A 67,849-nucleotide genomic window follows, 5' to 3' on the forward strand; every position below is an offset into this window, starting at 1 on the left:
TATGTTCACGGGGCTCAATGCTTTCTCTTCTTCCGCGGAGGGCCCCCACAGCCGTGCCCCGGTGGGGGTGCACCTGTTCTCTGCATCGTCAGGGGTGCTGGGGCCCCAGGGTCTGGAGGGAGTGGCTCCCTCGCCCCCGCCCCCTCTTTATTCACTCAGCTCATGAAGCTTTCATTCTCTATGTGGTGCACCAGTGCCGTGCACTCTTCTTAAATTTCTAATTTGAATCCAAGTTAGTTAACATACAGTGTAGTATTGGTTTCAGTAGGATTTAGTGATTCATCACTTAAGTATGACACCCAGTGCTCATCCCAACAAGCGCCCTCCTCAATGCCCACCCCCCACCCACCTCCCTCCATCAACCCTGTTTTTCCTCTGTATTTAAGAGTCTCCTGTGGTTTGCCTCCCTCTCTCTTTTTATCTTATTTTTCCTTCCCTTCCCCTGTGTTCATCTGGTTTTGTTTCTGAAATTCCACATATGAGTGAAATCATATGATACTCGTTTTTCTTTTCGCATAATACCCTCCAGTTCCATCCACGCTGTTGCCAACGGCAAGACTTCATTCTTTTTGATTGCCGAGTAATACTCCATTGTATGTATATACATCTTCTTTATCCGTTCATCCATCGATGGACATTTGGGCTCTTCCCATACTTTGGCTATTGTCGATAGGGCTGCTGTAAACACTGGGGTGCGTGTGCCCCTTTGAATCAGCATTCTTGTATCCTTTGCATAAATACCTAGTAGTGCACTCTTGCATAAGCTGTGTTACACACACACACACACACACACACACACACATGCGCGTGCTGAGTTCATATTCACGAGGCTGCCTTCAGGCCCAACACTGGTACCTGTGGCTCCAGAGCTGCCCTGGACTCCGCCCCTGCCCCGGAGAGCTGGGGGATGGGGGCTCTGTATGGGCTCCTCGGGAAGCAGCGAGGCAGATTCTGGCACGGCAGCGCTGAGGGGCTCCCAAGGCTTTCCAGGCTGTACCCTCAGGCAAGCCCCCTGGGGACCCAGTCGGACTCCTGCCCCCTCCCCCGCCACCATGTGTCCCTCTGTCCGTCACTGCCTGTCCTCAAGCTAGAGGCTGAGCTCAGGCTTCCGAGGGGTGGAGGGCGAGGGAGCAAGAACAGGAGGGGAGAAGGAAGTCAGTGGCATGGGGTGGGGTGGGAGGGACACAGGAGGTCCACGAAGGGGATGCTGGTGAGGCCACAGGGCTGGCAGGGCCTCTTGCTGCACCCCTCACCTTCAGGGTCCTAGGACAAGCCCCCGTCTCTCTCAGGCTTCAGTTTCCCTATCTGCGTAAGAACCTTCCGTTTGTTCCTCGTGTTGTTTCGAAATTTCAAAACAGGTGGTCTCCAAAATACTTTTCCTTCACCCAGAGACTGTGGCCGAGGTGCGCCATCTGCTGGCCGTATGTGGCAGTGCCCCCGTTCCAGATGTGGTTGGGAAAACGGGAAGATTGTCTCCCCGGAGTCCTGCCTCTTCTCTGACTGCTGGGAACCAGGGAGTCCAGGAGGAGGGCGTCTGCCTCTGCCACCTGTCAACCTTCCCGACTGGCTGCCTATCTTCCTTAAACATTCACCGACACTCATGAATGCCTGGCCTGAGCTGGGCTCTGGGCACCCAGAGAGGAATCTACTTTCCGCTCTGGAGGGGCACAGGCACGTGCCAGGTGCAGAGGACATACGAGGACTGGGGGACTCGTCCTGCCTGGGGCTGGGAGCTTTCCTGGGAGAGGTGGCACCTGAGTTTGACCTGAAGGCGGAGTTGGCCAGCTCTGAGGGAGAAGTCCAGGCAAAGAGGACAGGAGACCAGCAGGGCTTGAGTCCTGGGGGCATGCGAGTAGGAGATCCAGACCGGGCATGCTGCAGGCTGGCTGGCCGACTGCCACTTTGGGCTCAGATTTCTACCAGGGGCCAGGAGCCCTGGCAGGCTGGGCACGAGGGTCAGAGCTGGGAAGCATTCTGATTAGGAATTGCTTACATTTGGGCCAGAGCAGAGATCCAGGCTGGGGGCCGGGAGGGCTGGAGAGATAAGCACCCCTCTGTGATGGGAATTCACAAAGGAATCGGCAACAAAAAGCACGCCTGGGATTCACCCATGCCTTTATTTCTTCAACAAATGTCAGGGGGTATCTCCTCTGTGCCACGGACTAGGGAAGCAGCTGATATTCTAATGGGGATGATGGACAACAAGCAAAGAAGAAACTTTTATACTCATTCACGGTAGGTGCTACGGAGGAACATGAAGGCCAGGGGCATCTGGGAAATGTTGGGAGGGGCTGGAGTTCTAGCTTTGGTGGGCAGGGAAGGCCTTGCTAAGGTGACCTACTAGAAAACACCTGAGGAGGGAGAGAGAGCCCTGTGGGCATCTGGGGAACAGCACCCCTTCAAGAGGGAACATCAGAAGCCGTCACCCCAAGGTGGGTGGGCCCAGTGTTTAGGAACAGCCAGTCAGGAAGGTTTGGGGCCCACTGTTGAGGAAGCCTGTGGGGCTGGAGCAGAGCCAGGAGGTCGGGGAGGCCTTGCGGGGCACAGGGGTCACCGGGGCTCACAGGGAAAGAGATGGGGAGCAGAGGTTTTGAGCGGAGAGTGGGTGTGGTCTCACCCACCTCCTTAAAGGCTCCCCAGGATGCTGTGCCCAGAGCCGACTGAAGGGGGATGCCGTGGTCGCAGAACCTCCGTTAGGGGCTACTGCAGTGAATACGATGTTGGCAGAGATGGGGCTTGGGCAGCGCAGGCCGTGGAGGGTAGTTTTTGACTCTGGACAAACTGCCCAGGTAGTGGGGACAGGAGGTCTGGTGGATAGGACGGGTGCCGACGAGACCAAGCAGGGGTCAAGGCTGACTCCCGGTTGACTGAACTGAGTGAATGAGGGAGCAAATGAATAACGGAAAACGCAGCACTCGCGCACACCCCCTCACCCCCTCCCCCCTTCCTGGAGCCCATCCCCACCGCCTGGAAGAAAGGGCCGAGGGGTGGGCCCTTGCACAGCACCGCCCCTCTGCTGGCGCTGGCCGAGGTGCTGAAGCCACAGCGCCTGCTGCCGTTTGAGCGCTCCCAGCCTGGGCCCTTCTGGGCTCCTCCTGGCGTGGGGTGCCAGGCAGGGGTGGGCAGACAGCAGAAGGGGCAGTGGGGCTGGCACAGTGAGGGTCCCCGTTCTACAGGGAGCCGGCCGGACTGCCAGTCCCCCTCTCTACTTGAACAAACCCTGATCCCACAGTGCCCTGAGGGATCACCCTGTGGGGGTGACCGTCTTTGGCCAGGTGAGGGCCCCCTCCATCCCGCAGCTCCACAACTGCACTCCTGAGGCCACTGAGGCCAGGCCCTGGGGGCAAAGGGGGCGAAGAGGCAGCAGGACATAGGGGTTCTTGACCATAGGGGCACAGACTCTCCATCCAGACTGCCTGGGACGAATTCTGGCCTGTTTTCTCATCTTCAAAATCGTGATCACAAGAACACTCCTATATTGTCAAGTGGGTAAAAGGGAGTCTGGTCCACAGTAGATGCTAGGGTTTGCTAGCTGCCTTCCTGCCAGCACTCAGGTGCCCCTGTAGGACGGCTGGTGTGAAGGCGGCCTTCTTCTCCCGGCCCGAAGGCTGCCCTCAGAGCTGAGGAGTGGGAGACCACAGCCTCACCAGGAGCTTCCCTCATGGACACGGCTGGGCTGTCATCCCCGGCTGCTCTCCTGAGGCACCCTTCCCCCACTATAGACAGACACCAGCCCAGCCTCTGCAGGGGTGCCGAGGGGAGTCTGCTGAGCTGACCAGGCGTGCGGAAGCGTGGGAGGGTCTCAAGGCCCCATTCAGATGCAGGGGGAAGGTTCTTTCTCTCTCCACTCTTGGAGGGAGTGAGGGTCTGTCCCATGCTGAGGTGGTCCTAGTGCGTGGGCCTCGGATCATTTGACTGCAGGCACTCTGACACTTTCTTATCTCCTTAGCAGATATTAACAGCCAGGGTTAAAACCATACAAAGGGATACAAAGTGGAAGTGAAAGCCTCTCCCTGGCTCCACCCTCTCCTCTTCCCAGAGGCAAAGGCTGTTACCGGTCTCTGTGTTTCTCCGAGGAAGGGTCCAAGGCTTTGTGGGCAGAAATCTCTAGAAAGACAAACCTGACCGTGCCAGACACGTGTCGGGGGCATCTTTCCAAGAGGTCCCAGGTTTCACCCGCGTCCACTATCATGGAGGACCCGTGTTAGAATTCGTTGTCCACTTCCCTACTGGTCCAGCTTTCCACCAGCACAGAGAGGGCTGCTGCGTGCTCGTTCTCGGGGGTGCACCGTGGAGGGGGGAGTGGGGGTGCCTTCCCAGCTCTCCAGTTGCTGGCTAAAAGGACTGGCCCCTTCTTTTAAAGGCTGGCTTGGGGTGGAACTGGAGGCCAGCCACAGGGCGTCGGGCCCAGGACGGACTCATTTGTGTGTGGAGTGGGACCAGGGGGGTTCCGAAGGTCCCCAGCAATCCCGGAGACTTGGTGTGCTGGGCTCAGGGTTCTCCACGCCTGAGGCAGGAATCTGACCACTCCAGCCCAGTGTCCTCCTGCCTCCCTGAAATATTGCCACGTGGGGTCTGATTGGAGGCCGAGTCCAGCAATTAATCCCGTCAGAACTCCGTTCAATTGCAGGGGGTTTTCTGTTTTGCTCCCTTGGCCTAGATTTCCCCAGGGACAGCTCTGACCGGCGCTGCGTGCCTGGTAAATTAAACGTTAAAAAAATCTCCACGATGACTTTAATCAATCCACTGAGATGGCGGGCAGCCTCCTCCCAGAAGAGCCGGGTCCACTGGAGGGAGCCCCCCACCCCCAGGCTCGGGTCTTGGAGGAGGGGGGCAGGACAGTTCTCTTCAGTGCCTGCCTGAGGGAGAGGGGAGAAGATGGGGGTCTCCAGGGTGGCCTGCTGGAGCACAGCTCTTCCTAAACCCAGACCATAGGAGCCCAGAAGAGGGGGCTGGAGAGGGGGAGTGAGGGCGACCCTGGCCCCTCTTATAGCTGGCCCTGATCTCTGCCCCAGGCCAGGGCTGGCCATGGGGGCAGGGCGGGGGTCAGCTCCTCCCAGGGTCTCTCTCCTCACCCAAAAGCTGGGTGGGGGCGGGGTGCTGGCAATTGCTGGCCCAGTGGCCCACAGATAAGGTGTTTACGATGTGCCTGTTAGGTGCGGTCAGGTGGAAGCACTGTCCTTCAGCTGCCGTCTGGGGGAGTCAGGGGAGGAACCTGGGGAGGCAGGAGGGTCTCCTGGTCCCTAGGGGAGTTGGGGGCTGGGGAGACTCCATGATCCTTCCATGGGGCAGAGAGGAGGGTCTGGCTGGCCCCATGGTAGCACCCTAGCCACGCTGCTGCGTCCTGCAGTCTAAGCACCAGGGCCTCTGGAGGGGGCAGCCCTCTGACCTCCAGGCCCCCTAGCTCTCCAGTCTTCTCCCCTAGCAGCTTACCTTCCAGGTCCTGTTCAAGGCCCGTCCCCCAGCTCTGTCCCTTGACACCTCCCCCGCAACTCCCAAAGACCTTCCTCAGGGGCCCAGGTGATTTAGGCAACCTGGTCTCTTCGCTTAACTCCTCCCCAGGGGCTGCGCACAGAGGAGCCACAGGTCTGGCTGGGAGTTGGAATCCGGGCAGATCTACCCTGGATCCGAGTGGACACGACTCGACTCCGACCACAATTTGGCCCTGCCAGGAGACTAGCGGGAATCCCCCAGTCCGCAGGGAGTTACTGGAGGGGCCAGAGGGGTCGCTCAGAGGGGAGGAGCTGCTGGTGCTGGGGGGCTGGCCTTGGAGGTCCATAGGCGGAGGCTGGGGCGTGGGATGGGGGCTTCCCAGCAGCCGCCCCAGACGGGGGCGTTCTGGAGCACTAGCAGGATGGGGTGCACAAGGCCACTGGGCTCCCTACGCGTCTCCAGGGCCTGGGAGCCCCGGGACGGATCGGATCAAAGGGGGAAGAGCCGAGATACGTCTCCAGTCGGCAGAGGTTTACGAGAGCCCTGCTCAGCGCCTCCCCCCCCTCCCCCCCGCCCCCCCGCCCCCGGCCCTGCGCTCCCGGGCCGGCGCATCCGGCAGGGGCCTACGAGGCAAGGAATGCGGGCCCAGGCGGGGTCCCCGCGCCCCCACCCTCCGCCCCCCAGCAAGCGGGCCTTGGGTTCCCCGCGCCCCTCCTCCTCGGGTGCGCCCGGCCGGGCGTTTGGCTCCCCGGCCCGGCGGAGGGGGCGCTGTCGGCGCGAGCGGGCGGGCGGGCGGGGCCGGAGCGCGGGGGCGCGCGGCGCGAGCGCAGGGGCCGCGGAGGACCGGGGGCCTGGCGGGCGGCCCTGCGCGGTGCGGGGCGCGGCGGCGGCGGCGGGCGCGCGGCCAGTGAGCGCGCGAGCGGGGAGGCGGCGGCGGCGGCGGCGGCGGCGGGAGGAGCTCCTGGCCGCTCCCCGCGCTCCGCTCCTCCATGGCGCTGCCCGGGCCGCCAGAGCCGCCCCGCGGCGCGCCCCGCAAGGTGCCCAGCCTGCTGGAGATGGGGGCGCTCTGCCTGGACTCGGAGGTCATCCTGGGCTTCACCAGCCACCTCCTGCGGCGGCGAGCCAAGGTGAGGGCCGGGCGGCGGGACGCTGGCGGGACGCGGCGGAAGCGCTGTCCCGCGACTTTGCGGCGCGGCTCCCGCGGCCGAGGGTGCGGCGCCGGGAGGGAGGCAGCGGGTCACCAGCAGCGTCCCGCAGGCCGGCCCAGGGACTCGCTGCCGCACTTCACCCCGCTGCCGGCGCCCCGGTCTCCCACTGAGGCTGCGTCCTGGCCGAGGCAGCCAGCGGGGCGGAGAGAGCAGCGCAGGGACTCCGGATCCCACGGCGCGCCTGGCTGGGGGTCGGGGGCCTGGCGGCCGACCCTGAGTCCCTGAGCTGACTCCAGGTCCTGCCGGGCTGTGTGCGCGCCCCCCTCCCCGGGAACCCGGTGTGGGGTGTGAGCGTGTGCACCCCGAGCGCCGCAGCGGCGCGGACAACTGAAGTTGCGGGCGTGGCCGGCCCGGGTGTCGGACCCGGGCGCTCGGCATCAGTGTGTTCCCGCGGGTGACTGTGGGGAGTGTGTGTGTGTGTGGGGGGGGGGGGGGCAGAGCCGCACTTCCCGGGCCCGGGTGTGTGTCGCGTCCCGGACTAGTTGAGGGGCGGGCAACCGGGCTGTTGGCTGGCGATGCGGCGTGGGGAGTGCCCCGCGGTACCCAGAGGCGGACGGGGGCTGCCGCCTTTTGCCTTCGGGAGGCTGAGATGAGATGGGAGAGGGGAAGAGCTTCGGCCCCCGGGTCGGCGGGAAAGGGCTGGGGGCTGTGGGTTTGCGGAGTCAGAGTGGGGACCCCCTGCCCACTTTATCCCGCCCCCGCCCCGCCCACGGTCAGAAATGACTCGGGAAGCCGGGCGGGGGGGCGTGTGTTACGATGCACTGCTCCTTTTTGGGGAGTGCGTGCGTGGGCAGGGAGGACCTTCCAAGTAAAAGGGCGGTGGGCAAAACGTAATGAAGGAGGGGTCGCTTGGAGGGGCCCAGGCGAGGCGAGGGACAGTTCTTATCTGTGTGAGCGTTCGTGTGCGCGGGGAGCCGCGCGGGCCGGGGTCTCCGACTGGACCCCGGCCCGCCAGCCGGCCCTTTCTCTGGCTGGGCTCCTCTAGGTTCCCGGGGCGCGTCTTCTTGCCCAGGACTCGTGGCGCCCGGTGTCTCTCCAGCCTCGGGGCGGAGAGCGCGCGGCGGCCAGCAGGGGGCGCTCGCGTCACGGGAAGCCCGCGGCCGCGCCCTCCGAGCGCGACCCGGGATTTCTGGCTGCGCGGGAGCCTAGACCCCCAGCCGCCTGCGCCTCACATCGCGGCGACTCTTAGGGCCGGGCTGGAGCGGGAGCAACCGGTCGCCGAGATGGGGGGCGACCTCTCAGCCGGAGACAAACAGGCAATTAATTCCGCAGCTAAGTTCCCATCTGCCAGGCCGGCTGACAACAGGTCCCGCGCACACGCCCGGGGCCAGCCGCGCCACCTCCTCCCGCTTCCCGGGCGCACAGCGCGCACACGCACCGTCCTGCACACGCGCGGCTGCAAAGACACGCGTGCCGCTTGCAGACTCGCCTAGAGAGAGACCCTCTGGCGCAGGCACTGCACGTTCCGAGGCGCGGACCGCGGCGAAACTCACCTACGTGCGACTGTTAGACCCGAAGGGCGACCAGCGACACGCGGAGTGCGCTGTATTTGCAGGAAAAAGCGAGTGGGAGTCTGGGCCGGGGTTCAGCCCCTTCCTCGTCCCGCCTAGCACCGTGACCTTGGGCGAGACCTTCTCTGCGACCTCAGTTTCCTCGCCTGTTACGTGAGGAGTGGGTCGGTGCCTCCCAGGAGACGCGCAGACCCCACTGTCCCGGGAGAGGAGCAGGAAGGCGCATGCGCGCAAGTGTACCGAGTATCTCACGGGGGCCCCCAGCGCCCCTCCCTCGGGCCGGGACTCGCCTAACAGGTCGGGGTCCTTGGAGTGGGAGGGGCCGCGCGGCGGAGAGGGCTCCCTCCCCCACGCGCAGCCGTGCGGAGGGCTCAGGCGGGGCGGGACGGCCTTCCCGGAGCCCCGCTCCGCCGGCCCCGCCCCCGGGGCCCCGCCCCCGCCCCGCCCTCGCCTCCCCTGCACGCCCGCCGCCGCCGCCGCCGCCGCCGCCGCCGCCGCCGCCGCCGCCGCCGCTGCGGCCGCCGCCGCCACCGCCGCCGTCGTCGCGCGCTCTCCTCCCACACGCCCGCGCCGCCAACTTCGGAGCGGCCGGCCGGACCATGGGGGCGCCCCGGGGCCGGATCACGTAGCTTCGGCGACCCCGGAGAGCCCTCGCGGCCCGTAGCGCCCTCCCGGCCCTTCCGGCGTCCAGGCCATGGGCGGCCGCGGCTCCCCGCTGTGCACAGCACCACCCGCGGTACGCGCGGCCGGGCCCCGAGAGGGAGGCGGGCGGCGGGGCGCCAGCCGGCGCCCCGAGACGGAGTCCGGGACGCCGAGGATGCTCGCGGGGTGCGCTGCGCCCCCTGGGGGCCGGGCCTGGAGCGGAACGCTGGGGGCGCCGGGCCCCCTGCTGGGAGGGACCCCCATCCGGACCCCCCCCTCCCCGGGTGGAAGGAGAGGGCGGGCGGCAGGTTCGCGCCCCGCGCTCCGAACTTTGTCGCGTGCCTCACTCCGGGGCCGGGACACGCTGAGATCTGGAGTCACTGGTGCTGGGTCCCGGCGTGGCACTGCTCAGGGGCCCAGGCTCACGTCCCCTTCTGCCCCCACCCCCCGCAGGTGGCCGAGGGCGGCCCGGCCCGCGAGCCGCTGCAGCTGTTGGAGGTGTCCCCCCGCAAGAGGCTGCCCAACGGGCCCGAGCAGGACCCATGCGGCAGCCGCCCTGCGCCCGAGGGCGCCGGTGCGGGCGCAGAGCAGGGCCACTCGGCCGGCGGGGGCGGCTGGTGCCGCCACTGCCACACGAAGCTCGCCGAGCTCAAGCGACAGGCGTGGAAGCTGGTCAGCGGGCCCGGAACACCCCTCCGGGTAAGTGAGCCTCTCTCGGACCCGCTTCTCCGGGCAGGGCCCGTGCCGGCTTTGGGGAGACCTCGGGGCCCCGGAGGGAGGCGAGGTTCCGCCGAGTGTTTTCTGCCTCGTTCCTTCCCTCCTCCGGGCCTCGGTTTCCCCTTCTGTAACGCGGTGCGTGTGGGTTGTAGCAGTTCATCCTAAGAGGCTCCGCGGAGGGATTGGAGGCCGGTAGGGCAGGCGCTTCTCCCCGGAGCCACAGATGTCGCACAGCTGGAACCGCAGTCTGTGTTTGGGAGGGGGAGGGGAGAGAGGGAGCCGGCAGGGACTCCACCCAGGGCGGGACGGCTCCTGCCCTGCCGGCAGCCAGAGGTTACTCGGTGCGCGGTCGCCCTTGGGGCCCCCGGGCCCCCAGCCAGGTGTCTGGAAATTGCACACCTGGGGCAGGAGGGCTTGGAGGACCAGAGCGTGGGCCTGGCGCTGTGGGGGGGGCCCTGCCTGCCCCCCTCCCCGGGTCGTGAGTGAGAATGGTGTGTGGGACATGGCCTGGGGCTTTGCTCACCTTAGGCAGTGGCCACCCTTTTGGGAAGCGAGTGCCTGGGCCCCAGCCGCCTAGGTGTTGGCCCTGGGAGAGGGCTCTGCCAGATTCCCCAGCCAATGGGCTTGCCCTGGTCTTGGAAGGAGCTGGGACCATTGTTCAAGGAACAATGAGCGCTGGAAGTTTGCAAAGCCTGGGAAGGTGGGGGTCTCCAGAGGAAGCCCTTCCCGCCAGACCTTCAGTCTTTTTGAAAGCCTTCTTGGGAAGTCCGCACAATCCCCATTGAATCTAAATATAGGTCTCTAAGGGGGCTTAGAAGTCTGGGGTGGGGGCCCGGCCCTGGGTTCCAGGGGTCCCCTGGTGTTCCTGTCTCGGCCAGGTGGGGGAAGGGAGGGGAGTCTCGTTTCTGTCCTGGGCGCACCCTTTCTGCGGTGGGGGGAGGGGACCTGTGGCCTGTCCCCCGGGGTGGGGCTGGACCCTCCTCACTTGCTGCTCCGGGCAGCGTGAAGGCTTTCCAAGCTCTGTGCCCCAGATGGCCTGCATCTGGTCGAAAAGACAGCAGAGGACCTTCAGGGCCCCACGAGAGGGTGGTTTGGGACAGACTTCCGGGGGTCTGTCAGAGCTGCCCGGCCATCTTATTACCCCATTAGGGGAAACTGAGGCCAGAGAGAGGAGGGGCTTCCGTGGCTGGTGGTGCTGGGCATGTCGGCCAGCTGGTTGCAGGTGGGTGGGGGATCCCGGTGGAGAGAGACAGAGGCCCTCATCAAGGGGGGGGGGCGTGGCTCACTGGTCTCCTCCTGCTGATGCTGAGCAGGGAAGCGTCCTGACCGCCCAGAGGGCTCACCTGCCCCCTGCCCCGGTCTGTCCTGGGTTCGGCAGTAGCCCTCAGTGCCAGGTGGGGGCTCACCCCCTTTCCTGGCCATCCTTGGTACCCAGTGGCATGCTCACCCAGCAGACCAGGGTCCCCTGCTTTGTTCCTGCTCCGCGGCCCCTCCCCCGCTGTGTTTCCTCCTCTGTCAGATGACTGAAGTCTTCCCGGGGCCATTCTGGGAGTGAGGTCCGACCTGTAGGGTGCTGTGCCCACGGGAGGGAAGGCCCCATGATCCACTGTTTCTCCCCAGAGGATGGAAACTCTCCAGGCCCTTGGGCTGAGCCACCCACGCCCAGGGACCTAGGGGTTTGGGCCCGAGACCTCCGGACCTTGGTAGGCGTCATTGTCCTGTGAAGCCCGGGCTGTCCCTGGCGTCCTGGCCCACAACTTCCTTCAGGGAAGGCTGGGGAGTTGGTGCGTAGGGCACGTGCACGGACCTGCTTCTGCTTTCGGTTTGGGAGGTAGCTGGGGGGGTGGGAGCTGTGTGTGATTGGCTTCGGTGAGCCCAGTCCTCCTCAGAGTCTGGCCCATGGTCCAGGGAAGCACGGGGCTTTGTTCTGAGGCCAGAAAGACACTGGGCGGTGGGGCTGGAGCCGGACCGGAGCCTGGCTATCGGAGGCCCTCACCCTGGGGGTCCCTGCTTGATCTCGGTGTAGAGAAATGCTTGAGAAGGTGGAGGGACTTTGATCTTTCCCCCGGCTCAAGGTCACCCCATTTTCTGCCCTTGGCATCCCCGCCAGGGCTCCGCCCAGCTGGCTCCTTGCCCACCCTCCCACCAGCAGACGGCTCCCTGCTCTGGGACCTCAGGCAGGTTTGTTGAGATCCGGGACCATCTGTGTACCCATTTCACAGGTGGGTAGAACAGGGCCAGCACAGGGCGGCTCGAACCCCTTGGCCCTTGCTGCTCTTCCCGGGATGTGGGCCTCAAGGGTCCTTCTGTGCCCGGGTCTTTGGTGCCCGTGGGGTTGAGTGGGGCATTTGGAGCCTTGCCCAGCCATCAGGTGTCCCGGGTGTAAGGCCCTCCTCTCCTTTGCTGCTGTGTCCTCTTTTCAATCTGTGTCTTCCTCAGTTTCCCCGTCCGGGGAGTGAAGGTGACCGTAGTCCCCACCCAGGGACAGCATTCTCGTGGAGGGGCTAGGACTGTGTCCTGATGCCCCCAGAGGGCACGGGAGGGTTGGAGCCTGGGAGACTGTCCTTACCCGAACCAAGAAGGGCAGTGGGCCTGGGTGTGGGGCGGACGGCCGGATGGGGGCCTCCAGGCTGGGCACCCCTCTCTGCCCCCTTCAGCTCTCGCCAGGTTCCCCAGATGAACCCTTCAGGACCCTTTCACGGACTCTTCCCACTGTGGGCCCAGCTGCAGATACCCTTCTCATCCCCAGGCGATCCGGCCAGTTCCCTGCTCTGATCTCCCTGTGCCCCTCCCGGGTGCCCCTGTCTCCGAAAAGTCTGCCGGGGGCTCGCAACATGTCCCTCGGAGGGACCAAACCCGGGCCTTCCTCTTCTGCCGCAGCTGAGTGCCCCCCAGCTTAGCCACTGGCCGCTCTGTCCCCCTTCCCCCGAGGCAGAAGCTGGGGCTGCGTCCACACTGTTCGGTTTCCTCACCCACTGCCTCGAACTGGTCAGCGAGTTCCTGCAGACCCCTGTCAGCATCCCTTCTGTCCCTTCCCGACGCCTGCCCGCCCCCAGCTCCCACCCTCAGTGCAGCCAGGAGGGACCTCTCATCAGGAGGGGTCTCTGCCAGTCCCAGTGCTGCTGTCCTGGCCCCATCAGACGGAGGCACACTGAAAGGGACACCCCTGCCCACAGAGGCCACTCTGCCTGAAGGCCCCTTCCTGTCCCTCACCCCAGGTGGTTTGTCATGGGCATTCCTTTTGCAGACCCCCGGCCCCCGTCCTCCCCTGGCCCCCGTCCTCCCCCGGCCCCATCCTCCCCCGGCCCCCGTCCTCCCCCGGCCCTCGTCCTCCCCCGGCCCCCGTCCTCCCCCGGCCCCATCCTCCCCCGGCCCCCGTCCTCCCCCGGCCCTCGTCCTCCCCCGGCCTCCGTCCTCCCCGCGCTCACGTGGCAGAACTACGCAGCCCGAGTCGCCAGCGCCCCCGGTTCTGGTGCCTGCACTGCTGACTGTGGCTGGGAGACTCAGCCTGCGTGGACTGGCTTCCCTCCACGTTCATGGCTCTGACTGCTCCTCCAGGGTCACTGAGCCTCCCTCCCCCATACCCCACCCCACTCTGGAAGGCCACCCGACTCGGGGCCTTTCTCGGCCCTTTCCACACCCCTTGGCCACTGTGCTGCCCCTAGGCCGGGAGCTCTGTCCAGGCAGGCCTGGGGTCTGGGTGACCCCTGTACGTTTGTTGAATGACTGAGTGACCCACCCCTCTGTGTTCACCCCCATGGCTGTTGGGCTGGATTCCTGCTCTCCCCTCCCCCACCCGGGTGACAGCCCCCATGGAGGATGGCCATCCTAACTCCCCTTGCAGCAGCGGGGGCAGGGCTCTTGCTTGGGGACCCATCCCAGCTGCCATCCAGGTGCATCACGCAGAGGTGACGACTTCTCCAGAGACCACATGACCTTCGACGCGTCGGTACCAGTGTGGGATTGATTAGCGCCCCCTGTTGAGGGAAAGGGATCAATTCTCATTGGGCTCTTGGAAACCTCTTGCTCACCTGGCAGGGGGTCCCACCCTCCTGTCCCCCACCCCCGCCCACCCACCATGAGCTCCACAGCCACTGCCGAGGTCCCTGCCCACCGGTGCAGCCCCAGGCATGTGCTAGCTCACATTTTGCACCAAGCTGGACAGTCGGTCTGAAGGCTGCTGGGGAGGCCGTGGGTTCCTGTCCAGTGCACGGCTCAGGGGCGACAGAAGTAGGCTCCTGAGGCTGGAGTCCTGGAGAGCCTCTCGCTTCTCTCTGGGGTCTGGCTTGGGGGTGGGGTTCTGCCAGCTCGACATTCAGCTGTCACTCCCCCGCCAGGAAGCCTTCTGAGTCCCCTGGGTGCTCTGTGTCCATGGCCCCCAGCTCTGACTGCAACAGTGGGCCCCTGGGTCTGCTGTCCCAGCTGCCCTGTGGTCCCGGGAGGGCAGGGGCTGAGCTCAGCTGGCGTGGGACGTTTGCTGCCTGCGGTCAGGGTCCCTGAACCCCTGGTTCCCACGCTGTCGGGAGCCTGGCCTGGGCTCCACCTGTTTCTGGGGCCGCCGCCCCCGTGCCAGGACCAGGGTGTCTGCCTTGGGGCTCCACAGGGCAGGGCAGGCGGCCTCAGCAGAGCACCCCCGCGGAGCCAGGTGTTGGCAGGCTCTGGAGGCGGCTGGGGAGGGGCTGGGGAGGTGTGAGAGGGGCGGGAGCTCCCTGGGGCTGGTCTCCCATCTGGCAGGGGCCCCGATGATGACTCAGCCCCGGGAAGGGATGAGTGTGTGGGCCTCGGAGGCTCCCAGGCCGCTCTGGGGGACCGAGCCTGTGCCGGGGGAGGGAGGGGGGCCGGTTAGGTCTCTGTGAGATTTCAGCTGGCCCCTCCTCCCTGGGCCAGACGGTGGTGCAGCCAGTGCCCCCTGGTATACTTGGGTCCTTGTGCCTGTCTCATCTCCTTGCTGGTCCAGGGCTTCGGGGAGTGAGGGTGGGCAGTGCGGGTGGGCTTGAGCTGAAGGGCTGCCAACCCCTGCCTTCTGGGCACCGGCCACAAGCAGAGATGGGGCTTCGGGAGCTGGCCTTGGTGCGGGCCAGTCCCTGTGTCTCGTGGGAGGGAGCACGAGGGGCGTCCCGCTGCAGTCAGAGGTGGGGCGAGCCAGGGGCGTGTGTAGGGAGATCGGCCTTGCTGCCTGCCTGCTGAGAGTGAGAGGTGGAGGGTCAGGGAGGGAGGCCACAGGTCACCCCCCCCCCCCCCCGGGCTGCTCAGAGCCTTGGCCGCAAGACTTGTGATGGTTTGGAATGGGCCGAGGAAATGCATCTGGGGCCTTTTCCTGGGTGCCTTGATCCCTCGAGTGTCACGGAAGGATCTCATTTGGGAGTCAGAAGAGCCAGTCCTTATTTTAAATAGCAAGGCAACTCGAGTTTCCCTTTCCCTATGCCTGCGGGGAAGCTCAGGCCAGTGGATTCTTCAGCTTCCGCCAATGACACGGGCGTGTTCTCTTGTGTCTTTTGGGAATTGATCATTCCTATTTGTTCTAAAGCAACTGTCTCTATGGTTTTGTATCTGACGTCTGCCGCGTAGTTCTTGAAAGCCGTGGCCGGTGCTTTGTGCAAAAAGGTGTGGAGTGTGAGTAAATGAATAGAATAGAGGTGGATTGAGTGTCCCCTTGGCCCGTGTGGCCTCTGTCTGCTCCTTCACTCCCTGGGAACAGAGCAAGAGTCTGTGGGGGGCCGAGGGGAGTGGAGTTGAGGCCAGGCTGTCCTCTGGGTTCCTGGAGGCAGCCAGCTAAGGTGGCTGGGCCTCTGGGAACTCCTTTTTAAAATTTTTTAAAAATTTATTTATTTTTTGAGAAAGAGAGAGATAGAGCTTGAGCAGGGGAGGGGCAGAGAGAGAGGGAGACACAGAATCCAAAGCAGGCTCCAGGCTCTGAGCTGTCAGCACAGAGCCTGATGCGGGGCTTGAACCCATGAACTGAGGTCATGACCCGACCCGAAGTCGGATGCTCAACCCACTGAGTCCCCCAGGTGCCCCTGGGAGCCACCCACTCCTTTTACTTTGCCCCTGAGCTCTGAGCTCTCCCTTCCCACGACGTGGTGGCTGGAGACGCTCCCCTGCGGGAGGGAACCCAGGGCGTGGCGCCACTGCCTGAAGCGGGAGCCTGGGGCATCACCCCTTTGCAGGGTCTCTGCTTCCCCATCTGCGAACAGGGTCCTGGGGCTGAGTGCCTTGCTCCCCCGGGTTAAAAGGGGGCATTTTCACTTCCAGTGTCACATTTTGTGGCTGGGGGATCCCCTGTGGGGCTGGGGTGGCTTGAGGGCTGTCTGCAGGGGTCCGGGTGCCCTGTGGGTGGGGGGGCTCCCCGCCAGCATCCCAGGCTTCAGTTGTGGGGGCTGGGCTGGGGGCAGGGGTGGGTGGGCTCGGCGGGCGCCTGGGGCTGACAGATTGATGGTCCCGCCGGGCCCGGTGCCGGCCTTCTGCACTCGCCTCTGACCCCGTGATGGATGCTGGCCCACCTGTCCCCGAGGGTCCCTGTCCACCCCTCACAGCCATGATGCCAGGCCGCCTGGAACCCCGGCCGGCCCCACAAACTCGGCCCGTCTAAAACCTGAGGGATCGTGTGGGGACCATTTTGGCTTGGCTTGCTTGGTGGTCGCCCAAAGTGCAGCCACGGGCCCTCCTGGTCCCGTCGCTGGGGCCCCACCTCCTTGCCCTGTCCCTTCCCGAGCTCTCGGCATATCGGGCCCCGGCCGTGCCTCCCAAGCTTGGTGGTCTGATCCCAGAGCCCCTCAGGCTCATGGTGGCCGGTGAGGAGCATGGTTTGTGGCCGGCTGGGTGTCTGTGGAGACGGGTCTGAGGGGACTCATCCGGCTGGCGCAGTGGGCCAGTGGGGAGCCTGGGCGGGGGGGGGGGCCTGGCAGTCTGGGCGCCGGATCTCGAGATGATGCTGGGACCCGTCCTGTCCCGTGTCTGTCCTCTCTGCTGGGTGATGGGTGAGGAGGGCTGGCTGGGTCTGTGCTGTGGGATCCCTCCTCTCAGAACGCCCCTGGGGCTTGGTTAGGTCAGGGGCTGGGGTGCACACCACCCTGGGCTGTGGGGTGGTGCTTTGGGAAGGGGGAGGGGGGACAGGGAGCCGGGCAGACGGGAGGGCCGATGCCTGCGAGCCGTCGGCTGACCTCTGTCTGAGCAAAACACGCTTAACTCCACCACCCCACATGGTGAGGGAGGAAACAGCACGCGTGGGGGTGAGTGACCCTCCCATGTCTGTGCTCATAACGGAAATGCTGTGGGGCTGGGAGAGAGGACTCTGGAAAGGGGCATCCAGGAGGGCCTCCTGGACGAGGTGGCATTCGATCTCAGAACTAGCCCCACAGAGATGGGGTGAGGGCCTTCAGGGATGGCCTTCTGGGGTGGGGATGCCTGTCTCGGGATGCCAGGTAGAGGGAAGAGGGGAAGGGGGATGAGGTCAAAGGTCAGGAGGTGTGGGGGAGCGGACTCGCCCTCCAGCCCTGGAGCCAAGCTTGGGGCCTGGGATCCCCTGGAAGTCCTTCCACGAGAGCGCTGCGGCCCTGGGTCCCCCTGGCGGCCTCATCGGAGGGGCCTGGTGGCTGGGTGCACATCTGGGCTGGCCACCCGCACGCAGAGGTTCCCAGCAGAACTTGGGAGGCCCGGGGCCAGCTGAGGGGCACGGGCTCCGCTCCGTTTCAGCGGCCGCCTCCTCTGGCTGGGCCACCCAGGGCAGCGTCCGGCCTCCCTGGGGCTCTGGGCCCTCCTGAGCGGCCCTGAGAGCGTGCCGTGGCCCGTGGCTCAGATGAGGAGAATGGGGTCGAGGAGAGCGGCAGCTCACCCCCACAGAGTTGGACTGAAAGCTGTGTCTGGGTGAGCTCCAGGCCCCCCGAAGCGTGTGCGGAGCCCCCTCTGAGTGGGGAGCGCCCCCAGGAAGCCAGCCTGTCTACGCCGCTCCCCACCCCCCAGCCGAGGCCGTCCTGCTGGTCAGGCTGTTAGCCATCAGGGTCCCCACCGCCCTCGCGTGGCGTTGTGGCATCGGGCGGAGGACAGGGGAGGCCACTGGAGGGAGGGGGTCTCAATGAACTAGTGTGTGCCCCGAGCTGTCCAGCTGGCTGGTGCCTGGCACAGGGCCTTGGGGACGGGTGCCAGTCGGCGCCGGGTGGGCCGGGCAGCACCCCCCGCTCCCCCACGCCACCTCCCCGGCAGAGGAGGGGAGGCTGTGTCAGCCATGGGGCCTTCGGAACTGCAGCCTGATGGGACCGGATCAGTGTCCGGGGTTCTGGCTGGCGGGTGGGGGAGGGTCTGGCCCGGGGGTGTGCAGTCTTCCTGTCTTCCCGCCGGACCCAGGGGATGTGGGTGGGCAGGGCCTCTGGCTGAGAGTTGGGCCCTTGGCGAGGTGCGTGGCGGGTGGAGGCAGGGTGGGGCGGCCCAGGTGTGGCTGGCTGGCAGACTGAACCCCTGCCCCCACCGCCCCCCGCCCCCGGCTCTGGGTCCCCCGGGCTGCACGCGACATCGGAATGTCATCGCCAACAGAGCCTGCAAGGTTGGAGCAGCGCCTGGTCCGGCAGCCAGGGGTCCCTTCCTGGACTTGTGGTCAGCTCCGAAGCAGTGGCTGCCCAGGGTCACAGCCCGGGGCATTTGTTTGTGGAGGGAAGGGAGGGTGAGGCAGAGGGACCCCAGCGAGGACCCTGGCTCCAGGCGCACAGAGTGGTGGGCTGGGGAAGGGAGCCCCTAGGCCTCAGGGCCCCCCCGCGGTCTTGGCCTCTGGCCCCGTCTGCCCTCCGAGAGGCCCTGCCGGTGGGTGCTGAGCCCCCTTTTTAAAGGCGGGGCGACGAGGGCTCAGAGAGGGTTGTCTCGCAGCTCTGAGGTCTGGGTCTTTTTCCCAACTGGGGAGCACGGTCCCCGCTTCCTCCTGTGTCGGCCTCAGTGTGGGGATCTGGGAGCTCCTGTCCTGCCCCGAGGGTGGGCGCTGCTCGCCCTGGGCTGGGGAGGCCCCTCTGGGTGGGATGACGGGCCAGCTCGTCCCTGGAGCAGTCAGTCGTTCTGGCCCTCCAATGCAGGAGGAAGTGGAAGGATTACTCGAAGCAACTTGGAGACCCCAGAAAGGAGATGAAAAATGGAAAGTCATTACATTTAGGGGGGGAGCCTCCCTAAAACCCTGGCGGCATGATGGGTAGATGGTTTGCGGTGCTAAATTGAATCAAATTAAAAAAACATTTTCCAAACGCAAGATATCTGCTTAATTAGACTGCAGAGGAAAGCGAAAGGTAATATCTTGCAGTGGGGTAATTACTGTCTTTCTGAAGGTGCTGGGCTCCAGAGAGGGGGTGGGTGGTAGATGGCATGGTGACTGGGCCTTTCAGGGGTCAAACGTCCCGAAATTGGGCCAGTGACCTCTCATGGGCTTGGGCCTGTGGGCCCTGGCAGTTGCAGGGGAGGCCTGGCTTCGGGGAAGGGCCTTCCCAGCCCCTGGCATTAAGGTCTGAGGGCCGTTGGCTTGTGAGGGGAAGGCCACCGCGGTCCCGGAGAGGGGAGGCGGGCGGGGCTGCAGGGACTGCCCAGACTCTGTCCCTGGGGAGGCCGCCCAGGGGCGGCAGGTGGTGTGGGTGAAGCTCCCCCTCCGCGGAGTCCTGAGCACCGGGCCAGGGTGCTGGGGGTGGGGAGCCTATGCCGGCCGCGGCAGCCTGGCGAGGTCGTAGGTCCCTCCGGTGTGGGGCGCATGCTTCCAAGTGAGAGCAGCGAGTGGCCCAGCCCAGTGCTGCCCGGCCTGCCAGAGGGGCTCAGGGCCGGGCGGGCTCTCGGCCCCACCAGGGTCTCTGCGTGGTCACCCACGGCAGGGCTCTCCTCTCGTGTCTCGGGTGTGTGACGCGAGACGGAGCTGGGAGAGATACCCTCTGCCCTGCCCAGGAGAGGATCGCCCAAGAGGCGCGCTTGGCTGCCGGTGCTGGGAAGGGGTGGTGGGCCCCGCAGTGGGCTTGGGCCACGGGGTGGGCCCAGGTGTGTCTGGGCCGGGCCTCCTGGGCGGCTGGCGAAGCAGGGCCGGGGTGTGGTGAGTACCCCCTGCCCCCAACTGGAGCAGACCTGCCTGGTTTCCTCCTGGGGCTTTGATGGCGGAGCTTGGGGCCTTGGTGGGGCTGGGGCCTCCCTGACAGCTGCCATGTGCGTTCCTGATGACACAGCTGGTGTGGGGGGGGGGGGTTGCTGTGTGCCTGTGGGGGTCTGGTGCGTGCTCAGGTCAGTAAGTCCCCCCCCTTCCCCCCCCCCTCCCCCCAGCTTTCCTTCCTGCCTCCTTCTGCCACAGGGCTCCCCCACAGGCCTGAGGTCCCCAGGCCGGCCTCGGCCTCGGCCCTGAAACAATGGGCTGCCGGGCCTGAGGGGGTGGGGGCTGGGCTGGGGGGGGGGCTGGGCTGCCTTTCAAGTCTCTTAATGGCACTTCCTTCCCCTCACGCCCGGCCACCATTAGCAGCCTCCTGCTGAGTGGAAAAACCAGAGTAATCAGAGCTGGGACCTGGAAAACAGGCGGGAAGTGACAAGTGACAGAGCCAGGCCCCGCGTGAGCCCTGCCTGTGGCTGGGGACAGGGCGTCTGGATTCCATCTGTGGCCCCGGGTGCCAGCCCGAATGGAGGCTCCTGCGGGGTTTCTGTGGGCCTGCCCCCCCCCCCCCGCCCCCGACTGCAAGAGCCGCTGGGGGTGTCTGCTGATGGGGCCCAGGCATGCGGAGCACTTCAGAGGCTCTGGAGCCCTCCGGGCCTTGGCCGGAGAAAACCCAGGCCTTCTGGAGGGACCCACGGGTCCGGCAGCTGGCGCACCTTGCCTGGCCAAGTTTCGCGGGACCCGGTCTCCCTGGGGTATGTGGGGGGCGGTGGGGGGGCAGTGGTCTGGGCTGCGGCTGAGCCGGGGAGGACCGGGCAGGGAGTGTGACGCGGGGGCAGAGCCACGGCCCCCGGGGGCTGACCAGCAGTGGCCCTTGTCAGCCGGCCCACGCTGCCACAGCGGGCCCCCTTGAGCCTCCCAGGCCTCGGTGCAGGGGTCGGGCTGGCCACCGCTCAGGCCCGGGGAACCTGGGTGGGGTGAATGAGATGCCCTCTGTTGGAGGGGGGCCTCAGCTTCCTCTTGTGCGTAAGGGGCGTATCTGGGGAGGTCGGAGTCCTGTGGGGGTGGGGTGGCCGGGAGAGGAAGAAACTCGGAGTCTGGAGGGTCATAGCAGGTCCCGAGGCGGGGGCGGGAGGAGCCCCAGCCGAGCGGCCCAGCTGGCCATGTGAGGACGAACGCCCTGGGTGGTCACGGCCACAGCTGGGCCGGGCCAGTGCTTTGTGGAGGGTCTGGCTCTGGCTTTGACCCCGACCTCCCCAGGGCTGCCCCAGGGGGGCGCCAAGGCAGAGCCTTGGTCAAGGGACCCGGTGTGGGCCCTGGAGATATGACTCTTGAGAACTTGTCTCCGGTGAGGTTCCTTCTGAGGACTGGCTCTCTCCTCCTCTCCCTCCTTCCAGAGGTGTTCCCTCTTCCAGAAGGCCTCCCTGACCTCCAGGCGGGGTGAGGGCCTCCCTCGGGCTGACCTGGCTCCTGTCCCTAGCCCCTTCTGGACGCCAGGCTCACGATGAGGGAGAACCGTGTGCCCCCCTCCCCCGGCGCACGGCCGGGGGACCCTGGGCTGCAGGAGGAGTCACCAGGCGCCGCACGCCCTGGGCGCCACGTCCATACCTGCGATCGAGCAGGGTGGGCTTCAAGCCTCCTGCCCCCTTGCCAGCTGGCACCAGTGCCTCCGTCTTCCCGTGGACCTGGAACTGCCTGGCTCGCCTCCGCGGAGTGTCACTGCATGGCCAGACTTCTGCTGGCACACTTACGGCAGGGCCGCCTCGCGTTTTCCTCCAGGTCCCCACCAGGGCCCAGGCTTCACCAGGGCAGGGAGACCCCACCTCGCCTGGGGCTGAGCCAGGCCGGCCCTCAGGGTGGGGGATGTGTTGCTCTCGAGTGGCGCCCTGGGGCGCCTGCAGCCTGCAAGCGTGCAAGGGCCCCGGGGCCAGGGTGGGGGGTGTCCGCCTCCTGGATGCTTCGCGACGGCCTTGGCTACGCTACTCGCGGCCGGCCCGGGTGTTGGGGGACGCACAGATGCCTCGTCAGCCGAGACTGAGCACAGTAATGAGGGCGGGAGGAGGCAGGTAGTTGTCAAGGGCACCGTAGGCCCCACTGTTAAGCTCCGATAATTATTTTCCTGCTGGGTGCGCGCAGACGAAACCGTTTGGGGCCTTATTAATCACTTATGGATTATGCGGCGGCCACGGCGTGAGCTGGCCTGGCGCCGTGGCGGGTGAGGAACGCGGGGCTGGGTCCTGGCGCCCAGGCACCGACCATCTTTGTCCTTGTCCCCCCAGGACCCTTGCCTCTCCGCTCTGCTCCTCGACAAGCTGCCGGCGCCCGGGGCCCTGCCGACGTGCCGCCCGGAGGCCGAGCGCCGCTGCGACGTCTGTGACACGCACCTGAACCAGCTCACGCGGGAGGCCCTGCGGCTGCTCCAGGCACCTGCCAGCCGCGAGGACCCTGACGCCCCGCACGGAGGCCCTGGCCTCGCGCCCTCCGGCCCGGGCACCGTAACCAGCCCGCGGGCTGTGCCAGTGGCCGGTGGCCCGGCCGGGAGGCAGCCGGGCCGAGTGGGGCCGGACAGGAGGAAGGGACTGGCCTGGCCGTCCGGGCCCAGCGTCCAGGTGTCGGTGGCACCTGCTGGCCTCGGGGGAGCACTGAGCACGGTCACCATCCAGGCCCAGCAGTGCCTGGAGGGCATGTGGAGCGTCTCGAGGGTCAACAGCTTCCTGCCACCGTCGTGCCTGGTGAGTCCCCTGGGCGGGGCGGGCTGCTGGCCTCTGAGGGGCCCTGCCCACATCCCACCGTGGCTCACGTTGTGCAGACGGAGCAGCACCCCCTTAAGCAAGGGGCCGTGAACACTGGGGGAGGCCCCCGGACATTCCCGAGGCCCCCGTCAAGTGTGCTGGCGACGTCACAGCGGGCAGGGTCCTCACGCGGCCCCGGGGACGTCGGTTCCACGCAGCACCAGCATGCGTGGCCGGGCGTGGTGTCGGCCGCTCCTGCTTCTGAGAGCACCGGCTGGTGTGTGGGCTGACGGGAGGGCTCCTGGGACAGGGTCGGGCCCTCTTCCTCAGGGTCAGAGGCAGAGGGAGCATCTCGTGGGGAGGGGTCCAGCGGCCCCTCCCCTCCGGGCTGCCCCCGAGGCTGTGGACTGCGCGACAGGGCTTGGCGTTAGGGGGAGGGGCCTGCAGGTGGTGGCCGCGTTCTGTGCCTACTCCCCTGGTCTCTCAGGGGGCACATCTTTTCAGTCGGCGGCAGTGTCCCCTCCCCCAGGGCTCTCCTCTTCCGGCCCTCCTCGAGGTCCCCCACACCAGGGGGCGTGGCCTCCATGGAGCCAGCTCTGGGCACCAGCGGGCCCTGTGGGTGCCATGGACTTGGGCTGGGCGTCCTCAGGCAGAGCGCTGGGCCGGTGTCCCCCACGCAGGTGGAGAAGAGGCGAGCCTTGGAGGGCGGAGCCGGGACCGGCTGCGTTCCCCCTGGCCACAGAGCTTGGCTGGGGGTGGTCTCTCCCAGGGGTCTGCGGCGCCCCCGGTTTTCCCTCAAGCAGAAAGTATACCAGGATAGGAGTCGCGATGCGAGGGTTGTTGGATTAGGGGTCTCCTGGGACACTGGAGGGAGTCCGTTTGGGTTTGGGTGATGAATGAGGTTAACCGTGCTGTCCTGGGAAGGCCTTTCTCCAGAATGCGCTTGGCTGCTCTGCCCAAGCCTCGGGGCTGCCCTCTCCCGGGGCCTTGGGCCCTCAGCTGTGCCCGTCTGTTTCGTGGAGGACTGAGGCTAAGAGCCCGAGGGTAGGAGTTCGCCAGGCAAACACGTAGAAAAGGCCTTCCAGGCAGAAGGAGCCTTCTGTGTCCAGGCCGAGGCCTGGAGGTGTGAAGCACGGAGGCCTCCCTGGAGGTGGAGGTGTGAAGCCTGGGGGCCTTATCAGGACGTAGGACTGCAGGGGGAAGGGAGCTGGGAGAGGGGCGGGGGTCTGGGCCAAGTACGTCCCGACGCTGCTGCCGCTGCCTTGGCGATTGTGAGTATATGGAGAGCCCCCTTGCTGCCCCCCTCCCCCATCACTCACCCCCGGGGCAGAGAGATCAGGGGGTCGCTGTGGAAACTAGTTTTGTCGGTCCATTTTCCAGTCACTACAGAGCCAGCCGTGCGAGCCTGGCCAGTGAGCGGCTCTGAAATAGAGTGGTGGGTAGACCTGCCCCGTGGACTCTGCCTCGTGGGGCTGCGGGGCGTGGAGGTACAGGGAGGGTCCCAGCTGCTGGGACAAAGTCACACATAATCCCAAAGCAGGACAGACCCCTGCCCGGTCCCCACTCCTGGGCTTGCCGTCCACTCTGGGTTTAGCGAGACGGTGCCTTTGATGACATCCTGCCCTCGCTGGGAGTTGGAGCCCGTGACCACTGCTGGGGCCAGTCCTGGAACGGCACTCTGCCCTCGGGGCCTCCCCGGCCCTTGGCAGCTTGGGGGTGGGGTGTGCAGGGGCTCAGGGAAGCACTTGGGTCTCGAACTAGCCTCCAGCCGGTGTGATGACGGGTCCTGGGTGCGGCCTTGCGGCTTCTGACTTCTCCTCTATTAAGTCCCGGGGCGAGGCCAGGAAGGGGGAGGCCAGCCCCTGCCACGCATGCCTGGTACCTCCTGGCTGAGCACTGGGCCGCCTCGGGGGCAGCACTGAGTTGGGGAGGCAGCTCAGGAGAGCTGGGTAAGGCTTCCCGGAGGAAGTGAGGTTGAGCTGGGCCCAGAGGGAAGCGTCGGACGGGGCGGGCCCAGCTGTGGCGGGTCAGCGCCGGGCCGCGGGGAATAGCCGGAGGTCTCCTGGGAAGGGAGGTGGATGCATGTCTCACAGGGGCCTCGAATGCCAGGCAGAGGGAGGGGTCGGCCTTCGCTCTGAGGGTGCCCAGGAGGTAGAAGAGGGACATGAGCTGACCGCGGGGGCCGTGGGGTCGGTGCAGCCGTTGAGAGTCTATGTCTCACGCGCCGGGCAGGGGGTTGCTGGCCTCTTGCTGGGCAGTCCTGCCGGCAGCCAGCACGTCGTAAAACGTGGGCGTTTAAGGCTCCCTCTCCGTTTTATGTGCACATTGATTGCGTTTGGGGTGGGTGGGAACGATCTGTAATTAGACAGCAGCCCTGGCGATCGATGGGGAGATTATTAGAAGCGTAAATAGAACTTTAGGATTCAGATGAGGTAATTTCCCCGGAACCAGGGCATCGATAGCGAGAAGGGGCTCTGGGATGGTAAAGTCTCGCGTGTACTTACCTCTGGAGGACGTGCTGGGGTGCCCACCGGCGGCCCCGGGGTGCAACTGTTTCCAGCGGACGTGGCTCCAGCTGGCCAGGAGGGCTGGGGGGCGGGCTGCAGCCCCGTGTCTCAGCACGGGGAGGGGGAGGCAGGTTGTGAGGGGGATGGCCTTTGGAGGGGGAGGCCGGGAGCCAGGACTTTGAGGGCCCAGGACATCCTGGGCACTGTGGCTGGGAGCCCGCCCCGTGTTCTCTGGGGGACCGTCCGGAGAGCCCCGTGTCTGGAGGGAGCGGCCCTTCGGCAGCCACAGCTGTAATCAAAACCCAAGCCCGCCTCCCTCGTCTGGGCACACGGAGCTCGGCCCTTCCCGGCTAATTCCACCTCCTGAGTGTCCAGTGGTGTTTCCTGCTTGTGGGGCCCACCCGGCGGGACAGTCTGGCGGATGCTTTCCGGACCGTCAGGCCGAGGGGCAGACCTGCCGCCACAGGGGACGGAGGTGCCCACGGGAGCCAGGCTCCGGCCGTCGCCACCCTGGTTGCCCCGAGATGCTGGGTGGTGGCCATGGGGCCACCCCAGGTCCTCCGCCCGGACCTGCTGCACTGGGTCCTGGCCGTGAACTGCAGCACGTCCCTCCGTGCTGACGGAGCACCCATGAGATGTCCACAGGACTCCTGCGCTCGGTTCTTAGCCGGAGACCACGAGCCTGCACGGCGGGGCGGCCGGGGGCGGGGCTGCATGGAGCCTGTGCAGACCTTCCCGAGTCCTGCAGACATCCACGGCCGGGCCCTACCCCGCGCCCTAGGGCTCATGGTCGGCGGGGAGGGGAGAACCCAGAGCCTAGGGCTCCAGGCTGGCCATGGGGGCTGGGGCAGTGGAGGCCCTGCCTGGGTGGGGGACTTCCTGGAGGAGGTGATGTGTGGAACAGGAGCTGAGGTCGTTCTGATGGAGACCGGGGAGCGGGTTGTGTGGCATCGGCCGGGGAGTTTGCCGCCGGTGACCTCGGTACCAGCCTGCCTGCCTCCCCTGGCCTGCACGGTCCCTGGTAGGTGCCCGCCCATCCTCAGGGATGCGGCTGGGGTGGCAGGGAGTGGACGGTCCTGGCCTGTCTCTCTGACCTGGCCTGTTGCTGGTGCCCTCGCTCCGGGCCTCAGTTTACCCCTCCATGGAACGGACATTGGATGAGATGGCCCCCTCTTCCCTGTGGTGCTGCAGCCGAGCTGCTTCTGTGATGGGGTGCGGGGGGGGGTGGGGTGGTGGGCAGGGCACCCGCAGGGGTCAGGTCGTTCCCAGCCCGGAGCCTCTGGTACCTGGCGCAGGCCCGGCGAGCAGTACCGGCCGCACCCCACGGCGGGCTGCGACGGCCTGCGGGATTCAGTTCCGGCCCTTCGTTCGCCCCCTGCCCCCCAGCCGTCCCCGCCTCGTGGCACAGAAGAGCCCCCAGTGAGGGGTTGGTGCTGAGGAGCTGGCGAACGCCGTCCTTCACGTGCCAGAGTATCGCAGGCCGAGGGGCTCGGGCCCCGGGGGCCAGTTTGGTGTTTCCCGGACGGTGCTCCCCGGAGCCCCGCGCAGGCGCTGCCTGGAGCCCGTCGGTGCCGGCTGCCGTCGGGCGCCTCTGCCGGGACCGGCTCTGAGCTTGCGCGCTGGGCCCCGGGCCGGTGCGGCCGCCTCATGCTCTCCTCTCTTCGTGCTTCTCTTTCGTTGCTGCTCTCCTGCCTCCCTCTCGTTTTCTGTCTGGCCGCCTCCCGCCCTCCCCTCCCCTCCTCGACCCCTCTCTCCTGTCCGCCCGTCGTGGTCTTCCCTCCGGCCGCCCTCCCTCCCGCCCCCTCCGGCCTCTTTTGGCATGCCTGGGTTCTGCTCCTGGCAGGAATCGGCAGCGGCCATCCCGATGGCCGGGGCCGTGTCTCGGCAGCTCGTGGGACGGCGGAGCCGAGGCACGTGCGGGACTCCGGAGACAGGTCAGTGTGGGCGACCCGCGCCATCGCCGGGTGGTGCCAGAACCTTCTGGCCGGAGGCGGAGAGGCTGCATGCGACGGTGGGCTGGCCCGGGCCCTGTGGGAGTGGACGGAGGGGCCGTGGAGGGCCCCCTCTGTGACCCCATGCCTGGGTCCCCCGCTGGCCGGGAGGCCTCACCGAGCGGAGTGACGGCCTGGCCCGTGCTGCTGGGCGTGGGCCCCGCGGCAGAGCCGTCCCGGGGGGCTGGCGGGAGCCAGGATGCCCACAGGGGTGGGTACGGGGGTGCTGCGGGTGGCGGTCCCCTCCCCGGACCTGGGGCGCACGGTGGGTGCTCAACCCTGCTCTGCTCTGCGGGGCCCCGGTGGTCAGCGTCCATGGGACGGAAGGTGGCAAGTCTTTCCCACCCGCTCTGCTCCACAACGCCGGGTCTTTTGCGGGGAGCACTTGCGTCTAGCGGTGAGAAAGGTCTTCACGTTTGAGGGCAGGTGTGAGCATGTACGGGAGTCCTCCGGCCGGGCTGCCCTGCGTTACCCACACATTTGCCTTGGGTCTCCACAGCCTCCTGGAGAAGCAGCTTCTCGTTCTTATCGTCCAGGCCGAGGCCTGGCTGGCCCTCCTGGAATGTTCTCCGGGAGCTGGTGCCCCCTCCACTCCAACAGCCCCATTCCCTCAGGGACAGGGGGCCTCCCAGCCATGGGAGAAGATGCGTCCCTGCCAGGCTGTGTGCTCCTGGAAGACAGATTTACTGAGCACCTACCGTGCCCCAGGCAAGGTGTTGGCACAAGGATGTGGAGGGGACCAGGTCTGTGCGGTAGGACCCCCCAGGGTCTTCCTGATTCCTGACATGTTTTAGGTGCTCACGGAAGCCGGAGGACTGAGAAAGTATGGTCCTGGGCATGGCCCCGTAGGCGGGGTGCAGAAGCACTAGACAGCCCGAGGGAAGCTGAGGTCAGAGGACTGGGGGAGGCCGGGACAGGGCACCTGGGGCAGGTGCAGGGAGTGCCTTGGAGAAGGAGAGGGCTGGCTGGGCTGGGTTCTGAGGGATGCATAGGAGTTCCTGCCCTCTAGGCAGAGGCAAGGCAGGTGGCAGGGCGCGGAGGGTGAGGGCCTGGGCTGTTTCAGGTGTACCCTTCTCTGCTACTGACCTGTCCTCCATCTCCTGGGGGAGCGGCCGGTGCACCAGGGGCCCCCGGGGGGAGTGCATGGCTTCTATCTAGCTTGAAGTTTGGGGTTCTCTGTGAACTTCCTTTGCAGACATGGTTTTACTGTGTCCCAAGAGGGGTTTGGAAGCTGGTGCTGACCGTGGGCTGGGCAGGGCGGGACCTTCTGCCGTGGCGAGGTGGCAGGACCTTCTTCAGAACGTTCCTCCCAAGGCGTGTGGTGGCCTCTGGCTGTGTCCCTTAGGAGACCCCCGAGGACGTTGGGCCCTCCAGAATGTGGCTCTTTACCCTCAGGGTCACCAGGGAGGCCCATGTCCCATCAGCATGAGGACCCTGGTCCTCCCAGGCCTGGCGTAGAAGGTGGCCCAGGCAGTGCTTGTCCACAGCCCTTGGGGCCGAGTGGAGCAGGGGGGCCCAGGGACCAGTGTGGTACCTGGGGAGGCTTGAACCCTGGGGACAGGGGTTCCTAGGGGAATGGGTTTGGGAGTGGCCAGGCGGAGGCAGGCTGCTCCCCCCCACCCCCCACTCCTGCCAGGAGCCACATCCACCCCCTCCGGGGCCAGGTCTGGCCTGGGGGTCCAGGGCCCGACGTGGGCACATAAACATAATATATGGTGGACGGATCTCAGGTCTTCTGGTGCCGTCCTAGGGAGCATTTAATTACATTTGTGCTTCATTACGAGGCTGTCTCTCTTTCTAGAATTTATTTTAGCTAATTAGCTGGAAATGCCAGAGTAGTATTTCAGATGATGGGAGCGTCATACATTATCATACATGGGGCAATTAGTGCTGCTGACAAATATTTATTGTGGTTTCTCCTCTGATCGTGCCCCTGCGTGCTCCCAGGTGGGTGACCCGGGGGTGAGGGGTGTGGGGGTCACTGGGTGGGCATCTGTGTCCACCTGTCTTCCGTGGGCCCTGTGAGGCTGGCCACCAGCCGGGGTCCTGTTGGGGGGGGCCCGGGGAGCATGTGGGGGCCCTGGGGTGTGCGGTCCGCTTCCCCAGCAGGCGTGTGTTCCTCATGCAGGCTCCCCCTTCCCCCTAGGCTGAGGCGGCGGTGGCTGCGGTGGCAGTGGCAGACACGGTCCGGGACGGCTCCCCCACCTTGAGCTCTGATGGCGCGTCGAAGACGTGGGGCCGCGGTGGGGCCCGCACGACGGCACTGGTCACCCCGGCCCCGGGCGCCCCGGCTGGGGGCTCCACAGGCCCGTCGGCGGCAGCCTCCTTCTTCATTAGGTACGTCCCCCCGGGGGTGCTGGGACACACACAGCAGGTGGGGACCTGGGCCGCTGGCCCCCGTGGCCCTGGTAAGGTGGCAGGGGAGCGTCAGGGCCATGGTGGACGGGTACCGTGTCCACGGCGGTGGAGGCCTCTGGCACCAGGGGTGGGCTGCAGCCACGGGTGCCCTGGGGCCTGCCCTGGGCCGGTGTGGGCTGGGGCCTCAGATAGAGGCTGATCCCAGTCGGGGAGCCGGGGGCGGGGGAGTGGAACGGGGCTTGAAAGAGGGTGTCCTGGAGGGCAGGCTGCACCCAGACCCCACGCTTTGCCCTCCCCTCCCCGGGGGGCTGCCGGCACACCTGTCCCTGTTAGATCCAGCTCCCCCGTTGGCCAGGAGCCGGGTGGTCCAGTCTCGGCCTCAGCTCTGGTCCTCCAGATGCTTAGCTGCGGCCCTGCAGGCCCCAGGTGCTGGGGATGGGGGCTGGTGTAGCCCAGGCCTGGCAGGTTTGGAGGTGGGAAGTGGTACGTGGTGAGGGGCTCTCTTCCCCTGCCCCTGCCCCTCCCGCCAGGGCTCTGGGATTCAGCAGATAGGACAGACACGGCGGAGGACTGTGGATTACAGGATGTAATGGTGGTAATGAGTGGTAATGGCAGGCCCAGATGCGGGTCACTGTCCCATTAGCAGCCCTGGCGGGCACTGATAAGCTTGTCCATGAATCACGTGCGGGTGGAGGGGCAAGGTGCCTTATCAGCACGGGCTGTGGGGCTGTGAGGCCCGACGGGGGGCGGGGAGGGGGTTGCTGATGGGCTGGCGAACACTGGCTGTGGGGCCGGCGGGGGAGTCCCCGTGCAGGGGACGAGAGGGCCAAGCTGGGCATGTCCCCACCTGGTTAGCCTCCGTGTCTAGGGCTTTCTGTGGTGGCTTGCTGCATTGGGCCGTGCCTGCAGGGGGATTTCAAGCCTTCTGAAAAGGAAGGAGCCCTCCAGTGGTCCCAGGTTCTGGGGGCCACGCTGGCTCATTAGTAACCTTGTGGCCGGCTAAGCAGGTGCCGGCTGCCTTTTGTCTCCATTGGAGCAAGGCTGCTGCTGACCTTGGGAAGTTACCATAGAAACAAGTGTGGGGACAGCGGGAGGCAAGTTTTCTGATGGGGGGGGGGGGGTTGTGCACTGCCCGCTGCCATTACTTCCAGCCTGTTGAACCAGCTCTGAATCGTAGCAGCGTCTCGCAGAGGCACGGGCCAAGTTGGGGGGTGGGTGTCTGGCCAGGAAGGCCATCGGACCTTGTGCTTGACTTGGGCCACAGCCCCCTGGGTGGGATGGGAGTGCTGTGCACCATACGTCCGCTCTCTTGTTTAGTGTGTGTGTTGGGGGGCCGTGGAGCTGCCGGATCCTGGCCTGGGGGGCTTCAGGCGTGTGCTGAGTGTACATTCTGTGCTCCCACCTCTGCCCCTCGCCGGGCTCCTACAGGGGCAGAGCTGAGCCCAGCCCATGCCCTGCCCCCTGGCCAGTGGGGGTGGGTATCTGTGCGGACAGCCTGTGATGGCCGTGTGGCATCTGTGAAGGGACAGGGCAGAGTGCTGTCCGTGGTGCTGAGTGCCACGGAGGTGGACTTTGAGGGGTGAGTAGGAGCCTGGCATTGGCCGGGGGAGGCGGAACGGGGTAGCCCTTGGTAGTTTGGGATCTCCTTTGGTCCTGGAGCACTCGCTGGGGGCCAGCCTCGCCCCGGGCCTTCCCAGGACCTCTGAGCCCCTCACCCCGATTTGGGGGACCAAGGCAGAGAGTGGTTGCGTGGGCGCCGGGTGCCCAGGACCTCATTAATGTTGCTGCGCTGTACGGCTCAGGGCTGAGGCCTGGCGCCCTGCTCCCCGCAGCTGGGCCTGGATGGGCCGTTCACACATGGCGGCCACAGCTGTGGCCGAGAGCTCAGAGTGCCAACCGACCAGAGCACCGACAAGGCCGGGCTCCGTGGGGAGGGCATAATTACATTCTCTCTGGAGGCCTTGACCCCCTTCCCCAGCTTTCCTGCTCGTACCGTGGGGTGCCCTTGCCCTTCACCTCTGCCGTCTCCCCTCCTCCCAAGACGTCTCCTCTAGTGGTCTCTCGCCCACCCTTCTGGGTCTTTCTGGGGGTCAGCTCCCAAATCGCTGAATGTACATGCTTTGGAAGAGCCATTGGGGTCTCCCGGGCAGGGGCTGGGGAGGTGGCAGGGTGAGGTTTCCTTCAGGTACCAGGACCCCCGCCCGCACTCATAGATGCCCCCGCATTGCCACCTCGGTGGAGCCCCTCCTGGGTGTCTGCCTGGGTGCCCAACCCGAGGACTGTCCGGCCTGGTGCCAGGCAGAGGTCCTCAGCCAGAGGGGGCACCGCCCAGGGGCACGCGGTCAGCATAAGCCAGGTGCCCCGAGCAAGACGGCTCTGCCGAGAGTGTCTCCACTGCGAGGTGAAGTTCCCAGGTGACACGATGCGGCTGTGGGAGTGGGGGCCACACACGTGTCCAAAAAGCCCTGGCTGCCTCCTCGAACAGGGAAGGGCCTCACCATCAAGGCCAGCTGCTTGTGCAGTCACTTCGTTTGTGAGAGGCAATTGTTCTTTGTAAAAAGGCAAAATATTCCCCGAGGGATGTTGGAGGGTCTATCCCCCAGCCACCCACCCACTCACTCCTGCGCCCTCTCACCCACTCACCCCCTGCACCCACGCACCCACTCCCCCATGCACTCACTCACCCATGCACCCATGCACCCACCCACCTACACACTCACCCCTGTACCCACTCACCCCTGTACCCACTCACCCATGCACCCCTGCACCCACGTACCCACTCACCTACTCACCCCCGCACCCACGCACCCACACACTCACCCATGCACCCACTCACCTACTCACCCCCGCACCCACTCACCCACACACCCATGCACTCACGCACCCACTCACCCTTGCACCCACTCACCCATGCACTCACGCACCCACTTACCCCTGCACCCATTCACCCACGCACCCACTCACCCACTCACCCATGCACTCACTCACCCATGCACCCATGCACCCACCCACCCACACACTCACCCCTGCACCCACTCACCCATGCACCCATGCACTCACCCACGTACCCACTCACCCCTGTACCCACTCACCCACACACCCACTCACCCACACAGCCACACACTCACCCACTCATCTACACACTCACCCAGTCACCTCTGCACCCATGCACTCATCGCCCACTCACCCATGCACCCATCTATTCACTCACTCACTCTTAGCCATGTCATTGCGTCCCGAGCTTCCCCGGTGTTTGGCCTGGGCTTGGCAAACACCTTCCCTTCTGAGACTCTGCCTGGTGGATGGACACGGCCTTATAAACTTGTTTCTCAGGACAGGGACTGGTTCCTGTAGTAGCAGGAGGCAGAGACTTGGGAAGCCCAGCCTGGGGGCATCAGGGCAGGCTTCCTGGAAGAATAGCTTCTGAGGATGCGGAGAGCTAGATGCACAGGTGAAGTTCCTGCTTTTCCAAGCCTTCTCTTCAGAGCCCGACCACTCAGACTTGCCTACACTTCCCGGCATGTCTCGCCTTCCACTACTCCTCACCCCTGCAGGTCCCACCCTGGGCCCCCACCTCCAACAATGCAGTGGGCATTCATGGTCCTGGGTGTGGTGCTTGTGTATTCTCTTAGCCTCTGTGAGGCCTGGTGGCACCTTCCCACTGCTCTCTCCACCTTCCCTGGGCAGAAACCAGGCCTGGGCCTCCAGAAATCTGCGGCCCTTAATGGCAAGCCCGGCCCCCAGGGGCCCCCTCCCCCAGGCCATAGAAACCGAGGTGTGGCTGCTGGGTTTGTCCCTGTTAACAGGGGCCTGGATTTCATCAAAAGAGAGAGTGCCCGTCCTGGGCCCTTGTTAATGCAGTGACATGTCTTTGAGTCATGCCTGGTGGGGTGAGCCTGTAAGGGCAGGACCTGGAGGGCCAGGCGGGCCAGGGCCCGGCTCCTCAGCTCCCAGCCCCTTGGGGGCCGACCGCAGGGCTGAGGAGGGAGGAGAGGGTGCCCTGAGTTAGGTCAGACTGTAGGGTGGAGCCCTGGCCAACAGCGTTCCTGACTCCGAGGGCTGGCGGGACCTCAGAGAGTGCCAGGCCCAGCCCCTGTCCAGGCGTGACCGGAACGTGTCTGGGGGAAGGACACCTCGCCGTGCTTTGCTGCCAGGGCCCTGAGGGTGACCAGCTGTGCTGAGGTCTGTGCCCCAAACCCCTGGCTCTTGAGAGGATCACGGAGGGAACAGGAGCCATCTGGCCTCGTGTGTGACCCACCAGGCAAAAGAAAGCACTGCCCTCCGGTTGTGACCCGGAGTTGCTCCGTCCTCCTCCATCACCTTATCCATCAACCCTGGGTCCTTCTCAGCCCCTACGTCCCCCAGAGATTTAGGAGTGTGAGTTCAGGATGCCCCGCCCCCCACAGCGCCAGGGTCCCAGGCCGACCTTGCCCGACCTAGGGAGGAGCAGGGAACTGGCTGTTGGCGTGGGGGAGGACTGCCTTGGCCAGGGCTGTCTGCTGACCTGTTCCATCGGCCTGAGGGCCCGGTGGACACCCTCCACACGCTCGTGCTGGGCGGCCTGTCCGTGCTGGGCTTTCCTGAAATCCTGGGAATGAGCACCACTGTACCTATTTACAGAGGAGGAAATGAATCCTGGGGCCTCGTAGTCCTTCAGAGTCCCACCCTCCCTGGCCACCTCAGCCCCTGGGGGCAGTGTGGGGCAGGTGGGGCCGGGCTGCCTGCTGGGCGCTAATGTTCTCCAAGTCCTGCTACAGCCCTCCCCCCCCCCCCCCCCCCCGCCCCTGAGTGCTTGGCAGGAAGCCTCTGCGGAACCCGGGGTGGCTGGGGTCCAGGACAGGAGTCCAAGGCTGGGCGGCGGGCCGGGCGGAGGAGCCCCAGGAGCCGAGGCTCTGATGAAATGGCCTCGTTTCCTCCCACAGCCCCTGCCCAGGTCTCCCTGGTCCTCGCCCTGCCGGCCCTGACTGACCCCCGGGGACAGGTCACACTCAAGTTTGGGCTGTGGCCGAGGCCTTGGCTTCTCAGAGTGGCTCTGGTCCCCTGCCCTCAGGCGATGCTGCCAGGCCCCTTCTGCCCCTGACTTGCTGTGATTCTCAGGCAGTGGGGGGTGGGACGAAGGTCTTCTCCTTGCAGGGAGTTCTGAGGTTTACAAGTACGTGGGCTCAGTCGGGAATCGGGTTATTGTTGGTCTGTGGCCAGAGAAGCCCGGTGGCCCGGCTCGGGGCTCCCTGCGCCCCCAGATGCTTGGGCTCCTCCTGGACAGCTTGTGGGCTCCACTCTCCACACCCCCGCCCCACCCGGCCCGGGCACGCATCGGCACCACCGGCCACCGCTCTATTAAGGACCCGCCACGCATCGTAGATTACTTTTATTTCCCGCCATGACACCTCACTAGGAGGAAAGCCGTCCCTGGGGTCTCTTAAAAGACAACTCCTATTAAAGATGAGTGGGGTTAAGCAAAACGCTGGCGGTAGATGGCCGAGCGGGAGGCTGGCTGAGGGCTGGGCGGGCACCGCCGGGTGCAGAAGAGAGGAGGAGCCGCGGGTGCCACAGGTGCTTCAGCCCCGAGCTCGGATCACATCCCGGCTGCCCCCCTTTCACGGGGGCCCCACCCGCGTGGAGAGGTGATGAGGCCCGGCCATCTGCGCAACGGGCACGGGGCCTGAACGCGCTCCGGGGCCCACGGTGTGTTCTTTCGTATCTGTGTCACCTGGTGTCACCGTGCTGGGAGCCTGGGGTGGGTGCCGGGCAGCCTGGTAGCCTGCAGTGGAGGGTGCGGGCTCCGGGGGCTGACGCGAGCCAACTCTAACGTGGTGCCGGGGGAGGATGTGCTGGACGGCTGCGGGAGCCCCTGCGGGAGCCCCTGCGGGAGCCCCTGTGGGAGCGTGGTGGGCCCGTGGGGCACGTGTGCCTGTGACGGTCCCCTGGGGGTTCACAACAGTGCTTCTCAAACGTGCACCAGCTGTCGGGGTGGGTTAAAACTCAGGGGGTCTGCACATTCCCCGGGGGTGCTGTGGGGTCGGTGGGGCTACACCGTGCAGGGCTCGAGTGCCCGGCTGAGGGTGCCGGTATGGTGGGGAGGGGGCCGGGGGCCACGGTAACCATGGGAACACTAGGTTTTGTTGAGCTCCTCCGGTTTGCAGGGTGCTTCGAACCCTTCGGCTCGTCAGGGTTGCACACAAGAGCCTGTGCTGGTCACGGCAACCCATGTTAGAGATGGGGAGACCGAGGCACAGAGACTAAGTCGACACGCCTGGGTGCCCCGGCCTAGGAGTGGCTGACCCCAGCACGCTCCAGCCACCCCCCCCTCCCCATCCCCCCAGCAGCTGCTGGGCAGGGGACCCAGGGCAGCTGGAGGAGACCCGGCCTGCACTGAGCCAGCCGCCAGGGATAGGACACAGCAACCCCAGCCCGGGGGCCCGTACTGGGCTGTGGGGTGCACCCGGGGCGGGGCAGGTGAGAAGGACAGCACTGAGTGCCCCCACCGGCCCCCGTCCTCCCCTCCCCAGGGCTGCCCAGAAGCTCAGCCTGGCCTCCAAGCGCAAGAAACCTCATCCGCCACCAGCCCCTGCTGCCCGCGGCGCCTCCCCCTACCCCACGGACTTCAGCGGGGTCCTGCAGCTGTGGCCGCCCCCCACGCCCCCCTGCCTGCTCAGGGCCGCCTCCAAGGTGAAGGACAACCTCGGCGGTGTCGGAAAGGTAGGCCTGCTCCTGATTGGCGGTGACCCCGGGGGCTGGTGGCTGGGACGAAGCCAGGGGTGTCTGAGTAGGTGCTGGGAGGGGGCGCAGGAGGCGGAAGGATCCTGCTTCCTTCTCCCAGCTTGGATGAGGTGGGGTACGGACGGGGAGACTGAGGCCCAGGCCCACGTTGGCTGCCCTGGGTGGCAACAAGAGCCTAGGAGACTGCGGTGGGGGTCCCAGGGGCATGTTGTGGCCTCAGAGTGGGGGTGGGACAGCCAGGGCTTCCTGGGGCTGGGGGTTGGGGTCTGGCCCCCAGGAGCCCCCCTACCGTGTGTCAGTTGGGACGCTGCCCTCCGCTGTTCAGAGTCCGGGCAGATCCCAGCTGCCGCCACCCCTGGAAAGGGGGACGTATGATCAGCTGGTTCAGGTGGGGAAACTGAGGCCCAGAGGGGGGAAGGGGCCCAGCTGCCTGGTCTTGGAACAGGCCATCTGGCCCCTGGCTCTGACCCCTGGCTCCCGTGGCCTTTTGCCCAGACTGGGTTTCCGTCCTGGCCCCACGTGGTTTGCTGGGAACTACACCCTGGCCCGGCTCGGGGCCCTGCATGTGTGGGGTCTGCGTGAGCACGTTAGCTGGGCTCTTTGTGAGGTGGGCTCTTTGTGCCCATGGAGGGTGGGGAGACTGAGGCACAGTCACACAGCCGTGAGGGTGAGCATTGGACCTGACGCTGAGTGTGTACCCCGACATTTCCCCCTGACTTGCTGCCCACACTCTGCGTGCTGGCCACTCCCAGGTGCCTCCCCGAGGGTGGTTGGGACTGGGGTGGCCCCCTTGCCGCACACCCCTGCCCCCGGCCGGCCGGCCACCCACCCGGGCACTGGGCGCAGCCTCTCCAGCGCCCAGAGGCTCACCCTGCAGAGGCTGGTTGGCTGGGTCCATGCTCTCCTGGGCTCGGTCTGCCCCACCCGCCTGGGCTGCAGAGGGGTCTGATGTGTTCACAGAGGGTCCCCTGCCTGGGGCCTGAGCCACTCCCCTGACGCTCCCCGCCCCCCCCCCCCCCCGGCCCTCCCGCTGCGCCCCTCCTCCTCAAGCGACTGCCAGCCAGCTCTTGCTGGAAGCCTTCTCTCACGCCTGTCACCCCGACAAGCTTCGCCGCGTAGGTGGTCCTGGGAACCTCAGCTCCGCCCACGTGCAGGTGTATGTGTCGGGGACACGAACCCCGACTGGGCAGAGTGGCTGCGGGACAGGGCTCTAACAGCTCTGACCTTGGCCTCCTCCCTTGTCGCTGGCTCCCTCGGCCAGCTCTCTCTGAAAGTGGGGGGGTGGTGGGCAGGGCGGGCCTCGTGTCTCAGGCGTGTTATGGGGGGTAGCAAGCCTCTGCCACCTCCTTCTGGGGTCCCCACCCAAGTATTCTGGGGCAGGGTCTCCTCTGTGGTAGACCAGCCCCCTCCCCACCCCCTGCCCCCGTCCCTCCACATGGAGCCCTTGTCCCCCAGTCCACTCACTGCCCACCCAGTGCCCCCTCCGTGGCTCCTGGGCTGTTATTTGCACGAATGTCGCATAGTCAGAAATGCCTCTTGAAAGGCGTTTAATATTGTCACAGAAAAGAAGTTAGATTACACTCAATTCCTGACATTAATGTGCTACTTAAGGTAATTCATCATCTTGCGGTATTAAAAAAGACATCGCTTCTGTGGGTGCTGAGCGGCGCCCCTCCCCCCTCCCCGCCTGGGCCACCTCTTAGGAGTGGAAGCCCTTTTTTATGCAAAACGTGTTTTTTCCCTACCTGGCAGCATTCCGCGGCTCTTTGTAATATCTGAACATTTGGGGAAGAGACTTGATGCCCTTGTCTGCTGCAAAGACCTTGTCGTTTCCTGGCTGTGATGACAGGATCCTTGCAGACAATGGCCTGTGCGTTCGGCTAGGACAGGGCGACGGCCCCGGGCGGCCGCTCTGCGCCCTCCCCGCAGGCCAGGCCGTGGGTCCCTGAGTGGGGATGAATGTCGCTGGCTCCAGAAGGCAGCACCGGGCGGGCGCATTTCCTGCCCTGCAGGAGCCCAGGCGGAGGGCCTCACCCCCTAGGAACCCCCTCCAATCTGCACAGCCCATTTGGCTCCTGAAGTGGCCAGGAGTTCATGCCGAAAAAAAAATTGCCAGAAATTACCGCGAAGTGCACGTTGTCGTCTGCTTGGCAGCAGCGTTTGGAAATGAAATAGTTTTGTTCGTGTCGTCGGGGAATAAAGGAATCGATTCTCGCCCGACGGAGCCCAGGTTCGGGGAGTGCAGCAGAAAAGTGTTTTCTTTCCGCTTCTCCCCTGAGAACGTACCCCCCCTTCCTGGAGCGATTTTGCATGTCAATTTGCCACGTGCCGAGGGGGAGAAGACGGGCCTCGCGGAACTACCCACAGTAAACCAATCTTGCCCGCGTATGTATCTGTCACTTACAATTAAATCCGTGAAAAATATTGGCTCTGAAATGAGTCTGGTAATTTGATTTACGCTGTGGCGGAGAAATCGAAGACTTCATCGGGGAGTGGAAGGTGGTGTCCTTCAGCAGAAAGGGGGGTCTGGCGCCCCTCCCAGGAGGCGCCCCAGTTCACGGGGGGCGCATCGTGGTCACGGCCCTGCACGAGACGTAGTTTGGGGTGTTTGTTCTCCACGCAGGTTTTGGGGTGTCTGCAGTGCAGCTTCCGCTGGGCTCTTGGGGCCAGGTCCCGGCCCCCCTCCCCGCTGAGCCTCTGTTCCCTTGGGGGCGACGGGGCTGGTGGTCCAGCTGTGTGGATGCCAGTCTTCCGCGGAGCCCGGCACAGGGGTGGGGGGTGGGGGATGGGGGGCACACCTTTGTGTCTATTTTTGGTTTTAGGGTCACGCGGGAGCTGAGGCTGCGCGGTCACCTGCCAGAGCCCCCAGGCGAACACCCTCCCCCATCCTGCCCTGTTCTTTCTCCTCTACTCCCCCACCTGTGCCCCCCTGGCCAGGCCTCAGTGTCGCCAACACCTCCTGGCAGAATTGAGCCTTTTCTTGGGGAGGATCACCGTGTCCTCCTGCTGGCCGGGACCCTGCCAGTGTGTGGGGTTTTGGGTTGGGTCCCCGGCTGGCTCCCCCAGCTTCCCCTCCCAGGGCATCATGGCTCTCCAGCCAGCCCCCCTTTGGGCCTTTGTTCTTCCTCTCCCTGTGCGGGACCCTGGCTGAGGAGCTAGAGGCGGGGGCTCCCTGGAGGAGGCAGAGGCTGGGCCGACATGGGGGCTGGGGCCGCCCTGCTCTGGCCGTGGGGAGGGAATCCTCGCCGGGGGGCTGCCCCAGTCCCCATCGCGCGCCTGCTTTCCCGGGAGCTGCACTCGACGGCCTGCTGACCTGGGGCCGCTGAGGTGGGGGTGCGGGGCAGCACCCCGGGCCGGGGCTCCGTGGGCAGGAGTGTGGCCTGTGCGTCTTCCTTCGGCGGGGGTGGGGGTGGCTGTGTCTGCGGCCGGTTCTTGTTGCCCCTCCCTCCCTCCTCCCTCTGCCCTCAGTTTGGGATTGGGTCTCAGGCTGTGTGACCTGTCAGTGTTTCCTCCCTCCTGGGACGGAGGTGGGCCTGGGAGGGGGTCGCTGGGCCGAGAGCCGCGCTGTGTGTGTGCCAGGGGCTCCTTCTGGTCCCAGGGGCTCTGTGCCTTCGGGTCGAGCTCGCTTAGCTTCCAGCTCTGCGTCTGAGTCAGTGAGCGGGCCAGAAACCCCACATCGAGGGCAGGCGGGTGCACTTGTGGTGCCACACTTCCACCCCTGTGCTCACGGGGGCATCCGAAGCCTGTCCCCCCCCTCCTGACTTTTCCCCCTGCTGTCCTCTACCACCCAACCCCCTCCCCGCCCCGTCCTCCCCGACCCCATGCTCCTCCTATGCTCCTCCACCCTGTGCTCCCTGACTCCGTGCTCCCCTGTCCTGGCCCCTGCTCCTCCTCCTGTGCTGACTGCCCCCACACCAGGCTCCCATCCTGTCACTGAGCCTCGCGTTCTGCCTGCCTGGCTGACCTCTTACGGGATCTGCTCCGGCTGGAGCTGGGGTGCAGGCATCCACATTCCTGCGGTGGGGATCCCCGTGCCGGGGCCTGGCCCGCTGTCTCAACTCGCGCGAGTTCCTCCTGCCTTGTAATTAGCGGCCGCTGGGCGGGCGGCTGCTCAGATGCCCATTCCCGCCTCCCCTGCCAGGTGAAGGTCATGTTGCGAATCTGGCCGGCACAGGGGGCGCAGCACTCGGCCGAGCCCACGTCCTTCCTGAAGGTGGACCCGCGTAAGAAGCAGGTGACCCTGTACGACCCGGCCGCCGGGCCCCCAGGAAGCTCGGGCCCCCGACGAGCCGCCGCTGTGGCTCCCAAGATGTTTGCCTTCGATGCGGTCTTCCCCCAGGACTCGGAGCAGGTGAGGGCGGTGGGCACCCCCAGGGCCGGGGCCGGGGCTCCTGGTGCCCAGCGAGGAAGGAGGAGGGCGGCAAGAGCGAGGCCAGCGGCCCAGGCCCGGTCCCTTCTGCTTTCCCTTCCTCCTTGGCCCCGGCCCAGGGGGTCTCCGACTCTGCTGCTGGCCTGGGGAAGTGCACGAGTTTTGGTGGGCTCTGTGGAAGGCTTGTGTGCTGGGTGTGCGTGAGCGCCTGGGGTGTGGTGTGGTCTCCACGACGGCGGTGTGAGTTGTGTGCCTGGCGGCTCACGCCCTGCGCGCTGTGTGTCTGTATCCCCTCCGTGTGTGTCCCGTGCGCACGTGGAGGTCTGTGTCCTCGGTCCTGTGCGTGCCGGCCTGGCCACCTTGTGAGCTGGGGACAGACAGGCGTGGTGGGAGGCTGGGTGTCGACTCCCTCGATTCTGGTGTCTGCCTGACGCCCGGGGCCCCCCCTCCCAGGCTGAGGTCTGTTCCGGGACAGTGGCTGACGTGCTCCAGGCGGTGGTCGGGGGGGCTGATGGCTGCATTTTCTCCTTTGGCCACATGAGCCTTGGTAAGCATCCCCCCCTCATCCCCTCTCTGCAGTCTCTGGGCCTCATTTCCCGGCGGGGAGGGGGCTGCACGGAGGGAAAGCCCAAACCCTGTCGTCCTGGAGGGCAGGGGGCCTCGGACTGGAGGAGGCCCCCTAGGTCTCAGTGGCCCCCAGTCGGCCCCGAGGGCCCCGGGCAGGTCCAGGGAGGAGGCCGGGTGTGGCTGGGCTCCCAGGGCGTGTCGGGCTGAGTGGGGGGGGCCCTGACACGCCCACGTGGCCCCCAGGCAAGTCCTACACGATGATCGGGAAGGACAGCTCGCCTCAGAGCCTGGGTGTCGTGCCCTGCGCCATTTCCTGGCTCTTCAGGCTCATCGACGAGCGCAAGGAGAGGACGGGCACCCGCTTCTCCGTCCGCGTGTCGGCCGCGGAGGTGTGCGGCCCCGACGAGAGCCTGCGGGACCTGCTGGCCGAGGTGGCCTCCGGCAGCCTCCAGGACGCCCAGTCCCCAGGCGTGTACCTGCGCGAGGACCCGGGGTGTGGGGCGCAGGTACGCCGCGGCCCCGCGTGCGGTCTCGGGGGGCTGCGAGGGGGGCCGTGGGGAGGTAGGCGCGGGCCGCAGCTTGTGGGGCGCTGTCCCCTCCGCCTGTCCCCAGCTCCAGAACCAGAGCGAGCTCCGGGCGCCCACGGCCGAGAAGGCAGCCTTCTACCTGGACGCCGCGCTGGCGGCCCGCAGCACCAGCCGGCCCGGCTGCAGCGAGGGCGCCCGGTGCGGCTCGCACACGCTCTTCACGCTGCACGTCTACCAGTACCGCATGGAGAAGTGCGGCCGCGGCGGAAGTAGGTGTCCGCCCGGCGTGGCTCCCGTCCGCAGGGCCGTGCCCGGGCCGGGGGGGGGGGGGGTCTGGGTGCCCTGGGGCCCTGCCGTCACCCTCCTGCCCTGTGGTTTCAGTGTCTGGAGGCCGCAGCCGCCTGCATCTCATCGACCTGGGCAGCTGTGAGGGGGCGCCCGGCAGGGGCGGCGAGGCCTCCGGGGGCCCCCCGTGCCTATCTCTGTCGGCTCTGGGCAGCGTCATCTTGGCCCTGGTCAGCGGAGCCAAGCACGTGCCCTACAGGTGAACGGCGGGCTCCTCGGTGGGCGGGCTCCGGCCCTGGGGTGGCCCTCGGGAACCAGCCGAGGGCAAGGCGGGCCTGCCCAGTACGTCTGGACCCCTGAGCTCTTTGGTCCTCTGTTCGTCCCCGTCTGCCGGGCCTTGCCGTCGGGGGGGGGGGGCCCCACGGGGTGGCTGCCCGACCGGAGCCTGGGCTCCAGGCACGGCCCCGTCCCGGCGAGGGGCCTGTGTCCTGCCCTCCCCCGCCCCCCGCCCCGTAGCACCCCGCACGCCCAGCCTCCCACCCTGACGTCCCCTCCCCAGGCCCTCAGCCTCTGAGCAACCCTCGCCCCCAGGGAGCACAGGCTCACCATGCTGCTGCGTGAGTCCCTGGCCACCCCCAGCTGCCGAGCCACCATGATCGCCCATGTCTCGGACGCGCCAGCACGCCATGCCGAAACGCTCAGCACCGTGCAGCTGGCTGCCCGCATTCACCGCCTGCGCAGGAAGAAGGTCAAGGTCTGTTCCGCCTCCTTCCTGCCCCTCCCGCCTTGAGGACCCCCCCTGGGTCCTGCGTCCTCTGTGGGCCCCTGCCTGGCGGGGTGGGGAGCCTGCTGCCCATCTCTGGTTGGCCCCGTGGGGCTCTGCCCAGAGAAGGTAGGGAGCCGGGCCTGGGCCCTGGGCATCTGACGCAGGGCTGGAGCCTGTCCCTGAGGGGGGCTTGGGGTTGCTTGGCCCCTGTGTCTCCGGCACAGGGGTAGGCCTGTGGTCTGGGCAACCTGGCGGGGTCCCCGTGGCCCCCGGGCGCCAACCAGCAGAAAACTTCCCGGGCAGCCCTCGGAGGGGCAGGAGGGTGGCGTGAGGGCCACCCCGGGGTCACATGGACCTGGGTCTGAATCCTGGATTCGCAGTTACGGGTGGTGTGGCTGTGGCCGCGTGTCCTTGCGTCCCTGTGATTCGGCTTAATGCTATTTCCTTGGGCTCCGGAGAAGGTGCGGTTGTGCTTGGTGCTTGCGGTGGCCCCACCCCAGGGGCCACCCGGTGCCGTGGCTGCCATCGCGTCCTCCCGGGCGGTGAGCAGCACGTGTCGCCGGGGCGGGGGGGGGGGGCGGTGAGCGGTGGGTAAGGCGGCCACTCACCCGCTTGCTCTGCCCCCAGTACGCGTCCAGCTCCTCGGGCGGAGACAGCTCCTGTGAGGAAGGCCGCGCCCGCCGCCCACCGCACCTGCGACCCTTCCGCCGCTCCATGGCCCCTGACCCTGGCCGCCTGGCCCCCAGCTCACCCGGAGACCCCGAGTGCTCATCCAGCAGTGAGCAGTCCTGCGACACCGTCATCTACGTGGGGCCTGGCGGGACGGCACTGTCCGACCGCGAACTCACTGACAACGAGGGCCCGCCCGACTTCGTGCCCATCATCCCCGCGCTGAGCCGCCGCAGGCCCTCCCAGGGCCCTCGGGACGCCGACCACTTCCGTTGTAGCACCTTCGCCGAGTTGCAGGAGCGGTTGGAGGGCATTGACGGCAGCGAGGGCCCCTCCGAAACCCTGAGCGTCGCCAGTGGGGCCCAGCCCGGCCCGGCCTGCGGGGCCAGGAGGCCCTCCCCGCCCGAGGCCGCCGCCCCCAGGAAGGCTGTGGGCTCCCCGCTGGCGGCCAGCACACCTCGAGGCAGCCCCGGCCCGGACACCCACCGGGGTGCCCCAGAGCCCTCCAGGGCCAGCGCCGACCAGAGGGAGGGAGGCAGCGTTAGGCCTGCGCCGCCTGGGCCGGACAAGGTCGCCGTGGGTGGAGGTGGGAGGCCACTGCCCGGCCCGGCCCCTCCGCCTCCTCGGCAGCCAGAAGCCGGCCCAGCCCCCGAGGACCCCGGGGGCGCTGACGTGGATGGTGCGGCACGGACACCCCCCGTGGGCATGAGCGGGCAGACCGGCCGCCCCCGCCCGTCTGCACGAGGCCGCCGTCTGGAGCGGGGCCTGCTGACCACCACGGTGACCCTGCAGCAGCCCGTGGAGCTGAACGGCGAGGACGAGCTGGTGTTCACGGTGGTGGAGGAGCTGTCTCTGGGCGGGCTCACCGGCTCCGGCCGCCCCGCCAGCCTGGCCAGCTTCGGCAGCAACTGCTCTCTGCAGGCTCTGGCCTCCGGCTCAAGGCCCGTGAGCATCATTAGCAGTATCAACGACGAGTTCGATGCCTACACCACCCAGGCGCCCGGCGGGCCCTCAGAGGGCGCAGCCTGGGCCGGGAGCAGCCAGGGCTCCTCCATCAGCTCTCGGCTCAGCGAGGTCAGCGTGTGCGCGGACGATCGCCACAGCCCCGCGCCGCAGCCTCCCTTCGGGGCCGGCCCTGACTCGCCGGCAAGGCCCGACCCTCCGGGCCCCCCCGTCCTGGGCAGCTCCCCGGATGATGGCCGCTGTCGGTTCCCGGAGCACGGGCGATTGGACAGTCCTGGCCCGGCCCGGAGTCCTCGTCCTGGGGAAGCGGCCGCCGCAGCCCCCGCCCGAGTTGGCCGGGAGTGCCCGGCCGTGTCCCCATGGGGGGCAGCCCCGGCGCAGACCATCCACTCCAGCCTTCCCCGGAAACCGAGGACTCCCTCAGCGGCCGGCCGCGCAGGCTGCCCTCGCCTGGCCCCGAGCCCGCCGGGCCCCGGAGGCCTGTTCGAGGACCCTTGGCTGCTGCGGGCAGATGAATGTGGTGCCCTCCAGGGGGTCTCTGCCGGCAGGGCCTCCAGCCCGGCCCCCGTGCTGCCTTGTGCCCGCAGGGTCGTGGACGGCTGTGAGGTGGCAGCCAGGGCAGGCCACAGGCCGGAGGCCGTGGCTCAGATCCCACCGCTGCGGAGGGGAGCCACCACGCTGGGTGTGAGCACGCCCACCGCATCCTGCAGGGACGCCCTGGCCGACGCGGCTGCCTGCTTGGGCGGCCCGAAGGATGCCCCCAGCCGCAAGAAAAGTGTGGTCCCCAAGGGAGGCCTCTTCCCGAGGCCCAGCGGGGCGGCCCCCCCAGCCCCTCCTGTGCGCAAATCCAGCCTGGAGCACAAGAGTGGCCCAGCTCTGGCCGCTCCCCAGGCCGGGGGCCTCTCGCGACCTGCGGCTGCCGCCCTCCCCCGAGGGGAGGAGGAGGCCAGGCCCGGTGGCCGGGCTGACCACTCCGTCCCCAGGGCCACGTCGAGCCTGAAGGCCAGGGCTGGCAAGGCAGAGGCAGTGTCCCGTCCCACCACCCACGGCTCTCTGGAGCGGTGTGAGCTCCTGGGGCACAGCGGCGGCAAGGCCAGGGAAGCTCCCGGGAGGCCAGCCCGGGCCGTGCCCAGGCTGGGTGTACCGTCCACCAGCCCCACGCCTGGGCCCGCTCCTGCCTGTAGGGGCAGCCCAGCCAAGGGAGTGGGGGCCCCGAAGCCCCCGGCCGCAGGGGGCAAGGGCCGCAGCCTAGTGGCTGGTGGGTCGAGGGCTCTGGGTGTTCCCGTGAAGCCACTAACCCCAGCAGTGGGCAGGACCCCCGGTGGCCCCGTGATGGCGCCCCGGGTGGCCCCACGGGCAGTGCCTGGCATGGGGGCCAAGGCCAGCCGCGGCACCATCATGGGCACCAAGCAGGCGCTCCGGGCCGCCCATAGCCGCGTCAATGAGCTGGCAGCCAGCGGAGCCCCTGGCAGAGGTGGCCCCCCCTGGGGCTCAGTGGACTCGGACAGCGGCAGTGACAGCGGTGTGAACGTGGGGGAGGAGCGGCCGCCCGCGGGCCCGGCGCTGCCCTCCCCCTATAGCAAGGTGACTGCCCCACGGAGGCCCCAGCGCTGCAGCAGCGGCCACGGCAGCGACAACAGCAGCGTGCTGAGTGGCGAGCTCCCGCCCGCCATGGGCCGCACCGCCCTGTTCTACCACAGCGGTGGCAGCAGCGGCTATGAGAGCGTGCTCCGCGACAGCGAGGCCACCGGCAGTGCCTCCTCTGCCCCCGACTCCATGAGCGACAGTGGGGCCGCCTCCCCCGGCGCTCGCTCTCGAAGCCTCAGGTCTCCCAAGAAGAGGGCCACAGGTGGGTGCGGGTGCTGCCCTCCGCTGTTGGCACCTACCGCGTGCCCTCCTCTGACCCCCTGCCACCCCCGAGGCTGGGGCTGTGCTGTTAGAGCAGGCCGACGAGTGCAAGTCTGTGCGGGTCACCCCGACGGGGCACCGGGAGCCGGGGGAGGCCTTGCATTTGGGGCTCCCAGTCAGGTGCTTCCCTGGGCTCGGGCCTAGCTGCATGGGAGCCCCCTGCCATGGCCGCTCCTGCCTCCTACCCTGACCTGGGGGGACAGGGCCAGCTCCTTGCTGTGTGTGTGTGTGTGTGTGTGTGTGTGTGTGTGTGTGTATGTATGTGTGTGTGTGTGGCTGGGACGTGGGGGTGGGGCGTGGGGGTGGGGGTGGGGAGCAGGGAGGGACATCCTGGGAGCTATGGGTGGGGCGCCCCTCAGGCCTGGCTCAGGAGTCTGTCCTGGGGCAGCTGGGCTAGGGAGTGTTATGTTGGGCCTCAGCCTGGCTGGCTGGGGTATTGAGGGCTGCCCTCAGGGGAGGGCCAACCAGGAGGCTGTAAGGGGCAGCTGGAGTGGCTGTCCAGGTGACAAGTGGCCTGGAGAGGCTGGGGATTTCTGGATCTGGCCCCGGTGCTGTCTTCTCTCTCAGGCCCTGGGCAGGCTGGGCCGGGGCTGGGGCCTGGGCCTGGGACCCCAGTCTCCGCGCATCCAGGGCCCGGCTCTCTGTTCCAGGTCTGCAGAGGAGACGGCTGATCCCAGCCCCAATGCCCGACACGGCTGCCTTGGGCCGCAAGCCCAGCCTCCCCGGGCAGTGGGTGGACCTGCCCCCGCCCCTGGCCGGCTCCCTGAAGGAGCCCTTCGAGATCAAGGTGTATGAGATCGACGACGTGGAGCGGCTGCAGCGGCACCGCCCGCTCCCAAGGGAGGATCCGTCTGAGGTCAGGGCCAGTGGGGGGCTGGGCGGCTGGTGGTGAGAGGTCCTGGGATGGCAGGGTGGGCCCTGGAGGGTGGGGCCCAGCGGCCAGCTGACCCTACTTTCCCCTCTTGCCCTCAGCCTTCCCAGGATGTGGAGAAGGTAGGAACCAACCTTGAGCCTGTGGTGGTCGCTGATGCCCACTTGGGCAGAGTGGGTGGTCCGAGGGGTCCTGAGGTCACCACTCTTGTCCCCTGGAGTTGCATCTGATGGAGCTTTTACCACAGCTGTTTCCCACAACCTGGGCCCAGGCACTGGCAGGCTGCTTTGGGAGCACCTGGTGGGAGCCCCACCTTGTGGGGGGCCCAGGTCTGACCCCTGCCCACCTCTGAGGCCCCACCGTACATTGGCCCAGGCCTGGGGGCTGGAGGGAGACCCTCCTTCCAAAGCTGGGGATGGTGGGAGAGCATGGGAGTGGGCTGCCCTCCATGCCTGAGCACCCCCACCCCGCCCATCCCTTGCCCCCCAGGGTCCGGCGTGCAACAGTGCCACGCTGCGGCTGGCTGAGCGCAGGCAGCAGAGGCTACGAGAGGTGCAGGCCAAGCGTGAGCACCTATGCGGGGAGCTGGCCGAGACCCAGGGCCGGCTGATGGTGGAGCCCGGCCGCTGGCTGGAGCAGTGTGAGTCCCCGGCCCCGCGGTGCTGGGAGGAGCAGTGTGGCCCCGCCCCTCTCTGCTGAGAGCGGTAATGTGGGCCCCGCCCCTCTTCTGGGAGGGTCAGTGTGGCCCCGCCCCCCTGCTGGGAGGATCAGTGCGAGCCCCGCCCCTCTGCGGGGAGGAGCAGTGTGGCCCTGCCCCTCTCTGCTGGGGGTAGTGTGAGCCCCGCCCCTCTCTGCTGGGAGGGGCAGTATGAGCCCCGCCCCTCTGCTGGGAGGAGAACTGATATCCCCATCCCGGGAGGCGCAGGGTTGTAGGACTCTAGAGGGTGCCCCCACCGCCCTGGTGCCCCTTGCCTGTTGCGCCCCTAAGCCAGCCACTTCCCTCGAGAACTCCAGTTGCTCACCTTCACCTTGGCCCAGACAGGGACCCAAAAGCCGGGAGGGGAGAGAAGCATTTCCTCGGCCCCGTGGGAACCCCTGGCCTGACCGGCTGCTTGCTGTCCCTCCCCAGTCGAGGTGGACCCGGAGCTGGAGCCCGAGTCAGCAGAGTACCTGGCGGCCCTGGAGCACGCCACGGCCGCCTTGGAGCAGTGCGTGAACTTGTGTAAGGCCCACGTCATGATGGTCACCTGCTTTGACATCAGCGTCTCCGCCCCCGCCGCCACGCCCGGGCCGCAGGAGGTGGACGTCTGAGGCTGGGCACTGGGGTGCGCAGAGGGGGCGTGGGAGGGAGCGAGGATGTGGTAGGGGTCGGAGGGAGGAGGATGCAGAGGGTCGGCTGAAGGACCGGGGGTCTCAGAGGCGAGGGAGCGTGAGGGAGGGGCTGGCCGAGTGCAGTGAGCGGACAGGGAACGAGCGTGCGGAGACAGAGACTGTCACCATCCAGACAACGACACAAGTGCCTTTAACCTTGAACTGGACTTCTCTCCTTTTTGCGTTTGGTGCTAAGGACTCAAGACACCAGCAGACAGTGTGCTCAGGCTGTGGCCTGGCGGCCGCGGTGGCCACCCAAGTGCCCAGCAGGAGCCTCTCTCCAGCCAAGCAGATTCATGTAGCAGGACAGCTCTGGGCTCAGCAGGCCCGAAGGTCAGGATCACTTCTCCTTTACAGCTGTCTCCTCTCGGCAGAGCCGGCCCTAGTGGTCACCAGGCCCTGGGTCTGCGTGCAGTTGTCTCTGCAGATGGAACTGGGGGTCCTCCGGGCAGGGACGGCCCACCTTCCCTTCCCCGAGGACCTGCTCTGTCCCGAGGACACAGGGAGGGCAGCACCCACGGGCTGAGCTGAAGGCACACGGCGCCTTCTTCTACGGCAGGAATTCTTACCAAAACCACAAGCAAAAACAAAACAAAAGAAAACACACACAAAAAATGTGGGGGATAAGGGTTTTGTAAAGGTTCTGTTAGGTTCATATTTTTATATCATTTTGCCTATAAATGCAGTATTTGCAGTGGGAATTTGGAGACAAATGATCTATGTTTTTATGGTTTTCTATGGAAGGTATTCCTCAGGCCAGGCTCTTTCTGGGGGGCACCCTGGGCAGGGCAGGGGTCCTTGGGAGGCACTTCTTGCCAAATGCAGACCAGGGGTGAATTTGCTGAGGTATGTGTTCCCGGCACAATGGGCTCTGTTTTCTGACCGTTGTGCATTTTCTAAGGGCGTCCAAACCTTTGTACAAATGTGTAGATAACATCTTGCTGCAGCTTTTGTGAATAAAAGACACATCGGTTGTTAAAATGGCTCCTGAGCTCACTGGGGGAGCTGCCCTGCAAGGGTCCTGGGGTGAGGTGGCCTCAAGGCATTGAAGGATGCATCTCCAGGACAGCAGGGGACTTACCTTCTGCTTGTCGGCCCTGCAGCAGCCCTGCAGGGACCAACCTTGCAGGTGAGAGGGGAGAGTAGGGACAGACCGAGAGGGGACAGAGCAGGGACAGAGTGAGAGGGGACAGGAGGGACAGACCGAGAGGGCAGAGTAGGACAGACCGACAGACCGAGAGGGGACAGAGCAGGGACAGATCGAGAGGGGACAGCAGGGACAGACTGAGTCAGGGTCCACGGGATGGGGCTGGGCTGGTGGGAAGCAGCATTTTCTGGCGGGCTCGGGGCCCTTCCCAGGGGTCATGCTAGCTGGGGAAATTGAGGCAGGTACTGCAGTGGGAGACCCTTGATCTCTTTCCTTTGTCCCCTGCCTGTCTCTCCAGGGGACAGATGAGCAGACACACAGGACACATCAGGCTCAGGACCCCCCGAGCTGGCAGGACCCCCGCCGGGCACGGCCGCCCTCCCCACCCTGCACCTTCTGTAGGCCTCAGGCGGCCCTGCCCGATGCTCACACCCTGGTCCTGAGCAGCCCCACTGCTGCGCCCACCCCCGTCGGCGCGCCCCCGGGGGCTGTGGTGCGGGCACCACGGCCCCTCCCAGCTGGCTGGGCCCTTCCTAGTGTGGTCTGGGACTCCCCCTCCGGCACGGGGGCTGTTCCGCCTTGCACCCCACACCTCGTGTGGTCTCTGCCTGTACTCCCCGCCTCCGTGGGGCCTCCGAAGGGTGGGGTGGGGTCTGAGTCATTGCTGTGCCCCCACATTGGGCACAGCGCTGGGCCTCAGTGGGGCCTCGGGGGATACTTACTGGAGGAAAGAACGAGGGAACGAGGTTTCTCCTCAGGGGGAGGCCCAGCTGGGGGCAGAAGCAGGTCCCACACCCAACAGCATTTGACAGCGTGCAGAATGCCTCCCGGGCCCCTCCTGTCCTCTGCACTGAGCCCTCCCCCCCCAACCGCCCCAGGCTGCCTTCTTGCTCCCTGCTGCCTATGGCACGGCCCCCAGCCCCTGGGGTTGGGCTCCCATGTCAGCCAGAGGCAATGGTAGCCCGGAGCACCCCCGGGCTCTCCCTTTCTATTCGGAGGCCAGATCTGGTTCCCGGCCTGGGCTCAGGCCTCGCCACCAAGCCTGCTTGTCTGCCACTGAATTTGGGAGGTGCTGAGGGGTCTGGGTGGCTGTGGTGGGGCTCTGGGTGGGATGGGAGACAGGCTTTCAGGACCTGATACCTGAAGGGACTGAGAAGCCCACCTGGTCTGGGACTCCCGTGAGCCAGGCCCAGCTGGCTGTGACCCATGGTCTGACCTTGCCATGCAGGGGTGCTGGGCGCCCTCCTCCATCCTGAGGGACCAGCACAGTGTTGGGGCCTGGGTGGGGTCAGGGCCACCCCCACATCAGAGAACAGGGCGGGGTTGGGGCTGGGGTGGTCACACAGGAGACTGGGGGAGGCCTGCCTGAGAGCCAAGGCCATAGTGTCCTGACCATCTGGACAGAGCTGTTGTGGGGGGTGGACTGCACTTGGGGGTGCTGTGTGGGTCCCTTCCTCCTGCAGAGAACACCCCTTCCTCCCTCTCCTACCCCTCAGCCACTGGAGGGGCCCAGAGCCTGCTCCTTGATGACAAGCCCTTGATGCCCTTGACCCTCTCCGACCCCCCCCCCCCCCCCCCGCCGCCAGCTACTGCTGGGGGTGGCTGACCTTTGGGGCCAGCTAGGGGAGCCTCCTTCCCACAGTCCAGGGGAGGCTCTGGGAGGGTGGCGCCTGCTTTTCTGGATGGGAACCCCCTGTTCTGGGGGCAGCTGGAGCCTGGGGCCGCCTTTCATCTGGGACATCAAAGCCTTCAGCCCTGTCATTACAGGCTGGGAACCGAGCTGGGGAGTGCCCATTTCATGGATGGGAAAGCCGCAGCTGCCTGGGACCCAGCTCTCGGACCAACGCTGAGGTGGCCCTCGTGTGATGCCACCTGTAAGGGGTCTGTGGGCATCCCGTTTATGGGATGTGTGGGGACACAGAGACCCACAGTGAGCCGGGCTACCTCAGGCTCTTCCTCTGGACTTTCTTGGAGGAGGCACGGATTTAGAACACTCAGGGCCAGGCGGAGGGGTTTCCTGTGTCGGGGGGCCAGGGCCAGCCAACCCCAGGGGTGGGAGTGATGGTGCCCTGAGAGCTGGTGAGACGCCTGCCTGGGCCATCTGGGGACAAGGACAGGAGCCAGCCCCGGCGGGCGTCTCTGCCTCCGAGGCCGGCCTGGCACCTGGCCAGCCCACTCCCGGGGGTGAGGTGCCCGCCTGACTCACTCCACGAGTCCAGGCCTGCTCTGCCCGCCCTGCCCACCGTGGCCCCGGGCACTGGGGGGCCGCTCGGGAAGGTGAGGCCAGGTGGAGGTCACGCTGGGCTGGATGACCAGGGCAGGGGGCTCACAGGGACCAGTGGTGGCTGGGAACCAAGGTGGGGGCAGGTGGGTAGGCAGGAGCTGGGTACCTGGCCTGCAGCCCCACCAGGGTTCAGAGCCTGCCGTCTCCTTCCTGGGCCTTAATCTGGGCAGAGGGGCATGATGCCCCCCACTCCCCACCGCCCCCGCCTGCCACCCGGGGGGGATTTCAGGAGCCAGGGGGACCGCCTGAAGCTTTAGGAGTGACTGGGTCTCTGAGCTTCCTTTTCCCGTCACCTCACACAACGATGGCAGCGGGGAGGGCCGTGTGGCCGCTGCGGTGACAGCCACGGTGGCAGGGTAGGGCCATCACAGTGGCAGCAGTGATACTGGGGATGGCGGTGGCAGAGGTGGGGGAGCCTGGCCTTCCGGAGCTCCGAGCAGCACTCTGTGTCTGCAGGGGCCGTGCTTCTGCCGGGTCCTGGCCCCCGTGAGGCCAGCTATGGGGCCTCGACCCTTCCCGGCCCGTGTCCTGGGGTGGTGGGGGGAATGGGGGTGAGTCCACACTGCAGCCTGAGGTGATGGGTCCGCCGTCTGTCAGGGCCCTGGGCCCTTGCTCGAGGTCTGGGTGCCTCAGTCTTCCTCGTGCTTCAAGAGCGCCCGCCCGGCTGGGCGTCGCTCCGCCTCGGGGTCCCCCCCAGCGCTCACCCCTGGCCCACCTCGGCCCCACTGTCCCGGGGAGCCTGAGCACCCCCCCTCCCATGGGGCCGCCCTGCAGCCCTGGGTGGGGGAGGGCCTGTCTCAGCGGCTCCACCGGGACAGGAGCTAGGGGGGACAGGAGCTAGGGGGTCGGAGGCAGACAGGGTCCCCGAGGGCGCTGGGGGGGCTGGGGCCTGGCCCTGGAGTCGGCCGCAGCAAACAGGAAGCCCGAAGGGTGACTTCTCCCTCCCGATAACGTGTTTACCAAGGCGGGATCCAGGCCCCGTTTCCACACAGGAAGCCTGGGAGGTTGGGCGGGGGCCACGGAGGAGCTGGCTTCCCGCGGGCTGGGTCTGCCTCGTGGGGGCGGGGGGGGCGCAGCCCTCAGCCCGGACAGAAGCCTCCCCGCCCAGAACCCAGGGCAGGGGGCCCCGGACGTCCTGGTGACCCCGGCCCGTGTTGTGGTTGGGGACCCCGAGACCCCGTTAGGCAGTTAGACAGGGCCAGGGCCGAGGGGCATGGTGTCCCCAGCGTGGCCTGGCCCAGGGGGGCTGGCGGGAGTGCAGGGACACCGAGGTCTCAGGGGAGGGCCCCTCTGGGAGGGGAGGGGCCTTCTGGGAGGGGTGGGCCCACCGGTGTCTTGTACCTGGAGCAGCCATGGGCCCTCCCTCCTTGCCCCCCTGCCCTGCCCCAGGGTCACCGGGCTTCAGGCCCAGCCGTAGCCTCACCGTCCTCCCCAAATCCCCTCCTGACCAGGTCACCCCGTCCCAGACTGACAACCACAAATGCCTCTCGGCCTTCTGAACAGATGTGGGCTGCTGAGCTGGGTCCTGGAGCCTTCCAAGAATGTGCTTCTCCCCTCCCCTCCCCGCCCCCCTCCTCTACTCCTCTTCTCCCTCCTCTTCCCCTGCCCCCTTCTCCCCTCCCCTCCCGTCCCGCTTCTCCTCTCCCATCCATTTCTCCCCTCTCCTCCCCTGCCCTTCCCCCTCCTCCCTCCCCCCTCCTCTCCTCCCTCCCTTCCTTTCCATTCGGTCCCCTGCCCCTTCCTCCTCCCTTCCCCTCTCTCCCCTCCTCTCCCTCCCCTCCCCTTCCCTCCCCGCCCTTCTTTCCCTCCCCTCCTCTTCTCTCCTCTTCCTTTCTTCCCTCCCCCTCCCTCTTCTTCTCCCTTCTCCTCCTTCTCCTTCCACTTCCCTCACCCCACCTCTCCCTTCCCCTCCCCTCCCTTCCCTGATCCCTCCTTCTTTCCCACCTTGTGAAACAGACCCCCAGTGACAGGCACAGAATGTCATAGGCACCTGCCGCCCAGCCCCATCCAACCTCAGTCTTTTGCCTCTGTCTGTTTCAGAATCACCTTTTAAAAATAGATTTTATCGGGGCGCCTGGGTGGCGCAGTCGGTTAAGCGCCCAACTTCAGCCAGGTCACGATCTCGTGGTCCGTGAGTTCGAGCCCCGCGTCGGGCTCTGGGCTGATGGCTCGGAGCCTGGAGCCTGTTTCCGATTCTGTGTCTCCCTCTCTCTCTGCCCCTCCCCCATTCATGCTCTGTCTCTCTCTGTCCCAAAAATAAATAAACGTTGAAAAAAAAATTAAAAAAAAAATAGATTTTATCTTGGGGCCGACTGGGTGGCTCGGTCAGTTGAATGTCAAATTCTTGGTTCCTGCTCAGGTCACGATCCCAGGGGCGTGGGACTGAGCCCTGCGTCGGGCTCCGCGCTGAGAGCGGAGCTCGAGGTTCTCTCCCTGTCTCTCTGCCCCTCTCCCCTGCTTGCCCGCGCGCACTCTCTCTCAGATAAAGAAATAAGCAAACAAGGAAACACATTTTATCTTAGGTTTACAGGAGATTTCTGAAGACAGTACAAATTCCCATACGCCCCACACTCAGCTTCCCTGACGCTAACGTCTTACAGAGTGTAATGGAGCAAGCGTTGCTACGTTTTCAGGAACTAAAGCCAATATTTGTTCACATTTCCCCGCGTGTCTTTCTGGTCCAGGATCCGCCCTCCCCCAGGACAGCACACCAAAGCGGGGCACCTCCCCAGATTATTTGGAATCGCTCCCACGAGAGGCCCGTCTCTTCTCTCCCCTTTGTTAATTAGTCCCTCGCTGCTGGGGACACCGATTTCACACTCGGGGTTATAATCCAATACTACCTAATTTTCTTGCGCTTTGGGCACTGGGAGCCTTGCATCGGGCCAGAGCCATTTTTAGAGCCCTCGCCCGCCGCGCGGAGGCCCCTGTGCCTACCAGGGTGGCGCGGTCCGGGATGGGCGTCCTCTGACACAAGGTCCCTGCCTGGCCCGGTCTCTCTGCTGACTCCTCGCCGGGTACCCACCGGCACTGGCGCCCGCAGGCCCTGGCGCTCTGAGGTGACAGCTGCGAGGCCCCAGGGGCGGTGTCTGTGTCCGGGCGGAGGGGAACGCAGCAAGGCTGGGCCGTCGTCTGGGGCTCCCTCACAGTGTCTGACCACGGGGCAGGGGTGTGCGGGAGGCGCCTGCTGGCTGGTTGGTGCCGGGCTGCGTAGGGCGCAGGACCGCGTGGGCGCAGGACCGCGGCCATGGTGCCCACGGTGTCCGTCTAATTGTCTAATGGCCCAGGTGGGCCCGGCGGCTGGAGAAGAGGCAGTGACGTCTCCGAGAAGCCGCAGGGCGGCTCCAGGGTGAAGCCACCCCGTACCTGCCTTCACGCCGTCACCGCGTGGCGAATGCGAGGTCAGCTGGTCCGCCCTGCTCCCACAGTCTCTAGGCACGGCCATTCGGGAAACCATGGCCTAGGTGAATAAAATGCCTTTACCTGTCCCTTGAAGAGGACCGTGTGCCCCACGGAGAGAGAGCTCCCAAGTCGGGGCCCTTTGAAGGGAGCCCCACACAGCTCGGAGGCAGGGACCAGGGTTTCTGGGATGAGTTGGCTCGAGGCCGGACCCCCGGGTGTGGGGCCCAGAGCGGCTGCTGCACCGTGGGCCCCGGGCGGGTCCTCCCCTCCCGTGCCTTCAGCTCCCCTCCTGCAGGGGGAGGTGCCGCCTGGCTGTGTCCGAGTCGCCCCAGACGTTGAGCACAGGTCGCCGTGGTTTGGAATAAATCTCTCCTGTTTCTCCAGCAGCGGAGACATCGGCCGTATTTCTTGCAGCCTCGGTGGCCGTCCGGGGAAGCTGATCCGCCGGGCAGAGTGGTGATGTTCTAAATCTAGCACCCAGCCCTGATTTGTGGGCCTGTCTGTGCTGGTGCGGGGCGCGCCGGTGTCTTTATGAGGCGGGATGAGCCTCGGCTGAGAACCCCGGGCGGTGTGTGTGGGGGGTGGGGGGACAGTCTGCAGCCCAAGCCGCCCCTGCTGGCCAGCCACCACACGCACCCGTGTCCCCCACAGTGGCTTCTGGGCTCAGGCTTCTGGAGCCTTCTGGGGGTTTCCGGAGCTTTCTGGAGGCTGAGCAGGAGTGACTCAGGGACACGGTGCTTGTATGTTCGTATGTCTTAAGTCAGTGCCCTCGAGGACCACCCCCACTGGTCCACTCAGAGGGTATCCAAAGGCCCAGGATTTCCCAAGGACGGAACATTCCAGGCTCCGTCATGTGCTGGGGGAATGCCGAGAATGCCCCCCGCCTGGCAAGCTCCAGCTGGAGTCTCCCCTCCTCAGGGCCTTTGGGCTTGGAATCCTCAGCCTGAGGGTGGCCCCCAAACTGCACATCCTGGCCCCCAGGCTCTGGGGTCCCTGGAGCAGCAGAACAGAAGGTTCTGAGCTGGGCGGACCCCTTCTCCGAGTCCCAGGCGTCAGGGAGCACCCACTGTCGGGTCTCCCTACTGCGACCACCTTGCTTAGCAGGGAGAGACGGCAGTCAGTTATCCTCCGCCATCAGACGGAGGGGCACGGGAATCTGGGAGGGGTGCAGGTCCCTGGTCTGGCAGCTGTGTGAGGGGACCCAGGAGGCCCCGGGGACAGTCCCCAGGACCCCGACAGACAGCTCGGGCTGGGAACCTGGCATGCTTTGAGCCCTCGGTTCGGGGGAGAGCTGGTGATGACTCAGCCAGTCCCGTGGCAGGACCCAGGGGACCAGACAGGGCACGGGGTCAAGACGAGGAGGGGCTGGCTGAGTGGCGGGGGACTTGTGTATCCCACTGTTCACTTATTTCAAGTTGTGCTGATCTGACGGGGAGGTGGAGTCCCAGGGGGAGTGCGTGGCAGGCCATGCAATTTGTTAATAAGCCGCAGAGGAAAATGGATCTCTGCGGGAAGCGTGCCTCCCCCCGAAGGCCGGACTTATGAACGGGCGTGCATTCATGCACACACTCGCGCCCACACACGTGTGGGACTTGCCGCCCCACGCTCCGTGCTCGTCGTGTCGGAATTCTGGGAGTCCTGGCCGGCCGGGGATCCTTTCTCCAGCCTCCCACCCTCCCTCCAGCCCGTTCTTTCTGGCCAGTCTGCGGGGAGGACCCTGGCGTTGGTGCCCGCAGATTTGGGCCCCAAGACCGGCGGGCCCGCCCCCTGCTGCCCAGAGCGGGTGCAGAGCCAGAGCCCGGGTCCCGGCCTCTTTCCCCACATCCCCTGGTCCTGGCGGGACAGCAGACTCAGGGGCTCAGTGGCAGGAGAGGTGATTTTCCGAGCAGTGAGCGTGCCACATGTGATCAGAGGATGGGCGGGCTGGGCGTCCCAAACCGGGCATTGCCGGACACCTGGCTGTCTGCGCGAAAAGTCCGCATTCCAGACCAACAGGGCGGCGGACGGACGGCCCCTGAGCAGCTGGTGGGAGGAGGGAGGCTGGGGGCGGGGCTCTGTGCTGCGGCTTCGAAGGGATGGTGCCCTTGGCCGAGGCAGCGATGCGGCGGGAATACTGAGGGGGAAGACCCTTCCTTTCTGAGGGTCCCCCCCCCCTCCTCCCACCGCCATCGGGACTGGGAGGAGCAGGGGTAGGGAGGCTGCAGGAGACGGGCGTGGAGGGAGCACTCAGGCACCAGGACCCGCCAGGGGGAGAGCAGCTATCTGGTGGGCCTGGTGGATGCCGTTTTGAAGGCACTCGCCTTTTAAAAAATGGTTATTTCCGTATTCTTTCTCCTGGTTTGTTTGTTTCTCCAGGAAAGATCCTTTCCGGAGGCCCCTGGGGCGCTATGGGCAGATTGGTGCCTGGCCCTGGAGAGCGCAGGGTGCGGGCTAGCGCTGGGGGGTCGGCCCGTCCCGGCCCCGGGCTGACAGCCCCCCCACCCCGGGGTCAGCCCTCAGCTGGGCCGTGCTGGACCCGCCTTCTTGCGGGCCTCAGCGTTTTGGAGAAGCCAAAGCCCTTCTTGGCTGAGGTCCCCTGCTGTGCGCCTGGCCCTGGGAGCCGAGGGCAGGGTGGCAGACACGGCTGGGGGGGAGGGCAAGACAGAAGCTGAGTAAATACACGGCTGTGCTTGGACCGGAGCCGCCGGTGGCCCATCAGGTGGGGACAGGCAGCGTGGGAGGAGCCCTCTGCCAGGCCTCCGGTCATGTGCCTGCGGTGACGCTGTGTCGCGGGTGCCCCCGCCCGTTCCTGCTATCCCTGCTCCTTTCCTGGGGCCTGCGGGGCGGGCACCAATGTCAGCTCCAAACCACAGAGGCTGCATAGCCTCCTTGGGCGAGGAGGGGGAAACCGAGGCGCAGGATGGCGGGGGCACAGCTGAGTCCTCCTGAGCAGTCAGGTGGGTCAGGCCTGGACCTCTAACCGCGGTCTCTCCGTGTCCCTCACCAACCGCCATAAGCCTCGGTCACCTGTCCCCGTGCCTGACCGGGGTGCCATGGGTGAGGACCAGGGACCCTGGTCCCTGGCATTCCCTGGCATGCCTGGTTTCCAGGCATGGTGCTGGCATTTACATCACAAGGTGGCTTCTCGCCAGGTGACTTTCCCAGGTGGCCGGGGAACTGGGGCAGGAGGCAGGGTGGGGGTAGTGGGGGGCGGCTCTCTCTCCCCACCTCTCTCAGAACCAGCCTCCTGCCACAGCTGTCTGCCTGGCTCTGGCTTCCCCCACCGCCTGGACCCTCATCAGAGCCCCTTCTGAACTGTGTCTCCTGCCCTCTGTGTCCCCAACCCCAGCGCTGGGGTTGGGACAGGCTGCCTCAGCAGGAGGAGGGCTGTAGGTGAGGCCTGAGTGAGGCATGAGCGAGGGGGCTATTCCTTTGGGTGGGTGATGGAAGCTTCCAGAAGCTTTTCATCTGCTCTAAGGCTTTCACCCCAAGCTCTGTTCAAGCCCTCAACTCCTGTCCCAGCTATTCCGCAGTGGGCCCTGGGGGCCCGGCCCTGAGCTGCAGTCATGACACTTTCCTCCTGTGTGTGTGTGACGTCTGGGGGACTATGAGGGCCTGGGGGCCGGAAGCAATGAGGATCTATGTGATCCGAGGCTGGGGGGATTTAGGGATCTGAGAGTCTGGGGATCTGAGGGTCTGGCTCAGGGCCTTGGGCCTGACTGCATTGGAGTCTCCCTTGAAGGAGCCTGGACTTTAGCACAAGTATTTTCTTTTAGAAGCTTCCAGTGGCCGCTACTGTCCGCGAGCTGGCACCCAGCCAGGCCATGAGAGGGGAAGGGGGGCCCCCTTGTCTAGAGTCTTGGGCAGATCGGCCCAGACCCTCGACAGCCTCTCTGAAGGCAAAGGCGGGGGAACGGAGGCCCCCACGGAGGCAGCAGGTGTGAGGCTCAGGGAGGGGGCGTCGAGGGAGGGGCGGGGAAGCTTCTGGGGTGGCATGCAGGCAGAGCAGGGAGGGTGGAAGGGAGGGGGCGGGGCTGAGGCCCGTGCAGTCCCGGAGCCCCCGCTTGTGTTAATGCTCAGCTGCGGCCACCTTGAACTTCTCGATTCCAGGCCCTGGGGGAGTCAGGCCCCACCTGGTCCCCTCCGGAAGCTGGCTGCCCGTGGAGTTGGGCACTGAGCCGTCTTCTGCTCCTCCACCACTGAGCCAGATCCAGAGGCCACAGACCAGATGTTGGGGGCTACTGGAGGGGGGCGGGCTCTGGTCCCATCAGAGCATCATCAAAAGCTGCTGTGTGACCTAGGCAGACTCCTGGGCCTCTCTGGTCATCACTGTCCTCCATGGTGAAATGAAGACACTGACCCTTGACTTTTCTGCTTTGGAGCTGGCTCTGATCTGTGACCTCAGCCCTCCAGGGCTCAGGTTCTCCCTCAGGGGGCTGGGGACTCCTAGACAGTGGGAGCCCCCAAACTGAGAGAGTAGAAGAGGGCTGTGGGTGGAAGGGCCCCGGCAGGTGAGGGGCCGCGATGGGGAGATTCGGGTGGGAGTCGAGCCTGGAGGAGGGGCCCGGGGCCAAGCCTTCCCCACGCTGAGAGTTCAGAGGGCTGGTGCCCCAGCCTGGCCTCCGCAGGGAGGCCCGGCGCGGCTTGTAAATCTTCACTGCTGTCAACTTAACCACAAACGTGGAGCGAGGCGGCCATTAGCGCTGACCTCCCGGTCGGACATGCCTGTCACCAAGTAGGAGCGGCAGGAGGGGCTTCTGCCTGACAACTGCCTGCTGGACCCTTCTTCCCAGGGCCTGCCAGGGCCCGTCTGGCCCCTTCCCTGACCTGGGTGTGGCCTGGCTCTATCCCCGCGCCAGGGGGCTCTCAGAGTCTCGTCCAGAGTCATGGGGACACAGGGTCCCAGTGCCCCGCCCAGCCAGACTGTCTGGGTACACAATCCTACCAGCTGTGTGACCTCAGGCGTGCTGCTGAGCAAATCTGGGCCTCTGTTTGCTAATCTGGAAAACAGGGACACGTATTCTCACCTGCCTCACAGGGTTTCGGGAAGAATCTAACATTGGTGCAGGGCACGCGTCTGTGTCTGTGTCTGTGTCTGTGTGTGCACACGTGGGTGGTGCGTGTGCACGAGTGAACAGGGAGTCTGCCCCTGGGGTGTGCAAGGTGGGCATGCCGGCCGCAGAGGGGGTGGCCGGGGTGCCCGTTCCTGCTTGCCAGGGGCTCTGTCCCTGCTCCCCTGAGACCTGTAATTCCCCGCCTTCCTTCCTGAGCCTTGGGGCTGCCCTTGTCCTGTTCCCTGAGGCTCTCATCCAGAGCCAGGGGCAGGGGCAGGGGCAGGGACAGGGGCAGGGGAGAGGCAGGCATAGGGGAGGGGTAGGGACAGGAGAGGGGCAGGGAGAGGGACAGCCTCAGGGGCAGGGACTGCGATGTCCCTCCCTCGGTGGCTGACGCTCCCTCTCCTGACCCCTGTGCGTTGTCAGGCGAGCAGGGGCCCCCATACTCGTGAGCTTGTAGAGGGGAGGCATCTCAGCTGTGGGTGCCAATATATGGGGTGTGAACGCCAGAGCTGGAGCAGGGTGATTAGACTTGCAAATGGCCCCACAGCCTGGAGCGGGGGCCAGGGTGAGACCCCAGCCCTGTTCACAGAGACGTCGCCCCGGGCAAGGCTGGGGAGACCAAGGCTGGGTGGGGGCACCTTGCACAGTCCCCCCCCCCCAGCCTTCCCCTTTCCCACACTGGGGTCACTGGGGAAGGGGCTGCTGTCCCGGCATCTGGGGCCCCTCCACTCCCCACCACTCTCCTCCTGGATGCTCCCCAACTCCCCGTGGCCGTTCCTGCTCTGTCCCTTTGGGGACCTCCTCCAGGGGGTCCCACTTTTCCCCGGGACCACCTTGCCCACATCTGGGCGTGAGGTATGGCTTCGCATCGCCTCTAGACACCGGGGCCCCCGAACCCCAGATCTGTGATTCCGTGTCGCCCCATCTCCAAAATTGCCCTGTGCCTCTCGGGCTCCCCCAGACCTGCGGGATCTCCATCAGTGCTCCCTCAAACCCGCCTCTCACCATGTGCCCCCAAAGCTCTGCCCCCTTCCCCGACCTGGGTGTGACCTGGGCTCCCGATGCCTCCAAGTCCAGCCCTACACCATGACCCCCCCCTCCACCCGTCTCCCAGGTGTGGCCGGAAAGGCCCTGTCCTGGCAGAGGGAGGAACGGAAGGGGTGTCTCACCTACCCTCAGGCCAGAGGGTCCCCCTCGGTGGCGACTCAGCCTTTCCCTTAACAAGACAAAGAACAGGGGCGCCCGGCCCGCTCAGCCCCACGTGTGACTCTTGATCTCGGGGTTGTGAGTTCGAGCCCCACGTGGGGTGTGGAGATTACTTAAAAATAAAATCTGTTTTAAAAAAACAACTGAGACAAAGAGCATTTGTTTGCCGTGACATCTGGTTTGCTCCTTTTTAGTCTGTTTCTGGTCATCGCTGTCTGTTGACTTGCTTCCTGGCGTGGGGCGGTGGCATAATCCTGGAGTGACTTTCATGGCTTGTCTGACACCCGCCCTGGGGCAGCCGCCTTGGCTGAGTGCCTGCGGGTCCCGGCAACAGGACCTCCAGTCCAGCAGGTGACCTGAGTCCGGCAGGTGACGGAGGCCAGGAGAGAGGACAGAGAAAGTGTGTGGGGTGCTGCTCCGAGGAAGGGAGGTCCTTCCGCCCGGGACAGGGGTGTTCAGGGAAGGCTTCCTGGAAGAGAAGGCACTGAGCGGGACCCTGGGAGGCAGGCAGGAAGAGAGGCAGGTGTGAGGGTCCTCTTGGCGGAAAGGAGCGGCCCGGACAAGGACGGAGGTGTCGTGGCGGGGGATTTGCTGGGTGAGGCGGGCAGTTTAAGGGCTCTGTTGCCCTGGCGGTCAGCGGAGGGGAGGCCCAACTGGGGGTGGCCAGGCGGGCGGCTGGGGAGCCAAGGGAGAGAGGCGGCACGCTGCCGTGTCCATCATCCTTCACGGATGGGATCGAGAGCGGTGCCCTTACCAAGCACCCTTACCCTCCTCGGGGTGGGCCTGGCCCGTGGCTCCGGCTGTCTCCATCCATGGCGGACGGGGGCCCGGCACAGAGCTGGTGTTCGGCGTGGGGCACCTCTGCGCCCGGCCTCACCCACGGCCACTCGGGGTTTAGGAGGGCGGCGAGGTGTGAGGCCCCCGGGACGGCGGGACCGCCAGCGCCGTTTCGGGAAGCTGTTTGGTCCGAGAGGCTTTAGGCGGCCAAGGGCAGCTCTGGAAGGAAGCTCTGGGCTGAGACACAGAAATTGCTGTTCCTCCCTTGGTTGTGGCGCCGTGTCCTTCGTTCATTCGTGGAGGGGAGGAGGGGAGCGGGAGACCGTGCTGGGTGGGAGCTCCCCCAGGTCAGCCGGAGCCAGCTGCTAAGCTTTTGGGGCTTTTGTGAGCTGGTCGTCAGGCACGTTTGTCACTAAGTAATGTAGAATGAAATCGTTCCCGTCCTCGGACGGCAGGGAAAGCTAACGAGGCCGGCCCGAGTGTGGTCCCGGCCTTGAGCTGAAAGAGGTTCCTGTTGAATGAATCACATTTGCAGGAGGGCGGGAGCCAGCCCGAGGTGTGGGACTTGCTTCCTTTGTCAAATCGTGTGCGCGGCGGCGGGCGGGCGGGCGGCCGTGGGTTTGGGCTGAGACCCGGGGGGCCGGGGCGTGGAGAGCCCGTGGGATCCAGGCTGGGCGGAAGTCACCGTGGAGTACTGTGTATTTCCTTGTTGTCTGCGAACACGTTCTCTACAGCAGAGACATTGGGAGCACGCGGAGGGCCGGTGCACCTGCGCACAGCGGTGGTTTCTCAGAGCCCGTCGTTGGCCTTGGCCAGCGCCCGCGCGGCGGGAGGGGGGCGCTTCTTAGCGCCAGAGAGAGCGTATTTGAGTGCGTCCGGGCAGGGAAGAAGAGGAAGGTGGGGAGTGTGGTGGCTGAGTCAGGGACACAGCTTGCCAAGGAGAGGGGCTGGGACAGGGAGGGGCAGAGGGGGTGAGGAGGCAGCCCCCCACCCACTCTGAGGGGTCAGTGCTGGCAGGGCTCTGATCCGGCGGCTCGTGTTTCCTTTGTGGGACGGGGGCGGGGGGGGCGGCGCTCATTCCCAAAGCACGTGCCGTCTGATCTGTGATCCATCGCGGGGCCCATGCCCTGTATAAGTACCCGCCCCCAGACGGGCTGCCCGCCCTCCCTCAGCCCGCCTTTGCCTGTCCCCCTGCTGACAGGGGCCCCCGTGGAGCGTCCTGATATGTGTGGGACAGCTGAGGTGAGCATCCAGCCGTAATGAAATGTTAATGTGCTTGTCAGTCAGGTGGCAGAGTCGGCAGTGCTCTCCAGGGGCCCCCGGGCTGAGGGGGAGGGTGGGCAAGGGGTCACCGCCTCCCTGACACCAGGAGCTTTGCTGCCGCAGGAGGGCTGGCAAGTAGGGATTCAGGGCTGGGCCAGGACCAGGGTGTGAGGGAAGAATGTTGGCGTGTGTCAGCTCTCCCGTCCCACCCGATGAAGTGGTGCGTGGGGCGCTGGCCCTGAGGTCTGTTCCAGCTCTGCCCTCGTGATGCTGGGAGAAATGCCAAGGTCAGAGCCTCAGCCTCCTTGTGTCCTCTCAGCATGGAGAGAGATGGTGAAGTTGTCGATCTGATGATCTGCTGTCACATGTCCATTCATTCACTTGGTAAATATTCATTGAATACCGGGAACTAGCATGGTCTTTACCCTCCTATGGCCACTTGCTCCCCACCTACCCACCGACCCATCTTCCCAGTCCTTCCTCTCATTCTGGTCACCACCTGTTCACCCCAACCTGTCTATTATCTCCTTGTTCTCTAACACCCAGCTGTGTGTCCAGCTACCTACTGTCTACTTTTCATATCCCCACCTATCTGTTCACCCATCCACTGGCCCATCTGCTCAGCCATCCATCCATCCGTCCATCCATCCACTCATCCATCCATCACCCATTCATCCATCCACCTGTCCATCCATCCATCATCCATCTGTCCATCCATCCATCCATCCATCACCCATTCATCCATCCACCTGTCCATCCATCCATCATCCATCCATCCATCACCCATTCATTCATCCACCTGTCCATCCATCCATTCATCCATCCATCCATCCAACACCCATTCATCCATCCACCTGTCCATCCATCCATCTAGTCGTCCATCCATCTGTCCGTCACCCATTCATCCATCCACCTGTCCATCCATTCATCATCCATCCATCCATCCATCACCCATTCATCCATCCACCTGTCCATCCATTCATCATCCATCCATCCATCCATCACCCATTTATCCATCCACCTGTCCATCCATCCATCATCCATCCATCTGTCCATCCATCCATCCATCCAACACCCATTCATCCATCCACCCGTCCATCCATCCATCCAGTCATCCATCCATCCATCACCCATTCATCCATCCACCTGTCCATCCATTCATCATCCATCCATCCATCCATCCATCACCCATTCATTCATCCACCTGTCCATCCATCCATTCATCCATCCATCCATCCATCCAACAACCATTCATCCATCCACCTGTCCATCCATCTATCTAGTCGTCCATCCATCTGTCCATCACCCATTCATCCATCCAGTCATCCATCAATCCATCCATCCATCACCTGTTCATCCATCCACCTGTCCATCCATCTGTGTATCCATCCATCCATCCATCACCCATTCATCCATCCACCTGTCCATCCATCCATCCATCATCCATCCATCCATCACCCATTCATCCATCCATCTGTCCATCCATTCATCATCCATCCACCCATCCACTTGTCCATCCATCTATCATCCATCCATCCATCGATCACCCGTTCATTCATCCACCTGTCCATCCATCCATTCATCCATCCATCCGTCCAACACCCATTCATCCATCCACCTGTCCATCCATCCATCATCCATCCATCCATCCATCCCATCATCTATCCACTCATCTTACTTATCTAAAGGTAACTAGGGCTATGTGATGCTGGACTCAGGGCTCATGCCGGAGGCAGATAAGAAGTGGATGTGGTCCCTGCTCTTGGGGACCCCTCAGCCTGCAGGAGAAATGTCTGTGGGGAATGTGTTTGCAGGGTTTATGCAGACCTGAAGTTGTTCAAGCCACTTGGGTCTCAGTGGAGCCGGGGCTAGGCTCTGGCTGACCTGCACTGTGGGGGAGATGCTTAGGTAGGCACATTCCCTCCCAGGGCACTGACTCTGGTGTCCTGTGTTGTCAGCTGAGACATTTTGGTTTGAGAAGGTAAGTCCTGGCCCATGGCCCACCTCTCTGTTGCCCTCTCTGTTTCTGAGGGTTTGGAAAAGTCCGTAGAACCTGGGAGTTAGCCAGAGAAAGGAGAACCCCGTAAGCCCAGGCCCCCGGTACCATGCTCTGGCCATAAGGCCAATATCTGCCTTTCTGCTGCCACTTTCTGTTCAGAGTAGATATCCCAGGCTCCCAAAGGAATCTAGAGTGGTGGCTATGTCCTGAGCTCCCTGCCAGGCCTCCAGGGCCGTGGTATTGTGTCTGCCTTGTTCTGCCCCCATGCCTCCATGCAGGGCTCTAAAAGTGGCCCGGTCATCTGAAGGGGAGATTTGGGGTCGGGCAGACCCAGGCCTCGCTCTGCTGCCTGGGTGTGTGACCTCAGGCAAGTTCCTCGACCTTCCTGAGCCTGTTTTCTTAACTATAAAGTGAGGCAGCTATCACAAATCCATGTGCACAGAGTCCCAGGCTCCCGGAGCTGACCGCAGGGCTCTATGGGTATCAGGGGGCCACGCAAGGGCCTCCCCTTAGGAGCTCTGGCTCCTCCCGGCCTTGCAGGATTGGAGCTGGAGGTCTTGTCTACAGATGGCGTGGGCCATGGGCACGAGTCCACACGTGCCTGTGGACATGGACAGGACAGGTGTCTGGGCTGACAGGAAAAGCTTCAGGGGGAGACAGACAGCATCAGGAGAAACCATTCGTGCAGAACCAGGGGCCCCCTATTATCACAGAACACAGCTATGCTTCTCAGGGGAGGACACCGAGGTTCCTAGCAGAGGTGACGAGCCCAGGGTCCCATGGCTGGCAGGTGGCCCATCCTCTGGCCTGTGCTTCTCACGTCTGGGACATACTATTGCCCTGAGCTGCCTTCCGAGGGCTGGGCCGGCCTAGTGCTGGGCATCAGGGGTGCGGGGCGGTCAGGCAGACGTGGCCTGACGCAGGCTGAGCCACCCAGGGTGCCGGGGCCTGGCCCTGGCTGCCCCCCGCCAGACACGCCAGGGCAGGGCACTGAGGAAAAGCAGGAAGTTTGTACCATCTGTCCCCCAGGTGATTTGTTGGGAAACCGACGTGTAACCGCGTCCTGAATCATGTCTGGGGTTGCTACACGTGTATCGCGAACAGACTTGTTCCTAAATTATCTTTTATGATCACCAGCAAATCTGCGGGTAGCGGGCACGTGTACCCAAACCTCGCCGTTATTTGTGGCGGCAGACGCGGCATTAATTATTGACGGGCCTGCCCACCCCCTCGCCACCTCCAGTTAAAATTCATGGTCCGGCCGCTCTGCAAATATTGATTCTGACCCAAGTTGATGTTTTCCCCTTAACATTATTATAATGAGGGATAAAAATCAAATTGCCTGCACGGAAACTCGATCATTCTTCTGTGCATTCCTCATCGACCTTCCTTTCCCCAGGTTCTACCATAAATTATTCTATTCAATTAAGTAAACTCACACATAATGGCATTTTGCAAACTGAATAATTTATTGACTGCGTTTGGCAAAAGGCTGGGTTTGGGGTGGGCAGGGAATGGGGGGGGGATTTGGTCCCCGGCATTTCGGAGGCTGGTGGAGGCTGGTCTGGACCCGGGGCTCCCCCAGGGGCCCGGGCAGAGCAGAGGGGGGCTGGGCCCGGGGAGGCTTGGCAGAGGAGCTGAGGGAGGGAGAGGACGCACCCAGGTCCAGCACCTGGCTGCAGGGGTGAGGAGTGGAGAGTCGTCCAGCCGGTCTGCCCCGCCCGGCCTCGGCCTCAGCGCTGTTTCCAGGACCGAACCCTGCTCAGGGCGGGCGGGACACAGTGCCAGACGTTCACTGACCCCCAGCCCTGGAACTGGAAGCCTGGGGTCAGGGCTGGTTTCTCCGGAGGCCTCTCTCCCGGCGTGCAGACCCCCTGTCCTCTACCTGCACTGGGGGGTCTATGTGTCCATATCTTTTCCTGTCATAGGACACTAGTCGGAGGGACTCGGAGGGCCTCATTTTGTTTTATTTTACTTATTTTTTATTTTGTAAAATCATTTATTTGTTATTTTTGAGGGAGAGAAAGCAAGCAGGGGGAGGGACACAGAGAGAGGGAGAGAGAGAGAATCCCAAGCAGGCTCCGCCCTGTCAGCACCGAACCCCATGTGGGGCTTGAACCCATGAACCCTGGGATCATGACCTGAGCTGAAATCAGGAGTTGGATGCTCAACCGACCGAGCCACCCAGGCGCCCCTGAAGGCCTCATTTTAAAGTAATCGCCCCTTGGTGCGCCTGGGTGGCTCAGTCGGTTGAGTGTCCGACTTTGGTTCAGGCCATGATCTCACGGTTCGTGGGCTTGAGCCCCATGTCGGGCTCTGTGCTGACAGCTCGGAGCCTGGATGGAGCCTGCTTCGGATTCTGCGTCTCCCTCTCCCTCTGCCCCTCCCCCTGCGCACGTGCTGTCTCTGTCTCTGTCTCTGTCCCTCTCAAAAATAAATAAACATTAAAAAAATTCTTTAAAAAAAATTAAGCGATCAACTCTTTAGAGGCTCTGCCTCCAAATGCAGTCAGCCCCCCGGTACTGGGACTCAA

The 67,849-nt window shown here is 65.4% G+C and overlaps 1 protein-coding gene across 6 annotated transcripts; it reads left to right on the top strand.

Moving 5' to 3' along the window:
* Positions 1-8,638: 8,638 nt before the first annotated feature.
* On the top strand, positions 8,639-49,183 carry KIF26A (kinesin family member 26A). Of its 6 annotated transcripts, none has more exons than XM_045060614.1 (16): positions 8,639-8,888; positions 9,248-9,493; positions 21,878-22,330; positions 28,975-29,165; positions 35,696-35,885; positions 40,048-40,257; positions 40,729-40,822; positions 41,086-41,348; positions 41,455-41,638; positions 41,751-41,913; positions 42,246-42,408; positions 43,048-45,901; positions 46,611-46,816; positions 46,933-46,953; positions 47,321-47,471; positions 47,961-49,183. In XM_045060614.1, exons 1-16 carry the CDS (start codon positions 8,847-8,849, stop codon positions 48,140-48,142), a joined length of 5,613 nt encoding a protein of 1,870 aa, XP_044916549.1. In that variant the 5' UTR covers positions 8,639-8,846; the 3' UTR covers positions 48,143-49,183. The 6 variants fall into 6 exon arrangements, with proteins under 6 accessions (XP_044916549.1, XP_044916550.1, XP_023111890.2 ...); XM_045060615.1 differs by having other exon boundaries at positions 47,874-48,009; XM_023256122.2 differs by lacking the exon at positions 46,933-46,953.
* The last annotated feature ends 18,666 nt before the right edge of the window (positions 49,184-67,849 follow it).

The sequence above is a fragment of the Felis catus genome, chromosome B3, assembly GCF_018350175.1.
Source record: "Felis catus isolate Fca126 chromosome B3, F.catus_Fca126_mat1.0, whole genome shotgun sequence".
NCBI classification, from domain to species: Eukaryota; Metazoa; Chordata; class Mammalia; order Carnivora; family Felidae; genus Felis; species Felis catus.

Coding starts and splice junctions, on each gene's coding strand:
- KIF26A (XM_045060614.1), top strand. CDS start 8,847: ATGGGCGGCCGCGGCTCCCCGCTGTGCACAGCACCACCCGCG. Junction 9,494..21,877: donor GGCCCGGAACACCCCTCCGG/GTAAGTGAGCCT, acceptor TTGTCCCCCCAG/GACCCTTGCCTCTCCGCTCT. Junction 41,639..41,750: donor GAAGTGCGGCCGCGGCGGAA/GTAGGTGTCCGC, acceptor CTGTGGTTTCAG/TGTCTGGAGGCCGCAGCCGC.